This window comes from Salarias fasciatus, chromosome 5, assembly GCF_902148845.1.
Source record: "Salarias fasciatus chromosome 5, fSalaFa1.1, whole genome shotgun sequence".
NCBI classification, from domain to species: domain Eukaryota; kingdom Metazoa; phylum Chordata; class Actinopteri; order Blenniiformes; family Blenniidae; genus Salarias; species Salarias fasciatus.
Genome location: NC_043749.1, coordinates 31,493,494 through 31,565,582, shown reverse-complemented (window position 1 = coordinate 31,565,582; position 72,089 = coordinate 31,493,494). Strand labels below are relative to the sequence as shown.

At 45.6% G+C, this 72,089-nt stretch overlaps 1 protein-coding gene across 1 annotated transcript; it reads right to left on the bottom strand.

Moving 5' to 3' along the window:
- Nucleotides 1-26,476: 26,476 nt before the first annotated feature.
- Nucleotides 26,477-44,288, bottom strand: LOC115389288 (gamma-glutamyl hydrolase). The gene is made up of 9 exons (XM_030092797.1): nucleotides 43,992-44,288; nucleotides 31,757-31,871; nucleotides 30,993-31,043; nucleotides 30,613-30,697; nucleotides 30,398-30,536; nucleotides 30,205-30,311; nucleotides 29,543-29,633; nucleotides 28,388-28,525; nucleotides 26,477-27,434 (listed from the first exon to the last, which is right to left on the bottom strand). The coding sequence occupies exons 1-9, from the start codon at nucleotides 44,110-44,112 to the stop codon at nucleotides 27,313-27,315; spliced, it is 969 nt and encodes a 322-aa protein (XP_029948657.1). The 5' UTR covers nucleotides 44,113-44,288; the 3' UTR covers nucleotides 26,477-27,312.
- Between the last annotated feature and the right edge of the window lie 27,801 nt (nucleotides 44,289-72,089).

Sequence of the window (72,089 nt, the reverse complement as noted above, 5' to 3'; positions counted from 1 at the left end):
GGCTTCCAGAGACATGTAAGTTTGTGCTGTTTCCATATCGGATATATTATGTTTAGTTCATTGATTTGTGTCTGCTGCTGCAGACTGTGGTGTGTTTTCAGTTTAGAAACGGAACCTTGTTGGTTTCAGAAGGGTTTTCAGTTTTGATTTTGCACTTTTTTAGTTGAAAATAAAAAAAAGAACATGTTAAAATCCAGAAGAGACAGCAGCTGTTTGATGTTATTTTGCACATTTAGCAATAAATATAGAATGGAATAGAATAGAAGGCTTTATTAATCTCACAGTGGAGAAATTTACAGGTGTATAGGCTCATAGAACTTTTGTAAAGGTACTGAAATGTTTAATAACATTTCATGTTGTGAAAGCTTCATGGAGCCACTGCAGAGAGACTAAAGACCCACATATGGCCCCAGAGCCGCAGGTTGAACACCCCTGATCTGGACAAACGCTGAATTTGGAAGCATCACGAAGGTTAGACAGAAAGAAGGTTAGCGTGATACCCAGAAGGCCACGAGGGGGCGAGTGCCGCTCGGATTGATGAGGACGGCGTGGTGCCGGGGTCAGAGGTCCACCTCCATGCTGCTTGTCACTCTTTCTTTCTGGCACCACACATAAAACACACACACACACACACACACACACACACACACACACACACACACACACACAGACAGAGCATCTGACAGGATCTTGGCTGGCAGCAAACGGCCATCGGGCGCCGAGCCAGGCGGGCAGCAACCCCGCAACCGCCCCGCCCACTGGAGGATGTCTGCACGGCCATTACAGGGAGGGGTGAGAGGGAACCGGGGAAGATGGGAGCACTCACTAGCTTTTAATGCCGACATTGTCCTGACGCAGATCACACAGTCATCTGACTTTCTCTGTAACTACCGACATTATCACAATGTCAACGCAACAACCTTTAAATGGAAACACAAACATCTGGACAGTCGACTCTTCAGCCTCTCTATCGTGGCTCCTGCAGCTCTTATCTTGGATGTGGAGGTGAGAAATAAGAAACATTAAGAGCTCAAACTTCTTCACAGTAAATTCTGATGTGAAGTTTTTTCTTTTTACCGGCATTTTGCTGACTGTCAGTCAAATAAGAGAGTAATGGAGCTTTTTGCTGTTGCACTGTAGCAGCTTTCTGTTGTCAAGTAGTGACATCCAGTGGACCCAGACGGGATGTGAAGATGCATTTTCAAAAATATGTCACAAAAAACTAATAATAAAAGTGATGTTTAGTCCAAAAAAATATGGCATTTCTTGGTTTATTTAGGTTAAACTACAGGACCAGACAGGTTTAGAAGGAAAATGTGTAAATGTGTGTCTCAGTAAAAATGTTGTGTCACTTTTGGTTTTCGGATGAAGTTGGTCGTTGTACAGCCTACAGATGGCAGAGCAATGTAAACAGTGGTGAAGAAAAACAGACCAGTGTGATAGAACAGCTCCCCATAAGCGTTGTAGGAAACACACGGTGTTGGAGAGTGAGCTGCACCGCCTTTTGGGAATCCTCCTTTGTTCTTTCCGTTGATGGAATCACTCACGTTTCAGACCAGTATGGCGTCCTTCGGAAAAGAAGCCTTTTTGATTTTTTTCAATGGAGAAAATGAAGCGAGCGTTTCCAAAGCAGTGCACTCTGGGAGTCCGTTTCACTGACTCCCTACATATATTTTTTGTCCTGTCTGTCAGCTTAGGCCTTCAGTGAGATGGATCTAAGCGCCGTATGGAGCCAAAATAGACTTGCTCTTTACAAAGGAAGGTCTGATGGACGCTTCCTGTTGCAAACTTTATTGATTTATTATTGATTTATTGGCGAGGCCATTGGACCCGGCTGGGAAGAAAGAGAGGAAGTACATTACAGTGACAAGAGCAAGAACAAGGACGACGAAACCAACAGTGACAGTACCACAGATATGCGTGTGCATGTGAATGAGGAAGCAGGAAGGGTACGGTGTCAGTCCCTCCCTCGTCGCTTCGGTGCTACAGAGAACAGTCTTCCTGCTGCTCAGGATGGGGTTGAGGGATAGAAAGCGAGACAAGGACAGATCAACAGACTGTAGAGAGGGTTTTAAACCCTGGTTCACGTGTGGAATGACTCAAGCAACGAGAGACAGGCAGATCCAGGACAGGAGGACAGGCCCTGGACTCGGTCAAATACAGAGACTCTCCCCACGGCATGCAAAAACACAGAGATACAAGACTTCCTGCATTTGGCTCCATGTCCAGTGACACAGAGCTCAGTTCAGCTACAAGAACTGACTCTGCGTGTGTGTGTGTGTGTGTGTGTGTGTGTGTGTGTGTGTCTGTGCTCACCAGAGACCCAGTGCATGTGGTCGAAGCGTTTGTGTGTCTCTGAGGAACAATGCAGTTTAATCTCCATGTTTGTGTTTGTGCGCCGTGATGCCCGCCCACACCAAACGCTTGAGGACTTTTGTTCGGCGGTTCTCCGAATGGCGGCGCAGCCTGGCGGCGCCGCAAACTGCTCAGGGTGACATGTGTGAACCGCAGGAGCCAGAGCCAGAGCCAGAGCCATCACACCGACCCATGGGTGCACGGCCCCATCCAAGACAAACCCAGGGCCTGGATCTCTGGGCCGGTGTGTGTGAGCGTGTGTGTGTGTGTGTGTGTGCATGCTTGTACATCATCTGTGCCTGTGGGCTCAGGGGCCTTCAGACATTATGGAAATCTAACAGCATCCATTACTGCTGCGTGGAACCTTTTATCACATGGAAGGGAACGCACGCCGCTGTTATTGCCCGATTTATTTCATTAACATGCATGAACTCCTTTGCAATGGCAGACACACACACACACACACACACACACACACACACACACACACACACTGGATATACACCTTGGAGAAACTAGAAAATTGATTTTCTCCCAGTGTGAAGAAACGTGATTTCAGTTTAGGCTTCTTGTAGCGCCGCCCTTTTTCATATTGTGTTATTCATGAGATCATATTTTCATGCACATTTTCAAAAGGAACACACTGATGCATTTATAGCATATTGTTCTCCGGAGCATGAGTGTGTGGTTTTGTGACCTAAACAAACAGCAGCACCACCTGGTGGCCTGGCAGGCTAATAGCATAAACGCAGAACTCGGAGCTGTGTGACTGTTCCTGTCTTTGTCTTTGCCTCCTGACGGAACGGCGTTCTCTACCGGGGCTCCTGATCTTCAGCACTGAGGTTCTCTTCATCCCGGACTCGGATGAAAGGGTGGAGATAATCCCCAGATGGATTATGGGTGATGTTCCAGGAAAAACAAGGCAAGCCGCTACGTTTCTGGTTGATACTGAAGGCACGGACACGCTTAATAATTAAAAAATATATAGAATGTATGCATGAACACACACCCACACACACACATAATTGACACGGTGTTAAAAGAATTGCATTGAAATGCCACACGCTGTGTTTATCACCTCATCCACGCCGGTGTGTGTGTGTCTGTAAGCTGCACACAGTAACAACCCATAAAGACCTGGCTGAGCGCCGTTCTGATCAGCTGATATCGTTTGCATTGTCTAACTGCACATTGTGAAAACAGAGCGCGATAATAACCGCCACCTCCTCGAGCTGCGGCGTTTCCTCAGACCTCGTTAGCTTCAACACACACTCTCCATTACAGCCTCCTACGCCTGGAAAGTCTTCATGGCGTTGGGTGTAGAATTAATCCCTCTGGCACACCTACGCGCCGCTATTTGGCTGATTATTAAAGTGACACACGCGCCGTCACATTCGTCTTCAGTGCCTCTGTGAAGGTTTGAGAAGCGGAGGCTTAATGAACGAACGTGAGACGACGGCGGCGGCGAGCAGATTGAAGGGTGAAAGAACCGAAAGAGGCGCTTCTCACAAAGAGTCGCTGTCTCTGGCCGTGACACACGTCCGTCAAGACATGGTTGGAAAATCAGATTTTCAGCCCAATAATGTTATTGGAAGGTATCTGAGAGCTTTTACTTATTTATTCCTACTTCTTAAGGCAGAATTAAAAGTGTCATCGTCCTGTATGTGACATCTTCATATGATGCGTAAATATGGGAAATATTCACAGTCGTCTCTCAGCAGGTTTAAAGCGTCTTTGGCAGCAGTTACAGCCTCCAGTCTTTTTGAACATGATGCTCTGTGAGCAACATCCTGCTGAAAGACGAACCGAAGCCACCGAACTGCCACCAGACCAGATCTGCCGTTGGATCGTGTGCAGAGAGGCTGGAATCCTTCAAAATACAGTCAGTGTTGATGGATCTGAGATGATCTGCGTTGATGAATTCAATTTGACATCAAACTGAGTCGATTTGCAACGGAAGACTGTCAAAGAGTCTGCTGGTTCACGTCAGAAGACACTGTTCAGGCAGGAATCAAGTTTTTTCTCTTAAAGGGGCTGTATCATGCCCTTTTAGCTAGTCCAAACCCTAGAAATGGCATTAACATGGTAATAGTTTGTTTTTGGCGCTAAGGAAAAGCAATTTTGTGTGAAATAAAAGATTTTCTGGGGCTAATTCTGAAACCCGGAAGAGAAAACGCCCCGTTTCACTGAAATCCCGCCTCTCCCCCTGTGGACTTTGACTGACAGCTACTTCACCCAATCAGCGCTTCAAAACAAATACGCTAGCTAGCTTTAGCTCTTTAGCTCTAGCTTCTCCACACGCAAAAAAGTCTTTTCCTGTGAGAAACTCACCAAGCGCAGACCCTCCAGACCCTCCAGACCCTTCAGACTCTTGCTCTTGCTTGACTGTTGCTTTCAGACGATGGTCAAAGTTTATCCTCGAAATCGGAGTTACAAAAAGCAGCAACGCTGATTGCCGAGGGCCTGCGGGAGGGGGGCTCAGGGGAGCCAGCTTCACAGTGTGACGTGAACGTGGGAAAACAGAGCGTTTTCACGGGTGCGGGAGGGGCTGCCTCTCTGAGCAGCACAACAAGGAGGAAAGCTCAAACACGCAGGCACAAAGGAAAAAAACGCTTTGGGGGTGTTTAAGGTGAGTACATAGTCATATAACAAGGTTAGAACATACAAAAAGTGAATTTTGCATGATACAGCCCCTTTAATTCTCCTAAATGACAAATCAAGAATTTTTCTTTTTTTGAAACGCTGTTGATTTGAGAGAAATTAGCTATGTGCAATTTTAACCTAAGAAGGAGGCTTCCAAAAAATATACACAAGGCGTAAGTGCAGGCAGAAAAAGTCCCTTCATTGGCGAAGAAGTCACAGAAATGTGAAACACTGCCAATTAAAAAATATACTTTGGATTGTTAAACTGTCGAGTTTCTTGTCATAATGAAAAAACACTGAAGCCTATGTTTGAATTGTGGAGGAACGAGGAGAGAGATGTTTATTTTTAATTGAAGCAGGAAGAGGCCGGTTCGTCCTTGACGCTCTGAGTAGAAACACTTCAACAATGGAGCGCGTCACTTTTTCTCCTTTTATGCGTTCGAGCTGACAACGAAAGTGAGCATTTTCCTGGAAGTCTCCTGCAGAAGGCTTCTGGTCGGGCGCAAACAAACACAGAAACGCAGGTAAAAGACGGCCGAGCAGACAAAGACGCACACGCCTGGAGGCGCGGCGCCGTGTGGCCTTGTAACATCCGAGCCGGTGTGTGTGGAAGCTTTACGAGCTGTCCTTCTTATTCAGCGCCTCCAGCAGAAACACCTGCCATTCAGCGCCCGGGTCCATCTGGAGGCCACACACACACACACACACACACACACCTGCAGACATGGTGAAAATACTGATGCGAGGCTGAGTCACTCTTTACCTTGAAGATCTGCAGCTGCTGCTCGGACCGAGCTGCTGTCTGGAGAATCTCTTCACTCCGGTTTTCAATCATCTCTCATTTAACTATCATCAGCATCAGAAGCTGGTTAATTTTCAGTGTTTCTGTACTTTCAGTATTATCTGCGGTGAAGTCCACAAACACAAGTCGAGTTGTTGAGGTGAGGCGCCGTTGGCAGGAGCGTCAATCATTCCGTTTACAGCGTTGGGCGCGACTTGCTTGAGGTCAAACAGCTTTTATGAAACGAAGAAGAAAGATTAGATTTATATGTGAATGTAACTTGAAATTGTTGGAGACTGGATTTTACTTGTTTCGTGCTTGGTGCCTCTTGACTGGACCCCGTCTTCTGCATGTTCCACTTTGTTACTGATGATCTTCCAGAGATGAGGGACTACAGTGAGAAGAGGGTTTGACGCATGAGCTTAAGATTTAGCATGTTTTTTTTGTTTGTTTTTTTTTTTTTATCATACCTTCCTCAATGAAGCTTTGTTTTTTTGGTGAATACAAGTGTTTGACGTATGCGGTGTGGATGTGGAGCATGTAGAGCAGCAGTGTCTCCGAAAAGTGACGTTTTCTCCTGATTCCATGGAGACGGAGCGTTTTCATAAAGTTACGTTTTCCGCTGTTTTCATGGAGATGGAGCAATTTCGAAAAGTTGCATTTGCAGTGGCTCTGACAGCCACTGTCACATAAGCAGGGCTTTGGTCTGAAAATATAATTATTCGACAATCACACAGTTTTTTTTTTTTCCCTATTAAAATGAGAGCTGAGGATCCACCACACCTATTACCGGATTAGAGAATCAGTCATCAACGCAATCATCCATCCTGTGGAACGTTGACCCCGAGACATTAAAAAAACGTGCATGGAAACTGAATAAAGGCAAACCAGAGACACTCGGGGAGCAGATAATTAAAGCTGAGGGACTCGGGAAGCTGGAGTTTTTTGGGTGAAATCCCACTCAGTGTCCAAAACCCCAGAATGTCTGTTATATGAAGTTAAAACCTGATTTGCTGGGCTTCTGTTTCACTAATTGCGCCGTAATAACTGTCAACAAACATGAGAGAGGCGCCCACCGCTGAGCGCTCATGCATTCATTAGATATTAGAGCAGGTTGCCGCAGTTCAGAAAGGAAAGCGAACAAATAGGAGCAGCAACAGGAGGCCTGTCGGTAATTGCATGTTTGTGTTTTATACAAAGGCACAGTGTGAGGCAAATGTGTGGGAACGTGTGTAAATGAAACCGAGTGTGTAAAGAGGGAGGAGAACTTTTTCAGTGTGTGTGTGTGTGTGTGTGTGTGGTCATATAACAGCCCGTCGTGAAGCCAGCATGTGTCCCCCTCAATGTGTCAAAAGGTTTTACACAGCAATAATGGAAGCTGTGTGCCTTGTATTATCACTGCTATCCCAGAGGCGCACACACACACACACACACACACACACACTTAGTGAATGCAGTAATATTCCACCCTGCAGGTAGTATGGGAGCCTACACACTTCCTCTTTGTTTTGCTTTTTAAGAAAACCTCCGTCGCTGTTGGGAAGCTTCAAATATTGGAGAAGAGAAGAAACGATGTCCTGAAATGAAAGAAGTTTTATGGAGCAGAAGAGACAAAGGAATCTAACAAACACAGAAACTGGTGTGTGCCCGATTAACTATATAGTCCGTTAGTGTTTTCAGGTTGACCGTCATGCAGCCGGCCACCAGTAGAGGGAGCTAAACGCTCAAAGAGGGATTGAGATCCTGAGTAAATGATGTTTCAAGAGAAAATGCATCTTTTTACTGTTTTTGTTCCAGGAATTTCATGATTTTAACCCCAATACTTTGGAAACAATGTCTGTTTAAAGAGAAACTGCAGAGATGCTGAAAGCGATGTAGTTTCCATGTGGGGCCACTAATGGGGGCTGTTTACGTAGGTAAACCATCTGAGTGTGAGGAGAACAGTGGAGCTCCTTCTACTGTCCTTCATCAACTCAGTGTCTGTAAGAAATAAAGCGTTCTCCTTTTGTGATCCAGAGGATGTTCCAGTAGAAACATCAGAACAGCACACTCTAAACATGAACACTGGAGAACGCAGACAATCATACCAGGACTAGAATCTGGACTAGAACCAGGACCAGGACCAGGGGAATCTGGACTGGGAGTCATGACACTCTGGGGGAAAACATTGTTTTTATTGTCCATATACTGAACATGTGCAGAACTACTGCTTACAAAAGTCGTGGACCAGGATAAAGACCAGGACCAGGACAAGGACCAGGACCAGGACTTCTACTGTCTACATGGCAAAAGAGTCTTTCGAGAAACTCCACTTTGGTACCTACTTTCAAGAAGTTGCGCTGTCAGTAGCTCCGAAAGCCATTTTCAGGTAAACAGACCCCCAAAACGCTACGAAAGTTTTACGTTTTCATTTGAAGTCATTGTCATGTGAAGGGTCTGTTTTTTCCCCTGGAAAAATCACAATGAAAGCCAAAACTACATGCATTTACAAAAATGTATATTTTCCATTCCACATGTTCAAAAACTTCTTCATTTACATAAACCCTATAAAACCCTTGTGAAGAGCTGCTATGAGCATGTCGGACCTCCAGGGGCAGTGTGATGAGCAGCAGGAAGCCACACCAAACATTCAAAATCCTGGAAAAAACAAAATGCAGCAAAAGATATGCCCATACAGCTAAAAAAAAAAAAAAAAAAAAAACTAAAAAAAGTAAACACTAGAGCAGACATCGACCTCATTTTTGCTCAATTCCAGCCGCCATCTCGGTAAAGGAATCGACATCGCTGGTGCGTTGACTTCTGAGTAAATAATTTTATTTTATAGACGATATTCATTGATTTTTGATAAATATGTTTCGAGAATTATTATAATGGATATTCTACCACTAACTACTCTTTTTGAAGCATTTAAAAAAATATTCTCAATGTTAGCGTTGTTAAAGCATTCTTTGCCTTAGTGCCTTTTGGTAGATCACTTTCTTATTTTAGCTCATTCTAAAACGAAACTGAAGTTAAAGAGAAACGGGGTGTGCAGGAAAGATTGAAAAAGCATTGAAGACTTTATGAGAGGATTTCATTACACACAATCAATCAATAAAAAAACCCTGATTAAACAACAAGATGCAGAGATAAAAGCAAATTAATGACAAAATTAAACAAAAAGAATTAACAGAATAGAAAGAATTAAATGTTGCAATGAAAGCATGAATATAGTAAAGTTTATTGACGTCATCTGTTCTCCATTTTAACAATTTGATTATCAGTTTTCATCATCACTTGAAATATTGACAGAATTTATTATTGTTATTTATGTATTAAGTGATATTTTGTGAAGTATGGGTAACGTTCAGTAGTTCATGCTGCTTTGTTTACACTGTGCAGGTTCTGGGGATTCCTGTGGTCAGTCATGTTCAGGTGGGTTTGGCTCTCTGGATATGATGCTAGCGCCGCTAAACCCTACGCCAGCATGCTAATGCTAATACTGTAACGCTGGCAGCAATGCTACGATGCTAATCAGGTGCGTGCTTGTTACTTTCCTGACAGTATTCTGTCTTGTTCTCAGTGGAACCAGCTGAATCGGAGTGATCTGAGGTTCTGTTTAGCCGGTTGGGTAGCTAGCGTCAGCAGCTAGCGTCAGCAGCTAGCGACCTTCACTCATGATGCTTCAGTCGTATTCTGTAGCATTCATCTCCTTCTGACTAAAATAGCGATAGAGTTTTTCCACATCTCTATTTTTGCTGGGTTCTTCAGATATAATCTTTTGGTTACTTGTAGGTTTGTTGAGGCCCAAACACATTAAAATATCCCAACTTGGACTTGTTTTTCTTGTCGTAAACGGGGAATAATGCATCAGCTCCTCATTTGGTGTTGGAAGTTTAACCTTGATTTAATTAGAGGCGGTCCTTAAAAATATTGATTTCATGGTAAAAGCGATGATGCGGTGCCTTTGTTTAGTGTCGCTGATAGATGTCTGCTATCTCCTGGTCGCCAGACGGCCACAGCTTTACAGTGTCTTAACATGCAGCGCTGCTCTGGAGCCTTGAGTAGTTTTCGCAGGTCATTATTTCAGACAGCGCTCGGCCCCAACAACTCGTAAAGTACGGCATGCCTGGGAGGCAAACCCATCGCAAAATCCCCGCCAGAGGCTCTGTCCTTGTTCAATATTAAATCAAAGTCTGGTTCGCTCTGCAGCTGAAGTAAATAAAAGCCCCAATATCTGAGAATTTATGTAGAGAGAGGACAGGAAGTGAGAGGAAAACAGGAAGAGAGGAGTCCTTATCTGTCCACGCCGTATCGACCGGCCTCATCACGATTCACACAGATATCATTAATGCCGACATGCAGCTCGGAGTTTGGCGCCGGCGTTTTGACAGTCGGGCTCAACTCAGAGCTCCGTGATCCTCTCGGCCAGATTGCCAGATACACACCTGCCAGTCAACGCAGGAATCTACTGGAGGAGAAACTCCTACGCGGACACGACGATGTGAATCCTGTCAAACAGATTCGTGCAGAAAGAACCTGAAGCACTGCTGATTCTGATCCGACGCTCAAACCTGCCGGTAGATGAATAAACGAAGTTGCTGTTTGGCCGAAGCTCCCGTTTCCGGATCGGAGCAGCAGATGCTTCATGTGTTGATGAAAACAAACAAACAGCCTTTAACCTTTCTCTCCGTCACCCGGCTAAAGAATACAAATGTTGGGACGCGGGCATGCCTGGAGAAATGACGTGTGGGGACAGGAGGCGTGTGCACTGGTGTGTGTTCATGTTTGTCTTTTGTCATCCTCGCTTCCGCCTATCTGTCCATCCTTTAATCCATCCTTCTCCTTAATGATCTGTGAAGAGGGGAACTGTTCCGAGGAGGAAGGATGATGGAGAAGATGAAGGCTCAGACGGGCAGTTTAGGCTTCTGCCCCGACATGCTGTCATTAAAGTGAAACGTGAGTCGATCAATCACAAAATGCACGTAAAGCTACAGTGTCAAGCGTGATTTTCCACAAGCAGGATCATAAATCAGGTCCGTGGTCTCAGACTATAAAGACATCAGCTTTTAAAAACGGATTCTGTTCTTGCCTGATTGGGACTGAAACCATCTGAAGCGATGAAGGAAGCAATGCTGATTTACAGTCACAGGAAACAGGAGGACTAAGAAGAAACAGGGACAGACTGAAGGTTTATAAAGAGGAAGGACTTCCTGAGACACACCAGACAACAATCAAGGTGATCAGGCGACGAGCGGAACGGGAAGGTTGTTTTTTACATCTAAAGTGATAGAACTCTTGCTGTGTTGTAGCCTATGCATTTCATGTTTGATAGAATAAAGAGACATTCAGAGTTGAAATCCAGACATTAATCCATGCTGAACCCAAGTAAGATGTCTTTAAAAAAAAAAAAGAGAGAGAAGAAAAACTCCTAAACTTCTGGTGCCGACACAGAAGTAGCAAATGGGATCGAACTGAGTCACATGACGTGATTAGAAACAGAGTGGGTTTCTGGGGGAAACCAGCTAAAGCACCAGAACAGAACAGAACGGAGCGGGAGAACCCGATGCTTCTGCACACATCTCTCACCAGACAGCATCTCCTCTGCAGCAACACATCTTCATCATGCTTTGAAGGGAAACTCTTCACAAAGTTCCGTTCGACGTCTCCTTCAGTCGTCGGAGAAGTAATCACCTCCTACACATTTCTATCAGCGCGTCTCCGGCAGCCTGAGTGGTGTGGGATGTTTTCTTCCCAGACCTATTCAACGGCGTTTCTTTCTCATTATTCATTTCCATATTTATGCTGCAGCTGCTGCGCAATCGATGCACAGATAAAGAAAATACTTACTTTATGCTGTTTGCATTGCTGTGTTACAAAAACTGCATGAACACAGGGGAACGATGTGAAAGAAAACAACATGCCAGAAGGATTAAGTGCGATGCGTGTTTTGCTACTGAGGATTGATCGAGACTTCTCTTGATCAGCCATAACATTGTGACCATCTGTCCAGCCACGAGTGCCTCCTGATTTCCTGCAGTGTGGATGGAAGTAAAACCTGTGCTCACATACAAGCACTGTCAAAATGCTTCATTTGTGCTCAGCTAAAAGTAAATGTGCATAAAAAAACAGAAAAATTCAAAGTACTTTTCTCATCTGACAGCGAGGTCTTCAGTTTATTTTACATTTATTAAATATTACATTTAAAATCACATCACTTCTTGGAAAACAGGTTTCTCTTTCTGAATGAAGTGTTGCTTTCACTGGCTGCGTTTCCAATCGCTCCATGCCAGGGTTCTAAAACTTTTATGACCAAAAGAGCCATTTTAGTGACTTTCCGTCAAGTCCAGCTCTGGAGCCATAAAGAACATTTAACCTTTAAAATGAGGCGAATGCTGCTCAGGAAGATTCATTCTTGGTTTTGATGAACAAACAGAAACTAGATCTTATGGTGCATTCATGAAGTTTTAAAGCTGCTGTAGGCAGGATTTTGCTAGTCAATGCTAATGTTTCTGTGTTTTCTTTGGATTAAATGTTTGGTCGAGGGGCGTTCGTCGCATGTTCTTGTGGGAGGGGCTTAACTTGCGTGAGGGCGTGATGTCAGAGAAAACAGGACAGGATTGGCTGTGCTGGGTTTCAAATCGCCATCTTAGATGGGTCAAATCGCCATCTTGCTTAGTTAACCCTAAGCAAGATGGCGGAGATGCGGAATCCTGCCTACAGCACCTTTAACTACAGTTCAGAACAGTGAACATTTCATTGTATTTAACCTATTTTTGTTCCTGATTTTAAGTTTTTTTCTTTTCAAGCTTTTTTCGTTGACAGTTTTGAAATTTTAGCCATTTTATCTCATTTTAATAAGTTTAGTTTGCTTTTTTCCTGCCATATTTCATTTTCTTATGTTAGACATTGGAGACATTTTAAGCTTTTTAAGCTTTTCTATCATTTTTTCCTCATTTCGTGTGGTTTTGCTATTTTTCCCAATTTTACTTGAACCTTTTTTGAATCCCTTTTGAACCAAGGGTGATGAAGCATATATTAATTTAAAAATAAGTTGAATATTTTGGCTTTATGGAGCCGCTGCAGAGGGACTAAAGAGCCACATGCCACATGTGACTCCAGCGCTGCAGATTGAGCATCCCTGGTCTGGAACTACGCAAAACATAAATATGTTAGAAAAAGCTGGTTATGGAAACACAAAAACTGTTTAGAGTGTTTTATTCTTGTTGTTCTCTTTAGTGTGTGTGTGTGTGTGTGTGTGAGCGTGTGTGGGCGTGTGTGTGTGTGTGTGGTTTCATTACAGAAACAAGCAGCAGCAAGAACTAGTGGACAGACATGAAAATAATATTGTTTGTAGTGTTTCTGCTGTTTCTGTAAAAAAAAAAAAATTGTATCAAAAGATTTTTTTTCTCTTGAAAAACGTGTTTTTGCACATAAACCATCAAAAACAAAGTGAAACATCTTCACACTGAAATAAAACAAGAAAAGCAATTTCAAATCAACTCTGTGTTTCACTGTCAGCGACTGAACTTCCCTTCTCAGAAATCAATCAGTGCTTCCACCGAGGAGAAACCTGAACGTCTGGAGATCCACCACTCGTTTGCTCTGAGTTCTGCAGGTCCGACATCCACAAGTCGTTAACGGAGCGTCTCTCCCTCTCCGGCGCTCGGACTCGCCGTCTCCGCGTCTCTATTTCCTGCCGAGGACCACGAACAGCAGAGCGCCGGAGTCGGTTTGGACGGCGGGGAAATCAAGAGCGGCGGTGGAGGTAATCACCGTCGCGTCTGAGGCCTTACTGCAGCGCAGGAGGGACTTCATGATGTCTCTCTGCATGTTTGCTTGTTTGTTCTCCTCGTGTCCATCTTGTTCTCCCTTTTTTCATCCCAGGAGCGCAGTAATCGGATCTCTGAGACCAAAATCATCAGAGTGTCTTCAGGAACTGTTTCCACCCTCATTCTAGTAATAAAAAAACAAGTAAAAGTCATATCAGTCTTTTCATCATTTCTTTATGTGTCTCTATTGACAAAGTGAAAACTGAAGATGCTGGAGTGTTTTCCTTCGTTCTGGAGAACCGAGGCCTCCTTCACACCAAGACATCGACTGAAAACTTGGATTGCAATCAAGTCGGCATATAGCCAAGTCGGCCCCACCAAACTCGCGGGGGGGGGGGGGGGGGGGGGGGGGGGGGGGGCTCTCTCAAGTGGCCACGTTGGTCGGTGCCGACTTGACTGTAAGCTGCTACCAACTCGGCCAAAAGCCTCTTTTTATCACGATTTGCAGTTCTTTTCGTGCCGGCTGCGCCGCTGGTCGCCATGTAGCGGGCGGCGGCGGCCGGCCGGCTGGGCTGCGCGGCCCGCAGGTTAGAGGTGGATAGTGTGCCTGGAGCTTCATGTTTGCCGTTCTGTTTGAACCGACTAGCTTAGCTACGAAGGCGCAGTGGCTGTCTGGTCATGTGACCGGTCCCCAAGGCATTATGGGAATCGTAGTGCGAACAACACAGGTGGTTCGATATGCACAGTAACCCGCCGCGTGCGTCTCATATGCACAGGGCCGGCTCTAGGCATAGGCGAACTAGACGGCCGCCTAGGGCGCCACGTCCCGAGGGGGGCGCCGCGGTCGTACAAGGGGCGCCACGACGCTCTGTGTTCCGTGTGCCCCGCTGTGCAGCGGTCCGACGCACTGCGCTCCTCGTCCTCGGCGCTGCCCGGCACTGATCGGTATTGTTCGGCATCGCTCCTCAGCGCACCCCCCCCCCCCCGCTCAACAAATGTCGGGACCGCTCGAAAAACACGCTCCCAAGGGGCGCTCGTCTCGGGCTCGCCTAGGGCGCCTCTGAAGCCCGGGCCGGCCCTGCATATGCACATCTGTTAGGCAGGTGAATGCACCAGATCATCTGTGCTTCCACATCTGCCTGGGACCCTGACCCCAAAACCGTCTTATAGACTGTCAGTGGACAAAAACCCATCGATTCGGAGAGCGGGATTGTCGGTATGGCGAGAACACAAGATCGCGAGGGAATTGTAACATTAGCAAATCACAGACATAAATCCAGAGCGATGTATTTCTTCACACTCAATTCACAAGACACGCATTACACTTTGCCAATAGTACATGTTGAGGTGTTCATATGGTTTATTGGCGTTCATAAACTCATAAACGTAACCCTACATTCAAACCCCAGAAAGAACTACAAAATCCATGATGTAATCAATGGATTTGCATCATGCCGCCGTGGGAGTTTAGTTCTATCTTCAAAATACCCTTTTTGCCTGAATAGAAGAGTGAAATATACAAAATAAGTACATTTAGGGGTTTAGAGTGATGAGGAGCATGCTCCTTTGGATTATTTTTTCAAATCAAATGAAACTGATAGACATAGGTGAAATTCAGTTTTTACCACATATTGTGACGCCCCCTGCTGGTGATAATATCAGGTCAAACCTGACAGGATAGTGGAGTTCAAGAGCTTTGTATAACAGTTGGTCCCATGATTCTAGCATTTTTCATTGTCTGGGCCCACGTGTTGTGTCCGGTGTACATTTCAGTTGCACCCCTGACCGAGTTGATCAGTGCTGACTTGGATTTGTGCTGACTTGACTGTATCCCTGAAAACACCAGTTGTGTTTCTTCACAACGTTGCCGTTTGAGCGCAAAACTTTTCTCAAAGGAAAACGAAACAGACGTCTTGATGTGAAATGCTGTGGTGTAAACGAGGCCTGAAGCTAAAGCAAAACTTCCACTGAACACTGAGCAGGAAACCAGTTCATCATCTGCAAACAAACAAACTCTGAGCCCTCCTGGTTTTCCCAGCTGCTCGGAGTTCAAATGTTTCCCAGCATGAAGAGGCTGAAGGCCGTCGTTCTCTCTTCTTTAATGATGCTCCAGGAAAGAGGAATTACCTCTGTGCTGATTATTAACTGGTCCAAACACTGACAGTATGAACTAAACAACCTTTTCGAGCATGCAGATCTGTAACACATGCAGGGTGTTGATGCAGTCTTCGTTTTCTTTTCATTTTATTATGCATGTGTTGTTTTTGGTGACGACCTATTTTCTGTTCTCTTTTGCATGTTCGAAATAAGTTCATTCATTCATTCATTCAAATATGAATTAACCCATTTTTTTAATTTTAAAGGTTTTATACATCATATTTTAATAAATCATATCATTGTCTTAAATGTTACCAATTGTGTAATCTTGTTTTTTTAACTATGTATTGATCTGAACTTGCAAGCGATTGATTGACTTTATTCAGTAGCTAAAAATAAATTTATAAAACGTAAGAGACTGTAAAACTAACTAAAGCAATAACACACACTTTAACATGAAAATGTATATTTAACAGAACAGACAGCATTAAGAAATGTAAATTAGCTGTAACCACTGACCAAACTACAGAAAGGTGTGATTTTGTTTTTTCTATTGCATTTGTATCGATACCGGTTTATTTAAAAAAAAAAAAAGAAGAAGATCAGATGATTGTGAATCTGAAGTTGTTTGATTTTAAAAAGCAGATTCTTTTTTTTTTTTTTTATTAGAAACATCCCAGTGCTGATTTTGAAGCCTCACACTGCTCTTGGTTTCTTGACTTCCCCTCCTCGAGTCTGATTTTCTGAGCTCTCTTCCGATGTCTTCCACCTGTGTGAGAATGTGTGACTTCGTCTTAGTCTCAGTTAAAGACATTCCAGTGTTTCAGTCTGAATTCCAGCCCCTCTTGGAGTCTGTTCAGTTCTAGAATGATCTTTGGTTCTGAGCCTGAAGTCTTTTCTTTCCTCTTTTTCAGCTGGAATGTTAATGTACCGGGTTTGTTTGAATTGTTCACCATTTGCTGGGTTTAGCGGGTCGGACTGGAGTCTGTCACACGAGCCTCGTGTTCGACACCTGGTGTGGAAATGTCCTAAATCATCTCCAACACACCTGAATTTGATCAGCATGTCTCCGTGACGCAGAGAGCGGCCACACACTGCGTTCAGGCAGGTTAGGAAGGCCTGCAGTGCAGAGTTCTGGTTCTATCCTCACTCTGACCCCCTGCCACACAGTTTTCTCACACTGCCAATAAAAAATTCAAATAAAGGCATAACAGCACATGCAACGAGCCACTTGAATCCTCAGAAAAACACTTGAAAAGCTGTGCTCGGTGTCGCTGCTTCATTTCCGTGCTCGCAGCACACACACCTTTGTAGATCTAATTGAGATTTTGGCACGGCCAAAAACTCTACACGCTGCCATTCTTCTTAATGTATTTGTTTCAGAAAAAAAGCTCCTGGTCGGCAAGTTTTACAACTTTCTAAGCAGATGTTGTAGAAATGGATGAGAGGAGGAAGAGCTGGGCCGAAGTAGAGCGAAGCTTTTCTGCTTTCTACACAAATGCGGCTGATTTTCTCAGCACTTCTGCTCGTCTCCCTGCACCTTCCCCCGTATCTTTACCTTTGATTTTCTCTCCATCTCTCCGTATCCAATTTCCTTTCTTCCCTCCACTTTGCCTCGTCCCGCTCTAAACCGCCGTCTGACTTATCCGGCGAGCGCGCTCCATTTCCTCACCTCTGGCTTTTTCCCTTTTCAGCACATTCCTCGCTCCGCGCTCCTCTTTCTTCGCCACAATCCCAATCCTCCAATATGAATGAGTAACCTGGTTCCAGTCCTCATCCCCGGGCTTCAGGATGGTATTTGAATGCCAGAATGGGAACACACACACACACTCACACACACTCACACACACCTGCTGAGTGTGCAGGCAGCAGCTTTTGATTGTTGCTCAGCTGGAACACAATATCTCGCACACGGAGACGTATCGTTCACTCAGGAACAAAGAATTCTCCCCCGGCGCGTTTTTCCTCAGCAGCCGTCGGGTGAGAGGAGGGAGGGTTCCAGAAAGGTAACGCAGCCATGAAGCACATGGAAATTTGTTTAATGACTGCAGGAAAGGACAAACTGACTTCAGGGCTTCGGCCTTTCTGTGGAGTTTGCATGTTCTCTGAAAACACCGCAGCTTGCTGCAGAATGCGTCTGTCTTCACCGTATCCGGCAAAACAAACCGGCTGCTGTGCACCAAGAAGCAAAGAGAAGCGTCTGCAGAAAATATCGCAAAACCTTGATTACCAACATGGACAAATGAAAAAAGTGCTTCAGTGGAGACAGAATCAAACAAACATGATGTATTTTTAAAAAGATTCAGTGAAAATATGTTTGAATAAAAGGACAAGAAGAAAAATGTGGAGCGTTTCTCTGCTTCCAGCCCACGGGGAAGACAAATGGAGAAAGAAAGAGAGACGAATCCTTCTCGGCGTGACGCCGCCGAGCAGCGAGCCGAAGGGAGGGAGGATATTCCTCTTCCTCCGCTCAGGACGAACCTGCAGAGAGAGGAATTGAAAAGCAGGAGGAGGAGGAGGAGGAGGAGGAGGAGGAGGAGGAGGGAGCGTATTCCTCCTCACCCCTCCTCCTCTCATCAGCTCCATTTAGGCAGTCAGGAAATAATGTCAAGACGAGTCACGACCCAGAAAGCCTCTAAACGACGGACCCGGCGGTGTGCTGGGTCCAGTTTGATAAATACATTCCACCTGCTGACCCACAAGCTGAACACAGCCGGCAGCGGAGTGGAGAATCGGACCCTCAACCTCACCCTGGCCCAGGACTCTCGGGACCCCTTCACACCGGAACGTTCCTCTGTCTCCATGTAAACGGAGGAAAACACAACTTTCTGAAAACTCTCCTCTCATCTCCAGTGACTCTGGCCTCTCACCATGACCCTTCGAGAGAAAACACATCGTTTTTGAGCTTTTGGTTTCAGGAAGGCTTCATCGCTACGTGGCTTTTTGAAAACAATGTGTTTCTAATCAGTACGCTGCAAAAAACAAAACAAACAAGGAAAAAAACTGCTAATCCCACCAGGCTAATCAGTGTTTTGTTTAGTTCTTTCTCGTTTTTTGAGGAAACGGTGTAGTTTTCATGCAGGGCCACTAGTGGGAGTTGTTCATTGGGTTTTTTATAGGAAGCATTGTTGGGTTAAGGCGTCAACATCACTTCTCCCTCCAGATGTCTCTTTCCTTCAGTACGGATCCATTTGTTCAGACTCTGACAGAGATATTTCATCAGCAGCTGCTGCTCTTCAAGTGCAGAACGTTTTCAGCAAAACTTTACATCCACTGAAGTTAGATAACTGAGAAGGTTTGAAGAAGGAGAGGAGGAGATGAAAAAACAACTGAGCAAGCAGAGGGGGATACCATATGTAGGCGAAACAGAGGACAGAAAATATGAAATAGGACGCCTCTGACCATGAAGACGTTAAAAAAAATCAAAATATGTCTCATTTTCTTCTGATCATCCAATTCAGCAAATTAGAAACTAGTTTCTTGGCATGAGCAGAAAGATTTGGCAACTTTTCCTCGGTACAGTCTTAATATTTAGCTCATTTTTCACGTATGTGGGACGAGTTAAAGGGAAATAATCGGCTTTGATGGGAACGGCCACCTTCAGAGGGATAAATCAGAGGAGACTGAACGTTCAGTTCTTCAGAGGCAAATACAAGAAGGAATGAAGATCTGATTCACATTTCTGCTGTCATTTTGGTTGTTCTTGTGATAATCTGGACTTGGGTTTGATTATAATCAGTAGTGAGAAGATTTCTGTCCACTGACACTAACCGAGGTTCGATTCCCTTTCCTCAACGCCTCCTTTTCTTCCTTCTATCCCTGAATCCCTCCTGGAACATCAGAGAGTCTGACCTCTGAGTCTGGTTCTGCAGGTTTCTCCTCCTCTGAATTTGGTTCTGCAGGATTCTTCTTGTTATTAAAGGAGCGTTTCTCCTCTGTTGGTGGTGAATTGTTGGTTTTTCTCTAACAGTCTCTTCAGTTGTCATATTTGAGCTTTATAGATAAAATTGAACCATAATGAAAGAAATAATTACAGCACAAATCAGTCAGGTTTTCTAACAGATTTATTACAGCCGTGAAATATTAATCAGTTTCCTCGTCTGCCGTGTGGTTTGAGTCGGCTCTCTGACCTGGTTTATTAAAGAATGAAAGGGATTGTTTGGTCACAATATAGCAGCTCGAACAGTGGAATAAAAGAGATGGATAAATAGATGGAGAGCACAATGGAGGGAGAGGAGAGCAGCTGGTCCTTAAGCTCCACACCGATGTGACAGTTCTATTATGAAGAAAGATGAGAGCAGAGGAGAGGAATCCCCGCAGATCTCCTCTCTCCTGCCACTTGTCTTTCCTCCGTCTTCCCTCGCTCCTCCTCTCTCCTCCCAGTCCTCCTCTGCTCTGACTCCTCTCTCCATCGCGCTGACCGCCTGAATGAAAACGGAGCGCTCTAATCTTCCTCCCCCTTCTGGATGATTACCATTTTATCTTTCAATTACCAATAATCCCTCCCTGCTCTCACCTCCATCCCTTTAATTTCAGTCTTGGTTTTGCTTTCTATTAGAGCCTCCATCTTTCTCAGATTAGGTGTCTTCACCTCACACTTGTACGTCATTAAAGTGGGGAAAACTCTGTTTTTTACTCCTGTCTGAGTGATAAAAAGGTAGAAATCTCATCTAAGTCTTAATCTCTTCCAATCTCACTTTAATACTATTTATTATTCAAGAATTTGGTTTGAATAAGTTTTTAAAACTCGGATAAATACTCTGAATGCGGATGTTTTGTTTTTTTAAATCTATCTATCAATCCATCGATCTGTACATCCTCATCCATGAACAGAAACAAGGTCTCTGGGAAATAACCGACCATTTTAGTGGATTTAAGCCTTTTTAAGTCCTTTATTAATCTGAATTGAAGGTTTTTCTGGACGAGCACTCTTCATTTGAACTTTACTAATTCGTAACTCTAAATATTCTTTTTGAATGTTGCTCCTTTCTGTCTTAAATTCACACTTACGGAGATGTTTTACCTTCTTCAGATCAATCAATGAAAGTCTGGATGGATGAGTAGACCACAGACTGACTGATCTCTGATCGCTGGTTTAACTACGTTCTTCTTTGCTTCAGCTGTAATTTAGTTATTTAAACTCTAAAACCTGTTCATCCTGCACTGTCCTCGTTTTTCCACCCCTCCTCCCCTCCCGGGTTCCGTCATCACTTGAAGCCGTCCTTCTCCATCTCTGAATGCATGTCTTTATCTGAAGATCCTGCTGATCGGCATGCTTTATGGTCTTTATTCACAGCGACTTCTGCTTTTTATGGGTCAACCATTTCTTCCCTGACTGTTTGCTGAACTGCCACAACCATTATCAACTTGGAAATCCATGTATTTTTTTCTATTTTCAGATATATAATAACAAAAAAAAACACCCTTGAATAGAAAAAGGACTTCTGCAGTTTGACCCCACTGATGCGAGCAACAATTCAGCCGGCATTATTTTCCCGATGTCTTGTGTCGAAGCTTTTGAAATGAAGCTTTACATAAGTCGTGGGACCAGGCAGACGAAGACGCGTTAAGCTGAGAATCATCAGAACCGACTGAAAGCAACGTGACATTTTCATAAATTATTGATGCCTCTTTGACTTTCTCACCCTTGTGTTCAATAGATTTCTCTTTTTATTCTCTCTCTCTCTCATCTTTTCCTGATGAAGCGCTCACTCTTCAGGTTTCCCTGAGTTTCTCTCTCTCTTCATTTTCTCCATCACATGATATTGATTTTTCCAGTTTGTGTACCGTCGTAAATGCTAGAGGTGGTTCATATCAAATCCAGGGTCCTCCGAGACAAGGATCTGACACAAACCGGATTAAAAAACACGATAATCATGGAGACGTATGAGATTGTTTGACACTGAATTAAAAAGAAAACAATTACCAGTGTCTGTGTTCTCCAGTGTTAATGTTTAGAGGGTACTGTTCTCTGAAGCGTGTGTGTCTGTGTGTGTGTGTGTGTGTGTGTGTGTGTGTGTGTGTGTGTGTGTGTGTGTGTGTGTGTGTGTGTTCTTGTATTTCTATCCTTGTCGGGGCCAAATGTCCCCACAAGGATAGCAAAACGTGGAACGACGTGCCTTGTGGGGACCTTTTTCCGGTCCTAAGTAGGAGAAACAGTGTTTTCTTGACCATGTTGTTGTTACTGAAAAAAGTAAAAGTGCAGAAACATTTCTTTAGGGTTCGGCTGTGTGGTGGTCTGGGTTAGGGTCAGGGTAAGGGTCAGGGAGTCCATGGAAGGTCCCCACGAGGATAGAAAGACAAAAGTGTGTGTGTGTGTGTGTGTGTGTGTGTGTGTGTGTGTGTGTGCGTGTGAGACGTAGCCTGCGGCCTGACGAAGACCAGCAGTGTGCAGTCACTCACCGGGCCGTCAGGACGGAGATTACCTCTCTTACCGCGCCATTACAGCCCGCCGTGCGCGGCGATCTCATAAACTCCAGGCATCCTGATTGGATCCCGCCCGTCTCTGTGCCTCTGTAATGCAGACGGGGAAATTGAGTTATTTCATGAACTGATGAGATTAAAGCTCTGTGTAATTAATGGGTCTGGAGGAACAAATATGGAAATGGTTGCTGTCCTTTCTCCCATTCACTATTTAATTAAAATACTGAACATCGTTCATCAAATAGCAAAGTATTGCATCTGTTTGGAAAACATGTTTGATGAAATAGCGGAGGAGGGGTGTGTGTTTCTGCGTGTGTTTCTGCGTGTGTGTGTGTGTGGTCTTGAATTACATTTCCTATCATCACACAGGAAGGATTAAGCGTTCAGTTTGGAGTTTATTTCAGTTTAATTCGCATTTATTGAGGACGATGTCAATCAGCACCATGGACAGAGTCACAGGTCGTGAAGTATGGATGGAATGAATTCCAGGAACAAATCCACAGGAAATGCTTCACATTCCTGCAACAATCGATCATACAGAGCTTGACCGGGACGGAACATCTTGACACTGAGACCAGGAGTCCTCGCATCAGATCGTCATTACCGAATCACCTGATGCCCGTTTATGTGCTGATGCTCCACCATACAGCAGGCAGGGGAGGGTGGAGGCAGAGGGAGGGTGGAGACAGACGGAGGGTGGGGGCAGAGGGAGGGTGGAGGCAGATGGAGTGTGAAGATGCAGACCAAACCAGCGGGAACGAGTCAGAGACTCTAATGAGCTTTTTGACGCCATTAACACACGTTGTTCCCTCATCATATGTATCTAGGGATGAAGGCTATGAACTCAGTTTGGTCTTTAAAAGAAAAATAGCAGTCTGATTATCAAGCATTGGTGGCAGGAAGTCGGACCGACTTCAAGGCGTTGAGCAGAAAGAAGGAAAGAAGGAAAGAAGTGTAGTGAAGTGAAGAGCTAACCTTGCTGCAAGCTGAATTCTCGCGGTATTTGTTCACACACACCACGAGAATCCATCTTGCACCGCTCACGCTCATGCGCTCGGGCTCGAAATTTTTGTCTTGTGGTCCAATCACGCGCCGTTTAGGGCGGAACATGAAGCTCTGATGAAAGCAGGAAGCGACGGACTGCTGATAATATTAGCATGGCTAGCCACGCATTTGTCGTTGGTGAGGCGGGGTTTTTCAAAAATTAGCACAGTGTTTGTCAGAACGCCCTTAAGGCGCAGATTTTCACTACATAAACGGCAAAAATCACTCGACATCTTGTCACGACTCTCACTTTCTATCCACTGTGGGCGTGACTGTTGATATTCACTTGCTGGGCGCATGCTGTCAACGACATTTTTTTCTTTGCGATGATTGGCTGAAACCAACATGGTGAGGCGGGCGCACGGTGTCCTTTTGTCCAACGAACGCAAAGAGCTCTACAGCAAGTCCCTCCTTCGCCGAACGGATTTGCCAGTGAAATCTCAGATTGACATCGAAGCAATTCGCTGCTGCACAGGTCAATATGGCTTTTGGCAGGTTAGTGAAGAGCATGTTTCAAAATAGAACTCAATGCAGACTAATGTAAAATGAAATGTAGATGTAACCCGGTTTGGATGCAGGGCGTCCTGCAGAGAAGAGGACCAGACAGCAGGACTCCACGGTGTGATGGAGAATGAATTTCCCGTTCATACAAGCACAAGCTTCACAGTAGAAAGAAATGAATAACCCTCATGTTTATCCTCCTTTAATATTCACAATAAACAACTCATCCTGACTGCTAATGAACTGGCTGAGATGAACAAGAAAATACATCAACACACACTAATGAAGGAAATTCAGGCCATAATGATCCATAAACAGTAAAGTCAGACTAAACTTGCTGAACACAAGAACATATTCTGAAGAGACTAACCTTTTAACTGCTGCTGCCAGGAGCAGCTTACCTGCAGCACGGCGCCCCCTGCAGGACACCTGCAAACCACAGTGTCCTGGAAGGGACAAACAAAACAACATGCAGAGCTACAACACCACCTAGTGGCCTGTTTCAGTTACTCCTTTACATGGATTTTCAAATTCATTGAAGAGAATTATCCGCACAGAATTTAAAACTAACATGTGAAAAAGCCGCTGCTCCATTCTGCCTCAACTTTGACTGATTGATCGATTAGCATCTTTTCCTCAATAGTATTTTGTTTACCGGTGTTCTGTATGGTCGGACTGTACTTCAACCGGCATGAAGGCGAAATAAATAATATTCATAAATAAAATGAACTATAAATGAATATAAAAAATAAATACATATAAATACATCAAAATAAAACATATTCATACAAAAAAATCACTAGTATTAAAAGTTAGTGCAGAAGAATCCAGTTCTGTCCCATCATGAGTTTGCATGTTCTTCCTGAGCATGTGTGAGTTTTCCTCTGAGTGCTGCCGTTTCACTTCCACAGTCCAAAAGCATGTGTTTCAGATGAGGTGATGCCCAAAAACTGCCTGTCTCTTTGTTTGAGGACGCGTCCGTCACATCACGAATTACCTCTGGGATTGGCTCCGCCCCCTCCAGGACCCCAGGGCCCCCCAGGGCCCTCCGGTTAGATAAAACCGTATCAATGCTGGGTCATCGACACCATGTGCCTTTTTAACTGACGGGTCACAGCCAGTTGGCTCAGCTGCTGAACATAAACGGGGGTCCGTGGGGGGTCTGATGGGGTCTAACGGGGTCTGATGGGGTCTGATGGGGTCTAACGGGGTCTGATGGGGTCTGATGGGGTCTAACGGGGTCTGATGGGGTCTGATGGGGTCTGATGGGGTCTGCGGCTCATTGCCTGAACTGGCAGCTCCATCAACCCTCACATCAACCAATCAACATCACATCCAGGCGTTGGCCGAGCGCTGAATCCCCTCCATCCGTTCACTTCCTCGTCCCTCTTTCCAGGTGTGTGTGTGTGTGTGTGTGTGTGTGTGTGTGTTTAATTTTCTATTCAGACATGAGAATGCACAGGTCTGACTGTATATGAGCTCTGTTCTCACGCCTGAATGAGGCCTTTTGTAAAGCAGGCCACCGGCCGCCAAGGCCGCCGCATCCTGCATAATGCATAAAACAGCAGCAGTGACAGTTTATACATGAATAAATATTATATTTATCGTTGCAGTGAAAAAACTTTCATCTCAGCAGCTCCACACACTCATTTATTATGAAATCTCTTTAATAATTTTAGATTAAATGGCTGCGCAGGATGTGATAATGTCACCTGTTTGACTTCATTACATAAAAATCTATTCGCTTTTTTATTTTGCTGGATAGAATCAGATTGTAGGAAGAACATATTGTAGGAAGAACACGATCCATATTTCAAGATATTAACAGGCGATTGCACCTTAACGCCAATAAATCAGCTTTACAGCTCCAGAGAGAACATGCAGCCATAAAGCTGCAGAAGTCGGAGCTGCAGACGCTTTGAAGAAGAGAAACTGAATTTCACACATTTTATCCTAATAAAACATAAAACCCCAGTCATTTTTCAGCTGCAACAAAGTCCAAGGAAAAGCATCTCAGCCTTGATTTGAGGACATTTTATTGTATTTTTCACCAGGAGAAGATAAAATAAAACTACATTTTTCAAATGACTATTTCCTGGCCTTAAATTAAAAGATTTATTTCAGATCTCATTTGTGGGATTCTGTACAATTAGCTGTTGTAGATGTTCATTCTTGAAAAAGTAAAAAACAAAAAGATAATATGAACAGTTTTTTTAGTCAATATCCCAATTTCTAAATATCTTCTGAATTTCGCCGACACGTGATTCATGCTGGGTTTTTCATAATGATCACATCCATTAATTAATTCAGTTACTTTGTGCACAACTGTTGCACCCGCACAGAAAACTTCACCATTCAACGGTGTTATGGTGCCATCTAGTGGCGACATGTGGAAACGTGCAAAATCAGCTGCTTTCCTCTTCTGCATTCATCCTGAACTGTAATTAGATTTCAATGCTCCTTTGTGATATTTCTGTAAAATGAAACACCTTGAAGTTTAGCTCGACGTCTTTGATTAATCAAAATTCAATATTTTCTTTTTTTAAATCCAGATCTACTTTCTTTTCTTGCTTTTAATAATTTGAAACCGAGTCTTTGAGCCGATCAGTTGTCTGACAGAATAACCTCAGCAAGTTGTTTTCAGGTTATTAATAATCTAGGAAATCTGTGTGGAGTTTCCATGTTTTCCCTTTTTTGTTTTTCTCCAAACTACAGTCCAATGTTTAAGGTACAGTCATAAATCCAGTCAGGTGATCATAAACTGACCTGTTTCACTTTTTCAGCTCATCTTCAGACGTAAAACTGAATATAGTGAGTGTCCAAGTATGTGAAGTATTTAGTAGATTTATTGAACAAATGAAAAAAAAAAAAAAATCAGGTTTCCAGTTGGGAAAAAAAAAAACTTTTAAATGTGCAGATTGACAGAAATCCAGTCAGATGCAGATGAACTTTAAAGATCATTGATTGACTTTTCTCATCAGCAGCAGTGAAACATGTTAAAAGAACGAACAAAAGGATCAGTAAGCAGCCCGTGTTTAAACAAATGCGTAGAAAAACGAAGCAGCAGGTCATTTTGCTCTTCTTTTGGCACAAGAGATGTAAAGAAGTCTGATTAAGTCACAACAATAAAAGAGAAGAGATCAAACTACAAATAGGTTCAAGATGGATTCTTGTCACTCTTTGGCCACATCAATTCCACATGAGAGGGTCCAGAATCCCCCACAAACAGTAATGATGATAAAAATCACTGAAAAAGCACAAATGAGTGAGAGAAAAGTGAATCACTTTCAGTCAGTAGAAGCAGACATCAAGACAGCATAAATACACTCCTTCATATAACTTCCATTATTACTAATCGGTATTTTTGGGGCTGTTTTTCTTATTCGGAAGTCATAATCAGAGAAAACGACAAGCAGCAGGGAGAGAAAGGCGACAGACTGACACTAATCTAAACCAAAAACAGTTTCATTCTACGACAGTAAATCTGGAACAGTGCCGTCGTCTGCAGTTCTGGCCTCTAAATACATTCATGTGTTTGACTGGAGGTGAGGATGCTTCCTCTGGCTGCTCCGCGGCTGGTGTTTCTGTCTTTTGGCGTCCTCTGGCTGTTGATCACGGTATTTCATGGCGCTGGATGTTGGTCGGAGGCCACCCCCCCCCGGGTGACGCCTCCATCAGGGCCGAGGCGACTGGGCGAGGCCCGGCGGCTCCGGAGCGTCAGTCAAAGTAGTAGTTCTGCAGGAAGATGGCGTCTCGGCCCCGGTAGACGGGCGGGAAGTTGTAGATGAGCGCGGCGTCCTCCTCCTCCGGGCTGGAGAAGCGGTGCTGGCTCTTCCTGGCTGCGGGGGAGGGACAGGGGGGGGTTAACTCTTCTAATGTGACAAAAGCAACAGCAAATCAAACGTCTGAAATGGGGTGTCAAACATAAGGACCGTGGGCTGAAGCTGGCCCGCAGGAGGCTGCAATCCGGACCGACGGCCAAGCAAATGGTGGCAATTTCAAAGAAGCATGTTTTAATTCAGAATTATTTCTGATCAGTGATGCTGCTGGGAAGAGTTAGCATTAGCCTGAAAGCCGCGCTGAAAAACACCCACAATGCAACAGCTGCAGGACAAAGGGTTTCTCTCTTTCTTTAACATTTCACTGGACTTTTGAACCAGAAAGTTTCATTAAAATTGGCTTTTTGTTGCGACTCGAAGTGATTTGGTCGTAACGCACCACAACAAAGAAAAAGTTGAAAATGAAAGCTTAGGATGGAGCTCCGGTCAAAATAAAATGAGTGTCATTCTTCACCACTTCTCTAAACACAATCTGGTGAATCAACAGAGACACTCGATGAACTCCACAGTTCTGAAAACAATTTAAACAACAGCTATCCCTTCAAATTGTTCCTTGAAAATCAAAGGAACACACTGAAACCGTCATGGAGGTTATTAAAGTGGAACTGAAACAAACTTAGACCAGCAACACAAATATCACAGCAAGAATATTTTCTGTTTTATCTTCGCATCTTTAAGACAAAAAAGAAAAAGTTTTCTTTGAAAATTTCCCCATTTTCTAGATGTTTTTTTTGGGCCGGATTGGAGCCTCTTGCGGACCACTTTTGGGCCATGGGCCTCATGTTTGACACCCTGTTTTAAACCAACATTGACATGAAATTGTTGAACAGAGTACAAATGTTGACAGAAAGTTCTTTTTGGTGGAAGAACCAAAAAGAAATGGAATGACAGTCTCTCCGGGCTGTTGGACGGATGGATCCGTCACGCGGACGGCGGGAATCGTCCGTCTTCACCTTCAGAGACGAAGAAGCTGGCGGTGTAGAAGGACGCCCGCACGGCGGCGGCGGAGTGGACCATGCCGGGCTTCTGGATCCACTCGAAGGGGCTTTTCTCCGGATGCCACTGCACGGCGTAGAACGGGTACCGGACGGCTGTGGACGGACAAAAAAGTCTTAAAGCAACATCGTCCTCGGCTTTGATCGCAAAAGACAAAACTGGCGGACGGGAAAACGGAGAATCCCGCAGTCTGAGTGAAACCAACACAGGAAGGTGGAGGAGTGAATATAAATTCAGTTCTTGGAGGTTGACCGTGGTTTGGAGTGATAAGTGGTGCTGCCATCTAGTGGACAGTTGTCTAACTGCTGTTGGGTTTTTGCTTTCAGTCATTATTGCTGTTTATTAACAGGAAAACTCAAAAACCTGGCGATGGATTCTGGTCTGCTTTGGATGAGTGAACCGATAAGATGGATGGAAAGGAAGAAGTGGTGACATTTTGATCAGGTTCTGGACAATAAATCTATAAAAACACACCAGGATCAGTGCAACAGAACCAGTCCTGCCCGGGCTTTTCCACATTCTGTCACAAAACAGCCAAAACTGTGTTTTACTGGACAGACCAGCAAAACGAAAATGATTCATGGTTTTTATTTTGTTTTTACACTGCAAAAACTGCTAAAATTTGACCAAGTTCATTAGTCTTGTTTTCAGTCAGTGTCTCCTCCTGCTTGATTTAAGGTACATTTAAGACAGAAACACTTATTTGATTTAAAATTCTTATATCAAGATCTCTTTTTCAGTAAAATTTACTTGCTGCACAAACAGATAATTTCACTGGTTCTAAGAGTAACTTCCTTTAATTTAGTGGTGATATCTTGTCATTGGGCCATCTTTTTTTTTTTGCAGTGTAGAAATAAACTGAAAAGTCGTTATTAATCCGCCTGACAGTCTTTTGGTTTCCATCTCTAGCAGCTTTAAACTTCCACAGACTGAAACGTTTCCTCTCTTCTACGCAAAACAGCCGGAGCTGAGTCGGATGGGACGGAGAGAAGTTGAGCTGGATGAAGATCTGGACTTTAAACTGCTCCATGAACACATGAACATGATGCTGCCTCCGCCGTGCCTCGCAGTGGGACGGCGAGTTGAGGGTGAAACGCCATACGGACCGGTACCTTCCATGGTGGAGATGAACTCCTTCTTGCCGTCACTGTTGGTGGACAGGACTCTGTAGAACCTCCTCAGCTTCGCGTTCCGGCTGTAGTTCTGCAGGTGAAACACATTTCACCATAACTTCCTCCTCCTCTCTAAGGATTTTAACTCAATTGAAAAGCAGAGAAATGAAGCTCTGCAAAACACATCGTTTAAGACAGTGTGTCGGGTTTCAGCAACCAATCAGGAGGAAAAAAAAAGAAATGGGTACAAATTCTGTCTTTTAAAGCCACATGTTGCCCTAAAGCTTTCAGAACAATGAGCCAGAATCAACATTTTTATTGTATTTTCACAGCAATTTTTATCAGATCTACTGGCTAAAAAGTCACAACAGAGGTGAAGCTAAAACAGGCTGAAATCATGACGTAAAGTTAAAATTAAAAATTGGCTCAAAATACTGCAAACAGGTTAAAAGGAAAAAAAAACTAAAAACAAAAGAAGACAAACAGGTAAAATGGCTAAAACCACTTCATAAATGGAACCTAAAATGTTTGTTTTTGGAGTTTAGCATGTTAATGGATCCAGGATTTCTGTGTGTCATTCATCTTCTCTTGTTGGACCACAGGTCAGTGCTCTCACTGTGACCCCCCACCCCAATCGCCTCGCCTGAACAACCCGGAGGTACCTGCATCGACAGGCTCCACTTGTGGAAGTTGGACGTGATGTTTTCTTGGGCCAGAGACTGCATCACGTCTCTGGGAAAACTGCTGAACATCCGGCTGGACTGAGCCTCTGTGGAAAAGGAAAGAAAGAAAAATCCAACCGAGGACGACAGAAGATACACGGTGTTCAATAACCTGAAGATCAGGACACGGGACCTGCGGTGAACTTGAGCGGCAGCGCCACGGCCCTGGTGTCGGTCAGAGTGAGCAGGTGTCTGTTGGACGTGAGGACGGACAGCTGCTGGAAGCCCTGGCACGTCCCCCAGATGGGGAAGTAGTCTCCGGCGTCGTTGGCCTGCGGAGGATCCGGTCCGAGCTCAGATCTCAGTCTCAGAGCGGCCGGCGGCCCGGAGCCGCCCCGGGAGGCTTACCTTCATGGCCAGCTCGTAAAAGGTCTTGGCAGCTCGACTGAACAACGACTTTTGAAGATCCACGTCTCCGCCCGGCAACAGCAACCTGCAAACACATCCAGTGTTCAGACCCAGTCTGGACGCAGATAAATTCTTCAAGAAATGATGGAAACAAAAACCCAAAAAAACAAGATCAGATAAGTTTCATCTAAACTTCATCTGCGCTAGAAAATAACAAGAACATGTGGAATATAAATCTGTACGGGCAGGTCAGATGTGATGTATGTAACATCAAAATCACAGACTTGAAGGATTAAAATGTCGTAAATATTTCAAAAAGATGGTGATGATGATGATGATGATGAAGGTGCTTCACAGGTATAGAAAACTCCAAAACTCACCCATTTATGGAGGAGAAGATCTTTGAATACTCTTCTTCAGTTCGATTGATTCTGATAAACAAATAAAGGAAACATAAAGTCTGAATATTTGACTTTTTTCTTAACTCTCAGATTTAGTTCTGTTGAAGCAAAAAGCCAAAAAACAACCCTGACACAGTTTAACCCGAAGAGAAGCTTCACAAGAAAATCCACTTCTTCCAACACACACACACACACACACACACACACACACACGCACAGTCTTGTATTTCTATCCTTGTGGGGACCGTCCATTGACTCCCATTCATGTCTAGCCCCTAACCCTGGCCCTTACCCTAACCCTAACCCACACCACAACAAAGCCTAACCCTAAAGAAATGTTTTTGCACTTTTACTTTTTTCAGTAACAACAACATGGTCAAGAAAACACAGTTTCTCCTACTTAGGACCGGAAAAAGGTCCCCACAAGGCACGTCGTTCCACGTTTTGCTATCCTTGTGGGGACATTTGGCCCCGACAAGGATAGAAATACAAGAACACACACACACACACACACACACACACACACACACACACACACACACACACACACACACACACACACACACACACACACACACACACACACACTCTTAAACACCACAGCAGGCACAGGTCAATAGTTCTCATGACTCCTGGAGAAAAGGTGTGAAAGGCCAGTTTTAGGTTTGAGGTATTGCGACCGTAAACCGTCCGGCCGGTCTGCGGCGAGTCTGGCCGTGAGGCTCCGTCGGCGCCGGGCTCACCTGATGGGGACGACCCGGGCCCCGGCCCCCTCCACATATTTCACATAGCAGGCCGCGATGTAGGAGGAGCCACGTGCGAACCGGTCGCCTGGGAGGTTTTCCTGAGCCAACACCCCTGGAAAGAGAGCGGACAGACGTTCAGGAGGAGGACAAACCGTCGGCCTGCTAAAACCTGCAGACGCCTGGCAGGAGGCTCAGGTTCAGGACGCTTCCTCTTTCGCCTCAGAGGCTCTCAAGCTTCACTGGAAAGGAAAATGAGTGGAACTGTTGACAGCAGGGTTGCACGATGTGAGCACAAATAATATCACAATAGTTCTCCCCATATTGATTGACAGTTTGAAAAGTGTCCTGATAAAGTTTGTCACCTGAAACCACCTCTCAGAAAATTGGAGAGAAAGCGGGAAATAAAAAGAATCTTATCATTTCTCCACTCTTGGATGAATAAAGGAGAATTATTTAAATTAATAATTATTTGTCCTGAACATACAACACAAACTGCAGTAATCTTTGGATTCTCTAGCGTCTGAATGTTCCTGAACACACCTCGAGCGACAGCTGCTGACAGTGTTGACCTGCTGGTTTGGCTCTAAGACATAAGCTAGAAATTAAAAGACCAGAGGAGCAGACCAGCAGCGCCTCCATCCGGGATTCTAACGCAAAAAAACTAAGATGCTGTGGACAGCTAAAATTCAGAGATATGAGGCAGCATGCATCGAGTATGGATTTACAACCATTCCGAAAAATGGACATGATTGCCCAAAATTCGTCCTCTGTCAGGAGACAGTTTGAAACGAGTGTTTGAAACCTTCAAAACTTCATCAATCGATCCAAAAACATCCAGCAGGGGCCGAAAGAACAGACTTTTTCAGGTGTAAAGAAGAGCATTTAGTGAGTCAGTCAGCTGCTTTCACACAGTAAATACGGTGTCCCAGCGGGCCCTGAAGGCATCATTGTTAGCCTCATACCATAACCTCACAGCTGGAGAGGATGTGATTCTACCAGCTACCAAAGACGTCTCAAATTAAGAATTCCCTTTCAAGTGAAAACAATAAATGTTAAAAACAAAAAAAGTCCTCCTCTGTCAGCGCAGAGTGCTCATGTTAGCTGCAGTGTTTGAGAACCCTGAAAGCTTGAGTGGAAAATGCCCACGTTCCCGCTGAGAGCTTCAGTTTCCTCCGTCGTCGATGCTAACAGGAGTTCTTCATCACCGCTTCTTCACTTCCACCCAGTTTTGGCTCTTCTGCTCTTCGAACCTCGACACACTCTCTTCCACACAGTGACAGATGGGCGACCACTGTGGAGCTAGCGAGCTAGCAAGCTGCATCCGCTGGCAGCTTGTTAGCTTAGCCAAGGGGTGTTCAACCTGTGGCTCTTTAGTCTCTCTGTAGTGGCTCCATGAAGCCTTCACAACACGAAATGTGAATAAACATTTGAGTACCTTTACAAATGATTCGTCACTCTTGGTTGAAAAAGGGATTTACAAAAAAGGTAAAAGTAAAATTTGGAAAAATAGCTGAAACCACGAAAAATGGGGGGGGAAATTTTAGAGAATGGCTTAAAAAAACAGAAATGTTCAGAATTTCCAAAAGAAAATTCATGAAAAAGTACAAAAAAAGAGGTAAAATGGCTTTAACCATTTTACCTATTTTTATGTAGTCCTTTAACTGCTAAAATTAAAACATTTTCAGCAAAAATGCTTGAAAAGAGGAATACATCAGGTATCAAAGTAAGTCAAAATATAAGAAAATGTTCATTATCATGAACCTTACAAATACAGCATAAGATATAGTTTTTATATGTGCATCAAAACTACTTCATGAGCTGCATTAGCCTCATTTTGCTGCTCTGTGTGTGTATATTTATATCATTTATTGCTATTCTTACTTCTTTTCCTATTTTATGTTTCGACTTGAACCAAACAGTTGTTTTTAAATTTTGTCGTACATGTACGAGATGACAATAAACGCATTCTATTCTTTTCCATTAAAGGTTAAATGTGCTTTGCAGCTCCAGATCAACTGGACTTGGTCAGAAATTCATAAAAATGCCACTTTGGTCATAAATTTTGCAGAACCCTGGTTCAGTCGGCTGGTGTCGCTGTTTCACTCAGTAAAATGTGAGTTTATCATCGTTATCAACTCACTTTAATCACCTTGACTTTTCGTCGTGCAGCCCTGGTTAACAGTGTTTTCTTTTTTTATATATATAAAATGGGCTTGCTGTTCGTCCACACTCCCATTGCTGCTGCCACGTCGACTGGTGTCGTGCAAAGTTCTGCATGCATGCCGAGATCTTCATGAGTGCCGTTTTTGCAAAAAAATCAGGGAATGCAAAAGTCGGCACCTCCTGTCACTCCACCTGTCTGTGGAGTATCTGATCCCCCCGGAGATCGTCCGATCACCTCCGGGGACACCCGCAGCAGCGAGCCGGAGGAGGAAACGCTGTGAGCGGAGGCAGAAGAGAGGCAAGCCGGGGGGGGGGGGGGGGGGGCTTGGCTAAAGGCTAGCCCCTTCAAACCACCACTCCCGATCATCTTTCTCTCCAATGCAAGGTCAATCCATCACAAGCTGGATGAGATACGACTGCAGACGGCTACGCGGAGGACTCTAAATCATTTTTCGTGTTTCATTTTCACCGAGACCTGGCTGGATAGCTCAACTCCAGATGCGGCTATCGAGCTAGCTGGCTGCAACGCCTACCGAGCCGACAGGACTGCGGACTCTGGTAAGAAGATCGGCGGGGGACTGTGCATCTATATCAACAACTCCTGGTGCATGAACGTCACGGTGGTGGATAAACTGTAGTCCAGAGGCAGAACTGCTACTGTTAAAGTGTCGTCCATTCTATCTTCCACGTGAACTCTCCCGTGTTTACATCTGCGCTGTATACATCGCCCTGGACTCTAATGCTAAGCTAGCGTTAGCTAAAGTGAGCAGCAGCATCAATAACACCCTGGCAGCTCATCCGGACAGTGTTGTTATTGCAGCAGGGGACTTTAATCACGCGGACTTAAAATCAGTACTTCACAAATTCCATCGAAATGTGAAGTGTGCTACCAGAGGAGACAGAACTTTGGACCAGGTGTACACTAATGTAGCAGATGCATACAGAGCCCAGGTTTATCCCCACTGTTGAATAATTATATTGTATTCTTCATATTATGTTTATCTAGTATTCATTAGCTCATGTTATTTAGTATTATTCATATTATGCATGTTTCTGGTAGTGTGTGTACTCATGTGTGGAAAAAACAATGTATTCTTTCAGGTTCGCATGCCCGTCATTTTTCATTTTTACGGCAGCCTCTTGGCAGCTGGACAGTTTGCTTTTGTCTAAAGTTAAGACTACAGGTCAATTGCCTCTCTGTCTCCCTCTGGCGCAAATGAGGCTTATTGGACAAGGAATGTGACACTATGTGAGTTGTTGCACAACACCTGGCATTTGGGAAGGATGGATGGAGACTTGATGGAGGTTGATAGGGCCTCCCAAGGGGTCACGGACAGTGACCTTTGTAGGGAGGGGGGAAAAGAGTCAATTGAGAAGCAATAAATGGTTTAGAGCAATTGTGTTTTGACGAAGAATCAATTGAGAAGCAAGAAACTCCCAAAAAATAGTATTAGCCGTTTACTGAAAGACTGTGCTGCTGAGCTGGCCGACATCTTCACCTCACCTCCATCTTCAACATGTCGCTGTCCTGCTCATTGGTCCCCGCCTGTTTCAAGTCCTCTACAATCATCCCTCTCCCAAAACAGTCCAACGTCACCTGTCGGAATAACTACAGACCCGTGGCTCTCACTTCCATCCCTGCCAAATGCCTGGAGAGACTGGTTATCAAACGCATTAAAGCCTCTTTGCCGCCATCAATGGACCCACACCAATTCGCATATAAAGAGAACCAGTCAACAGAGGACGCCATTGCCACGGTGCTGCATGCACTTCTGGAGCACCTCGAGCATAAAAACACCTATGCACGGCTCCTCTTTGTAGACTACAGTTCGGCCTTTAATACCATCCGGCCGTACAAACTTAGGTCTAAACTCCTCCAACTGGGACTACATACCACTTTGTTTTGGATTGTGGACTTTCTAACAAACCGCACACAGGGGGTCAGAATGGGTAAAAAAAACTCTTCCTCCACCCTTGTCATTAACACCGGGGCCCCTCAAGGGTGTGTTCTGAGCCCTCTGCTCTACACCCTATACACCCATGACTGCTCCGCCTCCTCAGTGACTAATCTCATCGTCAAGTTTGCAGATGACACGACAGTGCTCGGACTTATTTCCAACAACGATGAAACTAACTACAGGAGAGAGGTGCAACATCTGGAGTCATGGTGTCTCAACAATAACCTGGTTCTAAACACCAAGAAGATCAAGGAAATTGTGGTGGATGTAAGCAGGAAAAGAGGTATCAACCACCAACCGCTCTTCATAGGCAACGACGTGGTAGAGAGGGTGAGAAGTTTTAAATTCCTGGGAGTGACGCTGACTGAGGACCTGTGCTGGAGTGACCACATTGCCACAGCGGTGGGCAAGGCACAACAACGCCTCTATTACCTGAGGAAGCTGAGGAGCACTCGTATCCCCAGACCTTTGATGGTGAACTTTTACAACTGTGCCATCGACAGTGTACTGACCGATGGGCTCTTGGTGTGGTTTTCCAGCTGCACTAAGGCCGACCAACATGTTCTCCAGCGGGTGGTGAATGCTGCAGAGAAAATCATTGGAACCACACTCCCTGAGATCAGCACCATCTACTCCACCCGCTGCTTGAGGAGAGTGCGCAACATCATGCGGGACCAGCACCATCCTGCTCACCACCTCCTCCACCTGCTGCCCTCAGGGAGAAGGTTCAGGTCCATACAGGCCAGAAACACAAGACTGGCCAACAGTCTGTACCCACAGGCTGTGAGGCTGCTCAACTCCACCCCCCTCCGCTCTCTGCCCCCCCACTCTTACGGACAATAACCACATCCACCATTTACTTATAAATCTGAACTGGTTGCATAGCTGCAGAATGTCACTATTCACCACTCCCTCTCCCGTGACCTCCGCCCCCAACGTTATGGTATTTATTACCTCCGCTAGGAGGTTAAGTAATCACTTCGGTTTGTTGGTTGGTTGGTTGGTTTGTTAGCAAGATCACAGAAAAAGTAATGGACGGATTGCAATGAAACTTTGTGGGAATGTGGGTCTTGGGCTAACTTAGAATCCATTACATTTTGGTGATGATCCGGATCGTCACAAATTTTTTAAAGGATTCTTTAACATTGACCGATAGGGTGTACCGCCCAGCGGTACTTTAGTTTTAGTTCCTAGTCGGACCTGTTTCACGGACAGAACAGTCGCCCAGCAGCACAACAAAATCGCCACAAGTTGGCTTCTCTTCAAAACTCGATCAGAGCTTCGTCTGTAAGTGATTTCACCCTATGTTGGACTCTTCATTTCCATTGTTATGCATCTCTGCATGTCCGTCATTGTGTTGTTGTTTTTATTGCCGAGTTACGTTAGGGTGACGACTTTCATTTGACCAGTGTAGTACTGTATCTATCCAGCAGAGGGCCTCAGTACTAGAATCAGAATCAGAATCAGAATCAGAATCAGTTTATTGTCATTGCACAAAGTGCAACGAAATTTCAAGCAGCATCCGTGTATATATAATTTAAAAGAACAACCAACAATAGTGCAAATTTAAAAGGAAAACATAAATAGAAAAAAAAAAATCATATATAGAAAAGAACTTGCAGTATTTGCAGATTATTGCACATTTCCATGAGTGCGTGTCTGTCAGTGACCCTTCAGATTCAGTGCAGTGATGGCTTGTGGAAAGAAGCTGTTTCTTAGTCTGTTTGTCTTTGTTTTGATGGACCTGTAGCGCCTGCCAGAGGGTAACAGTTCAAACAGGTGCTGTGCTGGGTGGGTACTGTCTCTTTTGATTGCCTCAGCTCTGCTGAGGCAGCGGGATGTGAATAAGTCTCTGATGGAGGGAAGAGGGCATCCGATGATCTTTTCAGCTGTCCTCACCACTCTTTGTAGTCTCTGCCTGTCTGCCTCGGTGCAGTGGGAGAACCACACGGTGATGCAGTAGGTCAGGATGCTCTCGATGGTGGAGCGGTAGAAGGTCACCAGCAGCTTCTCACAGATGTTACTTTTCCTGAGGAAGTGCAGACGCTGCTGTGCCTTCTTAAAGACAGCTGAGGTGTTTGCAGACCAGGAGAGGTTGTCGGTGATCACAGTGCCCAGGAAGGTGAAGGTGTGGACCCTCTCCACTGGATCCCCGTGTATGAAAAGGGGAGGTGGATCAGACCTGCGTTTCCTAAAGTCCACGATGACTTCTTTGGACTTTGTGGTGTTCAGAGACAGGTTGTTTGCCGAGCACCACTCAGCCAGTTTCAGGACTTCATCCCTGTAGGCAGACTCATCGCCCCTGGTGATCAGTCCCACCAACGTTGTATCATCCGCAAACTTAATGATGGTGTTGCTGGAGTGGGCGGGTCTGCAGTCCGTGGTGTAGAGGGTGTAGAGCAGAGGACTCAGCACACACCCTTGTGGAGAGCCTGTGCTCAGTGACCGGGTGGAGGACTGGTGGGGCCCCAGTTTAACCGTCTGGGGTCGGTTTGTCAGGAAATCTTTGATCCAGGTGCAGGTGAGTGGGGGGAGTCCCAGATCGATCAATTTCCTGACCAGGGTGTCGGGGATGATGGTATTAAAGGCTGAGGTGAAGTCAACGAAGAGCATCCTGACGTAGCTCTCCCGATGTTCTAAGTGGCTCAGCGCAGTGTGCAGTGTGATGGCTATGGCATCCTCTGTTGACCTGTTTGCTCTGTAAGCGAACTGGTAGGGGTCGAGAGAGGCAGGAAGGCAGGACATGATATGGTTGAGAACCAGCCGTTCCAGGCACTTAGTGATGATGGGTGTAAGTGCCACTGGGCGGTAGTCCTTATGGCTGGTGGTGGCAGATTTCTTTGGCACTGGGATAATGGTGGCAGACTTCAGGCACGCTGGGATGGTGGACTGTGTCAGGGAGAGGTTAAAGATTTTGGTGAAGACCTGCGAGAGTTGTGTGGCGCAGGCCTTGAGCACCTTCCCCGGTACACCGTCCGGTCCAGAAGCTTTCCTGGGGTTCACCTTTTTCAGCACCCTTTCCACTTCATGTGCCTGCACAGTCAGTGCTTGGGAGCTGGAAGTTGGATGTGGCTGAGGGGGTGTGACTGCAGCCTTTTGGGCGGGGGTCTCAAAGCGTGCAAAGAAGGTGTTCAACTCCTCTGCTAGTGCGGTGCTCGGGACCACTCCTGAGTTTGTATGACCCTTGAAGTTTGTGATCTGCTGAATTCCCTGCCACACCAACCGAGAGTTGTTGTCAGAGAGGTGGCTTTCAATCCTCTGTCTGTGCTCTGCTTTCGCTTTCCTGATTCCTCTCTTCAGGTCAGCTCTGGCAGCACTGTACAGTTCCTTGCTTCCAGATCTGAAGGCGGTGTTTCGGTCCATGAGGAGTGTCTTGACATGGCTGTTCATCCAGGGCTTCTGATTTGGGAACACTCGGATGCGTTTTTCCACTGTTACATTCCCCGTACAGAACTTAATGTAGGATAGTACAGCCTCTGTGTGTAGGGTCAGGTCCTGGTGTTCAAAGACACTCCATTCAGTGTGCTGGAAACAGTGCTGGAGTTGAAGAAGAGCATCTTCGGGCCAGGTTGTGATGGTCTTGGTCACTGGAGCTGTGCCTCTTCTTAGCGGTGTGTAAGCAGGGGCGAGGAGCAGAGACAGGTGGTCTGACTGGCCTAAATGTGGCAGTTGTATGGCTCTGTATGCATGTTTGATGTTTGTATAGACGTGATCTAGGGTGTTTTCCCCTCTAGTAGCACAGCTTACATGTTGGTAGAATTTAGGCAGGACAGACTTCAGGTTTGCCTGGTTGAAGTCTCCTGCAACAATGTGTACGCCGTCGGGGTAAGACTGCTGTAATGTATTTAATACGTCCGCTAATAGCGTGAGAGCTATGCTAGTGTTAGCATCCGGTGGTATATAAGCGGCCGTGATTAGCACAGCTTTTAGCTCCCTGGGCAGGAAAAACGGACGGGCTTTGACAGAAATGAACTCTATGTCCGGTGAGCAGTGTGTGTGCATAATAGTGTTATTTGTAGACCAGTCGTTGTGTACGTAAATGCACAGGCCACCACCTCTCCTCTTACCGGAATCACTGTTGCGGTCCCACCGGTACATTGAGCGGCCAGCTAGCTGCACTGCGGCGTCGGGGATCCGCGGGTGAAGCCAGGTTTCTGATATGATCGATACACAGCAGTCTCTCACGTATCGATTTCCTTCCATGAGCAGTTCTAGTTCATCCATTTTGTGGATCAAAGACCGTGCGTTGGTCAGAAACATACTCGGGAGGGGAGGCTTGTGTGGGCTTCTCCTCAGTCGGGCTAGCAGGCCAGACCGGCAGCCTCGCTTCTGCTTCCTCTCTCTTCTCCGCCTACGCCGCCTGCCGGGCCCGACAACAATCCACGGAGCGCCGGGCGGTCTCCCGATGTTGTTTGGAATGTTGTAGAAACGGCTCGATTCTGCTGATATTGTTCGTTTTTCATTAAATCCAATATCCAGAAGTTCCTGGCGGCTGTAGATGAGATTTGCGCGTGAAAGGACAAACAAAACACTTAAAAGAAGGAAAAACACGGAGCTACGAGCCGCAGCGTCTGTGCGCGCCGCCATCTTTTTTGCTGGTTTAGCTACCTCTTAAATTGATGACAGGCAGGGTTTCCGCCAGACCTTTTCAGTCCGGGCGCCCCGCCCGCGCTAAATTCTGCAGCGCCCGGACAACGGACAGGAAAAAAAAAAAAAAAAAAAAAAAGTAGTGCCGCATTTGAGGCTAATTAGCAGTTGTGCACCGCAGAGCAGCAGCGCTTCGACGCTGCGTGAGCAATGCACTGCTCGATCCCCCCCCCCCCGAGCCGCCACACATTCCTCCATGGCCAAACTGTTATCCTGCAGGAAACACTGGACAGGGTTTGTTTACATCTGTTTACTGATATTTATATATGGTGTTCTTATTGTTGTTGGTGACTGATTTCACCTGTGGCGGAGGTCTGCCTCTCTGAGTGCTAAATTCTAGTTTATTTTAATTATTGTGGGATTTTGCACTGGGCCATTTATATTTATTACTGTGAAGTTTGCACGTCACCAATTCCTTTGTATGGATGCTCCAAACGCAATTTCATTGTTTCATGACAATGACAATAAATATTCTGAATGTGAATCTGAATCATATCCGTTGGGCTTTAATATTCTATATTGCCAAAGGTATTTGTTCGACTGCCTCAGGACTTGAGTGGCGCCCGATCCTAATCCAGAGGATGGACTCTGATGTGGGACCGCCCTTCACAAACAGAGGGTTGGCTTTTCTGGGAGGCTTTCCAGCAGCTTCAGGAGTGTTTATCTGAGAGGCGAGAGGCTGATGAGGAGGAGGAGGAGGAGGAGGAGGAGGAGCAGGAGGAGGAGGAGGAGGAGGAGCAGGAGGAGGAGGAAGAGGAGGAGCAGGAGGAGGAGGAGGAGGAGGAGGAGGAGCAGGAGGAGGAGGAGGAGGAGGAGCAGCAGGACTAGGCCTGTATCGCTGGGTGTCTCTGGTCCGTCGGGTTGATGTGAATCCACCTGCAGCTTTAGAGGAACCAACACTTATCTCTCCGGTCACAGACGAGTTAAACCACTTCTGCTTCACTGTGGCGAGTGTGTGTGAGTCACTCGCCCTCAACGGTTCACACACCCAGCCCGAACATGACTGTGTGTTTTACACCCTCACAACCGCTGAGAGACGACGAAACCAAATCATCTGATCACCGCAGCTTTAAACCAGATACTCAACAGATCCCCCCTTTCTGAGACCATCGAGACGTTTTCTAAACGTTTATTGTCAGAAACATCCAGCATACGAGACATTAGATTTTAGAGGATAATGAGCAGGATTCATTTATTATTATTCAATTATTTGTTCCAGATAAATCAAAACGTGGATTTATTAAAAATTCTATAAAAACAAATCTATATCTAATTAAGATACATTTACTTCCTGAGTGCCTGTCGTTTTATTCCAAGTCGTTGTCTCCAGAACCATGCGCTGTTGTAGTGTGTACATATAGTGTATTTACTGAATGTTGTAACTGCCTGCTGCTGCCAGGCAGGAAAAGAGGCTCTGCTTCTCAACAAAGCGTTTACCTGGTTAAATAAAGGATATAACTAAATAAATATATCTGTCTAATGCACACACACCCCAGACATCACACACACACGCGCACACACACTCATTTAATGAAGGATAAAGTTAAACTGATTTAATCCAACCCCTTCTCCAATATTTCAATATATCTTCATATAAATAAAGGAATAAAGACGTCACTCCAACCTACAGCGGCACAACATTAACACATTTACTGTACTTTAATAACCTGAAAGAAAAAATACCCATAATTCCTGGGTGTGATAGAGCAATGCACTGTTGCAGCACTTCTGCATTTAGCAGCGACCACAGAGTGTGTTGATCTTCAGCTCGGCCCTGAAGCTGCGTGACGTTTCCAACACTCAAACGGACAAACAAGCGTGGGTTCAGACAGGAGGTGTGTGTCACTGCGGTTCCTCTGGAAACCGGCCAGCAGAGCAAGACCGACCAGATCTGAGCGTATTCGGTGAAATTCATCATTATTCTTAAGGTGACTGTGGTATGAGTGTGTTTTTTATGACAAGAGGACAAAATGAAAGTTACAGATCTAAACTGAAGTCGTATTCGTCTCCTTCATGGTTATTCTTCCAAAGCTGGTTTTACAAAATCTTATCTGGATTATTCTGGGAGTCAAACTCATCTCAGCTCAGGGTCACATGCAGCCTGAGGTCGTCCTGAGTGGGACAGATAATTCTGGATCTTACTCATTTCAGGATGTTGTAGCAGATTTGAGGATGTATTGATGATATATTCGACATCTGGCCCAATTCACCAGGAGCTGCAAGACCTTGAAACAGCTTCAACAGTTTCACACACACACACACACACACACACACACACACACACACACACACACACACACACACACACACACACACACACACACACAGTCTCGTATTTCTATCCTCGTGGGGACCGTCCATTGACTCCCATTCATGTCTAGCCCCTAACCCTGACCCTTACCCTAACCCTAACCCACACCACAACAAAGCCTAACCCTAAAGAAATGTTTTTGCACTTTTACTTTTTTCAGTAACAACAACATGGTCAAGAAAACACTGTTTCTCCTACTTAGGACCGGAAAAAGGTCCCCACAAGGCACGTCGTTCCACGTTTTGCTATCCTTGTGGGGACATTTGGCCCCAACAAGGATAGAAATACGAGAACACACACACACACACACACACACACACACACACACACACACACACACACACACACACACACACACACACACACACACACACACACACACCAGGATTTATTGTAAAGTTAGTGCAGCTAAAGGTTTAACAGAAGCTTCTGCTCTGTGCAGACTCACGTTGTGACCTGGAAAGTTTATTTAAAATTTATCTACACTGCAGTCTGTTGTGTGTGTGACCTGCTGAAGGAATATATTCAACACAAAACCCTTCAGGCTGCAGTGGACTGACTGTGGGCGATTCTTACTGCATCTAAACAATATGTGAGTGTGTGTGTGTGTGTGTGTGTGTGTGTGTGTGTGTGTGTGTGTGTGTGTGTGTGTGTGTGTGTGTAGCTTTGAAACATGAACAAAAACGGTATCTTATGTTGCATAATAAAGTTTCAATTAAAATTAAAATTCGATCCAATTATTATTTAGGATGATGATCGTTTCATTAGACTTCCTGCTCCATCTGTACCTGATCTATACTTCTGTTCTCTTCCAGCATTTTTCCAAACAACAGAATAGAAACACTTCATTCATTAATCGCGGAGGGAAATTCTCTGAATGTGAACATCCAGGATCGTGAAGGCTGGGCTGCAGCTGATCTGAACACAGGACGGCTTCACGCAGCAGTCAGTCTCTCCTCCTCTGAAGTCCAGTTATTTTAATATTTCCAGTCTCATCTCAATCAGCGCACACGCGCACGCACGCACAGACGCGTTTGTGCTGGAACATTCTGAATTGGGATTACATAACAGCCGTGACAGCCGCGCACGCCACGCTGCACACCGCGCGGTTTCCACACGCACACGCACACGCACAGGCACACGCACGTCTTACCGATGACCGGTCTGGGGTTCAGCTGCGGGGCGTCTCCGGCTCCGGCTCCGTCTCCGGACGCCGCCGGTGCGCACCGGAGCGCGGCGAGCACCGAGAGCAGGGCGAGGACCCGCCGACACATCCAGCACCGCGCACGGTCCCCAAACTACACCCAGAAACACTGCCGGTGAGAGCAGGGGGGCAGGAGGGGGCAGCAGGGGGGCAGCAGGGGGGCAGGAGGGGGGCAGCAGGGCAGGTAGACCCGCACCGGCACCGGCTGCTGCAGGACGCAGAGATGCTGCTGCTGCAGGACGGACCGCTCGGTAGACCCGCCGCACATAGAACACTTCCGCTTTGTGTCCCTCATAGATATAGAGCAAGCAGAGCAGAGGAAAAGAGCAGGACGTGCATTACAATGCTTGACCTGTTACTAACTTGAAATAAAATAAAGGTGATTTTACTTTGTAACAGCATTTTGTTCTGCAGCAGCAGGGCTTCTGTTGCCTCCTTTCACCTGAGCCTGCTGGTCTCTGAGCTGCCGGTTGGCTTTCAGTTGATCAGTTTTTTCTCTTCTCTCCTGGGTTGTGTTTCATGTTCCTGCGGTTCCCTGATCTTTAATAAAAGGAGTTTCTGTTCATGTGAGTTTCACTCATCCCCATAAAGAACTGTAAACACTCCCACCTGCTGAAGCTACTGATGATTTACACCCAGTTTTCTTCAACCTTTGGCCCAAAAAAGCCATAAAACTCCTGAAGCATTACACCCTCCTTTTTTCTCCCCTAAAAAGCCAGATTTAAATCAAACAATATATTGATGGTCTTTAACTCTGTATTTGACTCTAATTCAGTCCAACCGACTGAACTCAGACGATACGGTTGGAATATGTGCTTCATTCTTGAATTATGCACACAACAGGGAGAATATACATTTCCTAATGTCTGACTGCAAGTTCAGACTTTGAGGAGTTCAGTAGCTGTTCTTCCTGCCAAGATGCAGAATGCAGGACGTTTATCTGCTTCGGTTAAATGAGATCAACAGAGAAAACCAAACAATGAAAACACAGTTTAAAAAAAAAAAAACCCATCAGACCATCTTCGAAGCAGCAGAGGCTCAGTCTTATAGTTTGTTTCTCGTCGTATAAAAGACTCAACAGAACAGTAATTTAATGTTCTCTGGCATCGGCGATGATGTGAAGGAGAAACGAGATGCGATGCAGAGAAATCAACAAGTCTCAGGTTTTCTCCGGACGTTTCTTCAGACTAGTGGAAACAAAACAAGACTGAGCAGAGAAATCAGAGATGCTGCCATGAACCTGACCGCCTGGTTCAAACCACTGGACTTTCACCTGAAGGTTCCACTGAAATTGGCTTTTTGTGAACATTGTTCCCTTTTTCAGTCCTAATTGTTTGGATTCCTGAGAATATCTACATTTCCATCGTATAAAGTCTGCAGATAGTTTCCAGTGGAGTTTTTACAGCTCCACCATATTCATCCTGCTGCCACTTTAAATTGTTTTCACCTCGGTTTTCCCTCCTTTATCGGATTTCTTTGACAGTTTTGCACATGTTGTGTCTTTGCTGTTGATCTCATAGGTTTTGCTGTCCTCCACGTTGGTCTGTTTTTGTTAAACACACTCTCAGCCTCATGTCAGCAGGTTATTTCACACTGATTACATGATGCCGCACTAGCAATCGTTGTTATTTCAGTATTGGATGTGAGGATTAGGATGACATGCTGCTTGAATGTTTGTTTGTTACGATAACTCCACTGCAACAGTTTTAATGTGGAAAATCTGAAAACGTATGAGGCGACTGCTATAGGCGCACTAAGATTCATAGTGTGTGTTTTGAGTCAACACTGCAGCAAAGGGAACGTCTTCCAGTGTGTGCACGTCAGCTCATTTAGTTAAGTCAGCACTTTACAGTGCAGGTAAGGCATGGATCAGTGGTTTCTACATTGTGGTGCAGTGGGACGACGTGCTGCACTTCTGACGTCTGTCCACAAGAGGTCGCACTCCTGCTTCAGTCGAGGATGTGTTTTTGGTGCTTAATGTAAAAATGTGTCAATATAAGACTGAAAACTGAGCAAGAGCCATCTTCTGGTGTAACGGACCGGCATAGAGCCGTTCTGTTTGAGTTCCCGGTCTGCCTGGTTCTCTACCTGCCGTAAACCTGAGCTGAATGTGGCTTTCAGCTCCAGCTGAGGCGATTTGAGATCTACAGGCTTCATGGAGCGTCTTCATGACGCTGAGCCACACCTGCCTTCATGCAGGTCAAGGAACTAAAGGAGCTGTAGCTTTAGTTACCTTATAAGAGGAAAAGTCAGGAAGTTTCACAGCATTTGTAACAGAAACAAACAAATAATTTAAGTCCCTTCATGTCTCACTCTCGTTCAGACGACCTCTTCAAGTGAAAACTTTGGCTCCGTTTTGGATCCGTTTACACAACAACAGTAATCAGAACAACAGAAAACACAACTTTTTCTAAAAGGTCTTCAGCTTGAGCTCGGACAGGACTGGCAGAGTGTTTGTCCCTCAGTTGAAAGGTGGGTTTGATTCCCCGTCGGCCATGTCAGCTGCCTGTGTTGCTGTGTGAATGTGTGCAAACGTGTGTGAATGTGATCAACAGTGTAAAACAAAGCACTATAAGTTAGGGTTGGGCGGTAATAAGGTAATAAGGTATACCGGCGGTGTCTTTCAAAAGCAACGGTATCAGTTTCAGTACCGTCATTGAAAAAAATGGCAATGCAGTGATATAGAAGATAAGGATTCAATATAAAACATCATTTATTCGATGCCTAAAAATGATTCTTTGTCCAGCAGCACTTACATGTGGTTGAATTTTCAGTTTTACTTCCACAGTAGTTTAATTTTGGAAACTTTTGATTAAGTTTATGAACATGACGTCGTCACGTGACAGTGCGAGCGCGCGAGAGAGAGCAAGAGACAGAGCGAGAGACAGAGAGAGACAGAGAGAGACAGAGAGAGCGGGAGAAAGATGGCGAGTCACGCACCGAGTGACCTGGTCCCAAAGCAGACCACTACTGCAGCGGACCGGCAGCATTTCGGTTCCGAGCTAACGAGAAGGGAGAGTGGTGTACTGACGAGGCAGTTTGTAAATTGTGCAATACGAAGGGAATTGAATTTAATTGATGTGCGCGGAGCATTCTGCGCAAAAACTGTTCTGGATGGTCAGGTTAGTTTAATTGTTTGACTGTTGTATGTAAAGCTTTTTAGAAGCTGCTCTTTTTGTTATTAAAACTTGTTCAGGTTGTGATTTTAATTTAATTGATGTGTGCGCGGCGCACTCTGCGCAAAAACTGTTCTGGATGGTTATGCTAATTGTTGTATTTGCGCTTTTTAAGCTGTTGCTAATAAAAGTTAATATTCTGCAAATTATGTTGTTGTTGTTTCATTTTTAGTGTTTGGTTTTCAGTTTCTGAACGGTGTAGGGACAAGCCAACAGCTTGGTGATGCTGTCTGAGCCTTGAGTTATAATTTTTTTATTTAATTAGTCACGGCAATACCGGATACCGGGATGTGGAGACAGTATGACGGTATCAAAATGTGGATACCGCCCAACTCTACTATAAGTGAAACCCGTTTGTCTTTATACAGATTTCCCACAGGAAGTCATTCCAACTTGCTCTTTAGACTCACGTGTTCACACCGCAGTGGCTTCTGATTTTTGAGTGAGGTGGATTAAAACTGGTGTCTTTCCCTCATGGGGTGGAACCCTGTCGTCTTGCCCCCCTGCAGATCCCTCCAGATCCTGGACCGGCTGTTGGGTCCCCTCCCTGTGCTTCCGTCCTGGTTAGACCCCCAGTGGGAGGAAACCAAGACGTCTGAACCTCCTCAGTGAAGCCACGCTGACTGCACTGAGAAACACATTTACCCCCTGACCGAACCACGGTTCGAACCCCTCTCCACAAGTCTGTCTGCCCTCCTTACCTCTACCCAAACCCCCTGAACCATTGCTCCACCGTCTGCACTGCTCTTGTGAAGTGTTGGTTTTTCTCGGGTGTCTCTGGTTGAACTGATCTGAATTTCTCGCCATTGATCCTGCAGCTCTAACAGATTCAGGACTTCTCCTCCAGCCACGTGCTGCTCCCTCTCTTCCCTCGGGGAGAAAAGTTTCATGGTGTGTGTGTTACCCCTCACCAGGCACTGAGTGTAAAGCGTCACCAGAGGGCAGCACAGGTCTGCTGGACTCAGCTCGGGCAGGTTCCCTCTTCTTCTCTTCCATCCTTCAGGCTGAACTCCTCCTGATCCAAAAACTCTGCGTCTGATTGATTTAAGCTCGGCTCGTTGGTTTCCAGGGGACTGGAGGAGCTTATTTGTCTGGCTGGTAAACAAACAGCTCCAGACTAATTAAGACAGACTAACTGATCAAATGCATGCGAGTGGCCACACAGGATCAATGAGCTCAAGTGAAACGCTTCTGAGCAGAAATCATTCATATTCATGAAATAAAAGACCCTAAGAGGAGCTGAGAGGCTCTTTCAGACGGAGCTTCGCTCAGTTTTCAGGTGAATTCACCAGATTTCAGGTTTATCAGTGCTTTATTGACAGGTTTCCACTGATTGATCAATGTTGTCACAGTGAAGTCTTAGTTTCTGCTGAAGCAGCAACTAAGTTTTAGGATGAAACATACAGTTTTAAACTCTGCTCCACGGCCGCAGTGAAGAGATGTTCTGCACATGCTCAGTGGACGTCAATAGGAACCAGGTAGAGTGTTAATGTGAAGGAGAATCGTGAAAATCTGGAAAGCTTTACATAAATAATATAATCACAATATCTGATTAACAAAATGCAAATTAGAGTGAGTTAAATATTCTCCCAGTGCGTCTAAATAAGTCATGTCTGCGATTCCAGAGTCAGGAAGGGAATGATTGACAACAGAGGGTTCAAGGAGTCGCACAACTCTTCACACAGCACGGCGCTTCCAGACTGAATCAGCAAGGTTTGAGGTTCCAGCTGAAAATCCGGCGCTGTTTTCATGAAACACAGTTAACGTCGAGCAGTGGAGATACTTCTTCTACTCAGTGTCCAAATGATTTCACCTCCAGGAATCCAGTATATTTTCATCTCACAGATATGGGGCCAGCAGCCTCTTCAGACAGCAGATGGCCGTGTGTGTGTGTTTTCTTAGCTTTTTTATTCACTCCGTGATAACGTACTCTTTTTTTTTTTTGTCCAGACTATTCTTGCTAATCCAAGTTACATTCAAAACAGAAAAAAAAAACCCATTTACACTCTGAGAAATAAAGTATTTTTTTTCATAATTGATGATTTTGTTTACCATCCCTTTTCCTAAATGTTCCAAGCTACCAGCACTCATTTGACATTTCATCAATGGAGGAGTAGTATAAAGTGTGTGTGATGTTGTGGGAATACTGATGATTCATATCCTTATTTCTTATTTAAGCGTCCAGACAGACAGACAGACAGACCCACCCACCTAGTGTCTTGTGTTTTCAGTGGATCTGGCGCAGCTCGGACTGGCAGCTGTTCTGGTTCAGGCCTCCTGATGCTCATCGTCCTCATCGGGACATTAAACGTGTTGAAATTCGTCCGTCTGCGCTGAATAAGACGAGCTGCACATCCAGAACTGACCTCTTCCCACAGGATGAGACCTGGTTAATCCTGGAGTGGATTAAAAGTGATCTGTGAGAGTTTGGAATCCGACAGCACAAAGTCAGAGAGTTAATGAACAGAGTAGGACAGCAGGATGACGGCTTCTCTCTTTACCTTTGTGAAGAAGCACAAGAACATTTCTTCCATTTTAACAGAAACAGATTAAAAATGTCATTTCAGGTAAAGTGTAAATATTGATCAAACGTGCAGTTTCTAACTCTTGTAACCTAGATACAGTCAACATTATGGAGGATTTTAAGGCCAGACTGTTTGTGTTGATTGTGATGTTGTATAAATTTGCATACTGACAGTGAACCTTCCTCATTTCAGGCTCCATGTCTTCTAATTCTATAAAAACACTGAAACAAGATGCAGATATAGAATCGATTGCTGCAGTTTGCATTGAGATGGGACAGTGGAGAACACCCTCACTGAGAGGGTCACTGGTTCAAACCCCACTCCAGTGAGGGGTCTGCATGTTATTCCTGAGTAAACACACACACCAGGCAACAGAAGTTTTTTATTTTGACTTTAAGTAGGTATGAATGAACTGATCCTCTGGATGGTCAGTCTGGAGGAAAATTCAAAAGAGGGGGGAATGTGAGGGAGGGGGAGGGAGAGAGGACGAGAGAGAGAGAGAGAGAGAGAGAGAGAGAGAGAGAGAGAGAGAGAGAGAGAGAGAGAGAGAGAGAGAAAGAGAGAGAGAGAGCGTGTCGGTGCCGCAGCGGGACCGCCTGTCACACGGACCGTCAGCGGGGTCGTAGCCGGAGAACGCAGCAGCTCCTCGGCTTCAGGCAGCAGGCACCCCGGGCTGAACCACGGAGGAGCGGAAAGTGGGAAGAGAGGCGAGAAGAGGAGTTCAAAGCGCCCAGAGGGAGTAACCTCCGCCGGACAGGATCTCCTTCTCCTCCTCCTCCTCCTCAGCCGGACTCTTCCTCACCATGCCGGGCTGGCGGCGGAACCTCACTTTCTGTCTGCAGCGGATGCACGAGGAAGGTAGGACGCCAAGCTGACCCGCACGCGCCTGGCACGTGCATTGCGTGTGTGCATTTTGCGCGCGTGCGGCGCTGCGCACGGCGGCCGCGTGCAGATGCGTGCGGGGTTGTTGTCGGCTTGTTTGTGTGTTGGACACACTTTCTGCTTCACGAGGCTTTTTCTGGTTCACTGGAAGCGCGTGTGTGCGCGCGCACGCGTGCTGATTGGAGAGCACCTGCAGCTGCTCTTAATTGTGTTTGCGCGTGTGCGTGTGTGTGTATGATTTGGCACATGCGCGCGCGTGAAGCTGCGCTCAGTTGCGCACACGTGTCACCACGCGTTTGTTCCGCCGTTTCAGCGGAGACGGCGCGCGAAGCTACTGATGCTGGCAGGTCGGCTCGCGTGCGTGTGAGAGCGAGCGAGCGAGCGTGCGAGGGGATGGGAGGGGGCGTGTTCGTCCTGCAGCATGCACGCGGCGGGAGGCAGACGGTGATCCTGCTGGTCAGCCCCGACGTGCGCGCATGGCGCACGGACGGTGCGCATATGTGCGCACTTGGGGACGTCTGTGCCGCGTGTGCGCCGGAGTGACAGCGGGGCGGGTTTTCTCCGGAGTGAGAGTGAGAGTGAGAGCGTTGAGGTCAGGACCGCACAGCTCTGATTCCCACGTCTCTCTGGCCTTTATGTAATTTTCTTTCTGCGAAACACCTTGAATATGATTTAAAGCAGGAAGAATGATGATGATGAATCTGCTGGGTTCAAGAACGCGCTGCTGTCATTTCCCTTAACTTTTCTTATAGGAGCTGATTAATTTTCTGCTGCTGCAGGAAACACCTTGAGAGGTTATTGGCTGAGGGCGAAGGTTTCGGCTGACTCTGTTCAGTCGCTTCCCACAAGTTGCCTTCGCTCTTCCTTGGCTGTGCGTCCTGAAGTCCACACTGGCTCCAGGCTGTCATCTGTGTTTGGTTCAGTCTGTAGCCTAAACTGCTCCTTCTGACCTCTGGAGTGACTCAAAACACCATCTTATGGTGCAAACTGGCATTGCAAGATTCAGCGATTTTGGTGCAAAGTGAGAATCTGCTGACCCGCAGCATGCTTCACGCACATTATGACAACATTTTGAGATTAAAGTATTAAAACGAGTAAAAATCTCTTTATGATGAGACAGATTGTGTCAAATGTGGCCTATTTTCGGAGTCTGGTGTCCTCGTATGGACAGAGAATCTGTTTTTGTGTCATGAGCTCCTGAAGCATTTGCATGTCTTGTTCCATTGTGAGGAATCGGACCCGTGACCTCGACAGACATTCAGCACCTTCAGCGTGACGCGAAAAGCCGTTTTCATCCCGCACCTCATCACTCAGCAGTGCTCAGCCTCACTCACGTCCTCCCATTGGCTGAAAGCCTCCAGAGGAACAACCCTCCACTGCACCCTGATGTTAATGTGTTCGATCCCAGGTGCAGGAAGTGTGACGTTGTGCCAGCGGAACATGTTTGTCTCCTGATTGAAAACCCCTGCTCGACTCCTTGACTTAATCTGTGTGTGTGTGTGTTTGAGCCTGTGTGTGCTGGTGTTCGGCACAGGACTGTGTTTGTGTTTATGAGTGAGTGAAAAAGGTGTGTTTGTTCTGAGTCGAGGCAGTGCAGAGCAGGAGAAATGTTTATTGGTCTGTTTACTGCTGTGTGTGTGTGTGTGTGTGTGTCAGTCTCTCTTAGTATGCTGGATACACACTGACCCTGCCGTCCAGTGAAAACTGCCGATGGACTCATGGATGTCTCTCGGGTGTCTCATTGTCCTCGTCTCTCATCGTTTCGGCGGGTTCAGGCAGTGTGAGGAGGATGAAGCGCCACGCCCGCCTTCCTTCCTCCGCCCCCCGCAGCTCCGGTGCCGTTGTTTTACCGGCAGAGGCCCGTGTGGCGTGACTCTCAGTCTGGTCACGGCTCAGTTTGGCATCAGACACCAAACTACCTCCAGCTGCTGTGATTCCACTTTCCAGAAAACTGGCAGTTTTCTCACATTAACTGAAGTATTCACCACGTTTTCTGGCAGGTTTCCTCCATTGAATCATTCATTCATTCATCCAACACCTTCTCTCTGCACGCCTGGAACATCCATTGCGTTGGGAATAGGGCTCGGTACCGTTTAACGGTACCTCAGAGGTACGAACCAAAAAACTCCGGTATGTACCGGTACCGAGCAAGAGACGTGCGTACGGGTACCAGTTTCGGTTCTTAAAGTGGCTACGCGGTCAATAAACCTGCGCGGAAACGATGGTTCAGTTCGTCTCTTTCACTGAAAAAAACACTGCATCACATCATTGAACATATTACCACGTCTTACCGGCTCACGGTCTTTTTTTAACGACATGCAGAGAGAGCCTGCAGAGGCTGCAGCGCCCTTCTTCCTCTGTGGTGTCTGTGTAAAATAAGGTTGAACACGCAAACAGCACACCTAGTGGCATGAAATGCAAATGCAATCATGGCGTCGTCTGTGCGCTGTGAAGGCAGGTACCGAAGAAAGTACCGTTCAGGAATCGGTACCGTACGTGAGGTATCGAAAAAGTACTTGTACCTGAAAAATATCTAACGGTACCCAGCCCTAGTTGGGAAGGCTGTTTCTGTGGGAATGACGGTTCAGAGGACAGTTCCAGTACTTCGTCTTCACGTCACGCCATGTTGCTGACACCGTTTAGATCCCCCATACTCAAACTGTGGTACGTGAGCTCCCTCTAGTGGTACGCGGGGGACTCAGAAATATATATATATATATATTCTTTGAAAATTTAGCCAAAAGTCAAAACATTCACAAACAAATATTACCACCAAAATAATAGTAATTTCATATTAAAATACATAAAATCAATTGTAATTCACATTCATTTTTTATCTTCTAATATATTGTGTTGAACTGCGACTTGGTCACGTTCAGTCACGTAGCAGCGTACACATACGTCATCCATCATTAAGCTAGCCTAGCTTCACCGTCATGTCACGCTCGCGTGCGGAGGTGTAATAAAAGGTTCTAAAACGCTACAAATGTGGCTCCAAACAGGAGCTATTAGGAAAAGAAGTGCAGAACAGAGGGAGAATTCAACTAGCAGCCCTGCTGAAACTGAAGTTGATGACAGTGAAGCGAGCACGAGTGCTCGTGGCTATTCAAGCAGCGTAGCCGACGTGTCACCGTCATCTGCTAGCGTTAGCAACAAACGACGCAAGACAGTAAGGAGACATGACTCCAGTTATCTGCAAGTTGGATTCAGTTGGAGTGGAACCGAGGAACACCCTTAGTTGAACAGAGTAGACTATGTTTCTGTATTTTATTTATTTTTTTTACTTTGGTCATAACGGTGGTGCTTGGAAAGCCCAATATTTTCTGAGGTGGTACTTGGTTTAAATAGTTTGAGAAACACTGGTTTAGATGGTCTCGTTTTATCACAGGGATGAGTCTATATACTGGAGGAAAAGCCTGGCCCTGGGTCTTTGGGTCTTGTTTATGCCATGATTGAAGATTCTGACAACAACAGGTGAAGCAGAGCCTGCTGGGAGATTGTTTGACTCCTTCACCCTGAACAACAGGCGCTTCCAGGCAAAGCAGACGAAAAGTCAGACCAAGAGAAAGATTTGGATTGTTGACATAAAGACAGAACACAGGCCGTCACTTGTTTTTCACGTGTGTGTGTGTGTGTGTGTGTGTGTGTGTGTGTGTGTGTGTGTGTGTGTGTGTGTGTGTGTGTGTGTGTGTGTGTGTGTGTGTGTGTGTGTGTGTGTGTGTGTGTGTGTGTGTGTGTGTGTGTGTGTGTGCGCGCGCGCGTGCATGCTGTTAAAAGGAAATGACTGCTGTGTAATGCATTTATAAGTAGCTTCCCCTCCACCGTGTAACAATTGTTTGATCAAAACATCTCATTCCCTGGCTGAAGGACAGATTATGGATAAGCAACCCTGTGTGTGTGTGTGTGTGTGTGTGTGTGTGTGTCTGTCAGAGGCAGACCGCTGTGTGTAACACTCATCCATCATGCAGAGGGGATGGGGAGAAATTTAAGGGTACAAATAATAATGGCCTCCGTGATCTGAATGAGAGATAAGGCGAAGACGGACCCGAGACGAGGCAGAGGGACGGAGCGGCGGCTGGAAAGAGGGAGCGAGAGAGAGAAAGAGACCTGACAGGGAAAGTCATAAGAGAGACACAGATAAAACCGGACGAGAGCGCCAAGGAGAAAGATAGAAGGCCGGCTTCCAGTCCTTATCAGCCGCAGGAGGAGATCCTATTAATCAGCAGGCTGGAAGATCAAATAATGTTCTGGTTACTGGAGAGCGAGGCTGTGATTGTGTGTGTGATGTGTGATACACTGCGAGTGTGTGATTGAGGCTCGACTGGCCCCGCGAAAAAAAAAAAGGAAGCAAAGTTTTAATAAGGCTTAGTTGTGTTATCGCTGATGGATGGGAAGTGAAGTGAGGAGTCGGAGGAGGCTGGACAGCAGTGCGACGCCGGGAAACGCCGCTCTCTGGCACCGAGCAGCAGCGCCTCGGTCATGATTTGGTTTATTGGCGTCATTTCAAACACAAAGTGACACAGATGATGAGAAACTGAGCAAAAACTACCAGCTGAGAGACGACTGGGAAGAAAAGCGCAACGTTACAAGACAAGTTTTTTACATCTGTGTGAGGAGCGGCTCATTATTCCCCTGAAATCACAACATGGAACCAAATCAACGCCGTATTGATCTGTCAGGATTAAACCACAGCAGCAGTGGTTGAGAGCATGAAGCCTTTTCTTCTTAATGAGTGTCTTCAATGTCTGTAACAAACTCCACTGACACAACGAGACAGATGAAAATGTGGCATTATTGTGTTTTTAATTTGGAATTAGTTTTTCCTGAATTAGGTAATTCAGAGTTTTAAGTGTTTACATGGGAAACATGAAGGATTAGATCCGGCTTAACGCTGGGGGTTGTGAAGCGTTCTGATTGGACGTATTTACATCTACTGATAACGCTCCACTTTTTTACTTTTACACACAGTGTCATCTTCTCATGAACAATCCACGCAGTGTTTTCTCATTGTCACTTCGGTGACCCATCAGGCCTCATGCTGCAAAGTGAACACAGATATTAACCAATCACTTCAGTGGCTGTAGAGAGGAGCAGGTTATGGAAACTCCTGTCTGTTCTAGTCTTAATTAGTCTCCATGTTGAAGACCGAAGTTGTTGAGCAAGAAATGTGACGGTGCACTTCTGCACACACTGCGGAAATCGAGGCAGCAGGTCAGACTTGTTCTGGTTTTCTGAACTGCAGTCAGCAGCATTTTGCTGAGCAGATGTTTGGAGAAGTTGACTTTTCTCCGGGTCGTCTGGAATCGAAGCAGAGATTTCTCCGCGCCGTTGCTTATTGTGTGAAAATGTGAGATCAATTCATCTCCAGAGACTCTCACCGGCGCCGGGTTGAGACGGAGCTCCGGTCCGTCGATGTTTTTTCTGCCACTGAACTCTTTTTGCAGACGACAGCAGCAGCAGCAGACCAGCGGCGGTCCGTCCCCCCCGGCTCAGAGCTGAACGCCGAGGCTCATGGAGCCACCATGTGGAGCATCTGACGAGTCTCCAGGTCAGCATTCCGATCGTTGGCTGCTGGTGTAAAACACCTCAGCCAATCAGAGCGCTGCTGGTGACCATGTCCGTCTCCATCCTCTGGACGGTACTTCCTGCAATACGTCCTGACTCCAAAGACCTCCGTAGGCCGTAATCTGGACATTGATGGAAACGCTGAACTAAACCTCCCTGTTTTCATTGCTGAGAAGCGTTAATCCAAACATTAAAGGAGCAACATCCTGCCAAAGTCACCTACTGTCAATAATAAGCTATTTTAGCACGGCTAGCACTATGGAGTACTTTTATGTTATGAAACAATAACAACTGGACTTCCCGCTACCCCGGAACCAGCATAACAGCGTGGCCATGACGGGCATAGACATATGACGCTGATGGTAGATGGACACGTCTGCCAAGACTATATTGTATATATCTATAGAGCCATGTTGTGGAGATTGTCTTCATGATTGGTTCCACCGGGCTAGGTATTTCAGTGGTGAGCCAGTTGTTTCAGGGGGTGGAGCTTGGACTGAATATTCATACAGATTGTTCAGATATGCATGAATGAAGAGAAACACCCAGTGAACTCAATCAATCAATCAATCAATTTATTTTTGTATAGCCCAGTATCACAACAACAGTTGCCTCTGAAGGTTTCATGAGGTTATCACACACTAACAAACTTAAAAGCTTATTAAAGTCCTTTTTTCATGATTGATCCCCTTTAAATAAACGACCAGATTCATGGAACAAAACACACATTTCCAAGACTTCCTGTCAGTATTTAATAATACTAATTTAGGTATGAAAGTCGCTTGTTTGATTCCCGCTGCCCTCACCACACGAGCACCTGAAGCCAATTTGAGCTGATTGTGAAGCATTTGAGAACCTCAGCCAGTTAATCAGGGCTTAATGGTCATTGAGACAACATCCAATCAAAGAAAGTTTCAAGGCTTTAGCTTCAAATCATTGGTTTCCTGTGAAATGTGACAAATCTAAAGCTTCCTCTGACATTTCAACACGGCAATACGAGGAAGTCCTGTGTGACTGAGACACTCGAGGAGACTACAGCTTCCAGCTGAAGGGTCTGCCGTGATGGAAAGGTGGTCAGGCGTCAGGAGAGCGCTGAGCGGCGTTCTGGTTTGGTTTGTGTTCGCTGCTGAAGATTGAAGAAAACTCAGTCATTCTCGAGACGAGACTCAGACGGTGTTAGTTCTGGAAGCAAAGTGCGAACGCTGTACCTGCTGCGATGTTTCACTCTGATTCCACATCTTTGTGGCGGCGGCGTCTTGGGTGCTGCGGAGCATGCAGAGCGTACATCCTGTAAAAGTAATCTTCTTCTGTCGTTCAGGGGATGCTCGGGGTGAACAGGAGCTGAAATAAAAATGTACGACGGCTTTACTGGGACACGGTGCAGGATGTGTGGCTGCTCTTGTTGATGCTCCGAGCTCCCTGCTCGGACCAGCGGAGAGTGTCTGTCACGTGGCGTCGGCCCCGGGCCGGTCCTTTCGTCCGGTCTGGCCCGGCAGTGTTTCCTCAGCGAGGCGGCGTCAGGGCGCGGTCCATCGTCCCGGCATTTCCCGAACGCTGGCGAGCCAAGCCGCTCCTGAAGGGATCGTCTGAATGTGTGACGAGCTTTCAGTCTGTCCGGGGAAAGAGCGAGACGATGACCTGCATCACGTTTATTTCTTCTAGAGAAGCGAACCAGCTGATGAGTCTGTATGGAGAGGCACAGTTTGGTCAGCGACAAACCGCTCGATGGTCACTGGATTAACTTGACTTGCTTGTTGGCCCGTTGAATCAGTCTGATCAGTTAGTACCGCATAAATGACAGGACACCTTTCAGAAAGATCCACACGACATTTTCCCACCGGGTTTTATACCTGACAGTGCAGTTCATTAAACGAACGGATTGTTTTACAGAGAAGTGTCTTCCAGCAGAAAGAATAGAATACAGATTACAGAATGTAGAGATGTAGAAATCAGTGCAATATATTAGTCGTGAATAAGTATTATATTGAAAACTCAACCACACACACATACACACACATACACACACAGACAAACATTCATTAATAAAGCGCTAAAGAGATTATCTTTACCAGCATCTTCGGTCTTTATGGGCTAAAATGTGCAGCAGATTTTTTTAAATTATGGGAATTAAACTGATACTGTTGCTATTTTTAGATGAATTTTTACCGTATCATCGGCAACCCTACCCACAATGCCGTTTTTCGCCGGTGACCCATGTGTGGCTATGAAGAGCAGCAGCACCATTTTTATCTTTTACTATATTTTAATGCTCCATTATGCTAACACAGAAGGACTGATTTCACATCGGTGCAATGGGAGAAATTCAGGGTTTTACTGTAATTAAAGCTCCTTCATACGTATTTGTGCACAGCGATGATGTGCAACGCGTCAATCATTCCCCAGTTTGCGGCAAAGCTACAAAGTTCTCCTCAATGCAATTAAATGTGATTTCACAGAGTGGCTTTAGTCTGATGGCGGCAGAACGGCACCGTGTAGGTGAAGCCATTGATCGAATTGTGAGCTTCAAAGGTGAGACAACAAAGGCAAATGATGGCGGATGTCTGAGTGTCAAACGTTGCACAATTCCATGTTTTGTGAGTCCTAATCTTATTTGTATTCGCTGTATCTGTAAATTGTAATCTTGTTAATGTGTTTTTGTGGCCCCTGAGAGAAAAGCTGCTACCTTGGCATTTTGTGATGTCCTCGCAGAAATAGCAGTGGCAACCCTTCTGTGTGTGTGTGTGTGTGTGTGTGTGTGTGTGGGGAAGGCGTGTAGCCGTAGGTTAGCAGTGGGCGAGAGCAGTAACGCTGCTTCAGTCATAATAGGATCTGACGATGACTCATGCACAGCAAAAACAACAAACGCTCCTTCCTTCCTCTCCTCTCCTCCTCAGCTTTTCCCTCTCGTCTCTCTCTCTCTCTTCTCCTTTTTCTACATTTCTGAGCGTCCATTGATTCCATTCTTTCTCTCGTCTTCCTTTTATTGTCTCCCCACCTCCTCATTTCTCCTTTTTATCTCATCATGCATCATTCTTCTTTTGCATTTTATGGCTTTGCTGGTAGTTGTATTACTTTCTTTCCACCTCTCTCATGCTTCTTGTTTCACACTGCTCATCGCCCTCTTGATATCCGTGGAGCGTACTGTATTATTTTCCCTCCTCTCCTCTGTTCTCCTGCCTCTAATTCATCTTGCATCCTGTGTTTCCTCAACTCGGAAACATGCAGTCGTAGACTGATGTTAGGTATCTACTGTAATTAGCACTACTACTATGGGACAGTTGCATCAACTGCACATCAGGCCGTTGTGACACTTGTTCCTGAGACAAGTACACTTAGTTCATAAGATATTCTGTTAAAGTGTAAACATACCCACATGTTCCGGAGATAACCGGAGATCCAATGTAATGCTCAGCGCTGGACCTTGCAGGGAAAGATACAAAGTATTTCGCCCCGAAAGGATTGTTGATGAGACAGAGCTTTTATTGCATGTTCGTCTGGGCGGGGCCCCGACAGATAGGTTGGACTTTTTTCACAATTGGACAATTTGGTATTGATGTCAGCTGCCAACCAAGAGCTGACATCCTTATCGAGGATGTTTGGAACACTAGTGTGTGTGTGTGTTGGTATCTCCGGAACGTGTGGGCATGTTTACACTTTAACAGAATATCTTATAAACTAAGTGTACTTGTCTCAGGAACAAGTGTCACAACGGCCTGATGTGCAGTTGGTACAATTGTCCCGTAGTAGTAGTGCTAATTACAGTAGATACCTAACACTAACCTGCAGGGATGGACCGGGTTTTGGACCTGATGCTGCACCAGTTTGCAGTCTTCATGCATGGTTTCATATGAAGCTTATAGTAGCTGACAGTTGGTACCAGGACTTCTGCTCCTCAGTGCATCTCTACTAACTTGACTGTGTTTGGTATCGGTGAAGTCTGTTTGGATTTGTAAACTGTCCATGATGTAGTCTATGAAGCCATCGGACTTGAGTCCGTTGATACACAACAGTCCATCCGTTCATCCTCTGAATACATCCTGGACGGGCCTCCAGTCCATCACAGCGCCAACTCATACAGTGCTCTTGCTTCATGTTGACGCTGCAGAGCAGCGAATCGCTGTATCGGCCCCAACTGTCATCCAGCTCATATTATTTGAATTACGAGACGGGAGAACATGCAGCTGCCCCTCTTGTCGCGGTCGTCTGGCTCTCTTTACTTCATGACATTGTGCTTGTCGTCTGTTTTGTTTGGAGACGTTTGAGATGAACCGCTCCGCAGCGTGTTGCGTTGTGTTCTCATCAGGACATGTTCCACTTCCTGTGAGCAGCAGAGCGAGGCTTCGCTCAGCTCCACCCTCCGCTCTGCCGAGACTCTGAACTGTCCTCAAAAGAAGAAAAAAATTACAAAAATCAACTTAATGCTAGGTTCAGTTGGATCGGGGGGAAAAAATGAAAAGATTTCATGAGCGTAGTGTTGATCTGAAGAATTTGGAGGTTGTACTTTGACGGGTCCAGTAGTTCATTCTGTTTTGTTGCTGCTTCTGTTTTTGTGAATGAAAAAACTTTATCTCAACGCAGCAGAGGGTCTCGCTGCTCTTTCTGGCTCCTGGTTTTTCATTTTCTTTCAGCCCAGAGTGCAACAAGTCTTTGAATTTACTGAACAGGTTCACATTCCGTGCTGTGAGACTGAATACTTTAGAGTGGTTGTAAACTCCCGTCGACCGTTAGAATTCTCAGGAGAATCCATCTTTAGCGAATCAGCCTTTTCGCAGCGACTTGTTGGCGTCGCTCGGAGTCGTCGCTTCAGACAGAACCAGTGCGGACGGCCTCCCCTCCCCCTCGCAGACCCACACCAGCCCTCTCAGCGGACGGTGGAGTTCACCTGGCTCGGTCTTGATTGAAATCTGCGGCGCCGTCCAAAAGCCTGAACCTGCAGGCCGGGTTATTTCCTCCCTGATGCCCGCTCGCTTTGATTCATACACTCGAATCTCACAAACACATTGCTGTCGACAACCTTCCTCTTTCTCATTTTTCCCTGAAAAAGAAATGCTCTTTCTGCAGAGGTGTGTGCTTTCCCTTCACCAAACCCAGATTAGCCACATCCCTCCAGACAAGAGATTTATGAGCCTCTGAATTATTATTTTTCACCCCGGGAGGAAATTTAAAAAGCAGTGTGCAGGATTGTTCTGAGACGCAGGACTTCTCATCCCGGGACTCGGATTCATCTCTTTCCTCCTGTTTGTGTCAAACTCAATTCAAGTCTTTAAAAAGTGCCAAACCAGGTTGCGGGGTTTTACCCAGGTTGCCGTCTTTGTGGCCTTGTTGTGTTTTAGGATCAGGAGGATCCTGGTTCGATTCCGGGCTCCGACCTCTGTCATCATTGGGGATCGACTGGCAGGAAGGTGTGTGGAAACGCTTCAACGAGGGCTTCATGGTGTGTGGAAAAAAACAGAATTCAGCACAGGAAAGAAGCGCTGACATAAGTGAAGTGATTTTCAAACTAAAAATCCTGTATTTATACCTCCAAAATATTATTATTTTAGATTTTCTATATTCATTGTACTGTTGAGTAAAGTAAATTTCTCTATATCTGTCTATCGGTTTCAGGAGAGATGCTTTAAAAGTGGCATTATTTCATTAAAAAATCGTCATATAATTGAGATCTGATAAAATTAAAAAAATGCATCGTGATTATTTTTTTGCCATGTCACCCAGTGCCAAAGGGAACATTTATTATCAGACTTTATTGCTGATCCTAAAACCCGTTTCACTGACAGCTTCTCAAGTGAGGAAGCAGTTCTTTCATTTTCATTTCACGAAAGTTTGGTGTTTCCGTTGCACCGTGTTGAAAGTGGCGCCTGTTTTCACACATCATTTTTTATTTTTCCAGGTTTCCCTGCATCGGCAGGACAAACGTCCTCGTGTCTCTGCGTTCTCCTTCCTCAGAAACGTGCTCGGTCTTCCTCTGCTCGTTGACACGCTTTACTTTCCTCTCGCTCTGCGTCTCTGCCGATCGTTTCTCGTCTCCTCCATCCTCAGATTTAAATGGCCGCCCGGCCCTCTTCCCGTCCCGCCGCCGCTCCTCCATCTCCGAGCCGGATCCTCCCACGCCCACAGCAAGCTTTTCATGCTTCTGCACCCTTTAATTATCTGATAAACCTCCTCCTCCATTGTGAGTCTAAATGGAGACGCTGTAATCTGGCGTAGCCCGCGCTCTTCCCGGTTTAACCCCGATACACCCGCCCACTGTTCCACCGTAACGCCGCAGCGTCGTGGTTACCGAATCGGAGCGTGCTGGATGAAGGCTGCTGACTGTCGAGTGACGGTGAAGTCCCCGGTAAATCCCTTCCTGCTTGCTCTCAGCTTGCTCTCAGCTGACCTCTGCTTTGCTTCTTTAAGTCTGTAAACCTCTGATTTGCACTTTGGCAGTCGTCTGCCTTAAATCTGCTCCTGCTCGCTCGGTCTCAGTCTGTTTGGATCTTCCTCCCGTCTTCCCGTCTTCCCGCCTCCCCGCTGTGTGAGTTACGGTTACAGAAGGATTAACATTAATTCCGGTTCTGACAGAGGATGCTCTGATCTTCAGCTTCAAAGTTGGGACGCGTTCCATCGCCAGACCAGAACCTCGACCTCTGGATGCTTCTGTCCATCGGCGAAGGACGAGGGACAGTCCAGGGACACAGTTCGGTTGCTCTGTCCAGTGTTGTTGCTAATGAGTGGATTTATTTTACAAGTTGCTGTCAATGAAATGCAACCTGGTGTTGCTGTGATGCTGAGAATGAGCTGAGAGCAGTCTAATGACTGACTGACCATGAGCATGCTGGGTAATCTGAACGGAAGAGCCTCTTGGATTATGAACTAATTACAATGGGGGAAAAACGGCAACAACAGTTGAGAGAAACTAACAACACTTCGACTTTAGAAAATTCTAATTCGCTGCTCTAATGTTTGATGCTGCAGTGCAGCGGCTGAGGAAACAGTTCTGTTTTTTCATTTGTTTGTAATTTTCTGATCTACTTAAAGAAGTTTGGATGGAAATGGGTCGGAATTAGGGACCGACCGAGCTTTGGCACCAATATTCAGCATTTTGACGCAGATCGGCATCGGTCTTTATTTTTATCTGACGGCCGATAAAAGATCAATATGAAGCAGGATTATTTTGGCGTCTCTGTCTAGAGTCACTACTCTACCATCTGATTGGTTACAGTCAAAGCCGGCGGGGCTAACAGCCAATCAGCAGTGAGAGCTGATTGCACAGTGCGTTCACAGCCGTAGATATATGGGCATAGAGCCAGAGATATGTGTGCATGGAGGAGAGGAGAGAAGAAGCTTTATCAGTGGAATAAACTCTGGAGAGAAGAGATTTGTCTCCTGACTGGCAGATTAATCCTGTAAAGGCTGAATTCTGTTTTCCACACGAACGATACGCCGCTTAATGCTAACTTTAATGGGAAAACATGATAGCATAGAAGTCACGGAACAAATTAAACGGAGCAACATTTCAGTGACTAAATACAAAACACACACACTAATTTATTCAATACTAACAGGCAGACATTTCCTTCATTCAGAAAAAGATGAACAATGATGATTGATGAAACCTCAGCCTACAAAACATAAACGGGAAGTAGCTACGGAAGCCCCAGAGGCTTTGTACTATTCAAAAATTTGACACCAATATTTTCACTTTTACTGCAAATGAGCATCGGTGGTAAATATCAGTTATCGGCCTCATTGACTACCGGTGATCAGCTTCAGTATCGGCCCTGAAAAAACCACATGGGTCTCCTGCAGTCGGAATGCACCGATACCGATACTGGTCGAGTCCAAAACTGCACGATACGACCCGGAAAACGAACAAACAACGATCAAGCTGCAGGATGTGGAAAGTCATGTCGAACCGTTGTCCAGTAAAGTGAAGACTGTGTGAAAACTCCTCCACTCCTGCAGATCCTCGCCACTCCTGCTTCACCTCTCAGTTACAATCCCCAAAAATCCTGCTGCAAGTTCCACTACATAAGCCAGAGCTCAGCAATATCAGAGGATCAGAGCGTGGTGTGTGTGTGTGTGTGTGTGTGTGTGTGTGTGTGTGTGTGTGTGTGTGTGTGTGTGTGTGTGTGTGTGTGTGTGTGTGGTGAGCTTTTTGTTGGTGTAAGGGGAGGAGAGAGCAAACGGCAATGAGCTCCAGAACGACAGAGAAAGTCATAAGGGGACGACTGTGTGAAGAAAAATAGGAAAAAATAATTGAATTTGAAAATGCACCTTTATCGATCCTCCAGCAGAATGATATAACTCCACCCCAACGCATCAAAACACAGAATTACATCAGGTTTTTCTTTTTTTTTTTTTTTTTTTTTTTTTTTTAGTGTCCCGTGATAATGACAAGAAAACAACAGCATCACAAACTATGTGAGAAAACCAAACAAACAGCTGAGGGACGGAGAGCGATATCAGAAAGAGGGCGATGGAGGGGGTGGTGTTGATTCCCCCTGAGCTGCTGCAGCCTGCATCGAGTTCCAGGTCCAATCCCCGGCCAGCCGCTGCCGGCCGTCAGGAGAAGACTTCATTTAAAGAAGCACCATGTAGGAAGCAGGCCATGCCACTGAAACACCGGGTCTCTGTAAAGTAGGATTGTGATTTTTCTCCAACACATTTTTGCAACTTTTTCTTTTTTAAAGTTTATCTGTAAACCTCAAATGTGTTGCAGTGTACCCTTTTCCAGGAAACCTGATCTATTCAGCTGCTGAGATTCACTCACAGTGAGACGTGATTGCTGTTTGATATCACAGAAATCAGAGCTGAAAAGACACCACTTGCTTTAAAAAAGAAAACTATTTCTTACTTTTTTAAATTCTGAAACTTAAACCGCAGAAAAGTAAGTTTTTTTAAAAAATGGTTTGACTGTGGGAAACAGGGGAAAACAACATTTTGGGATAAATGGACGACAGCAGCAGTGTTTGAGTCCAGAGTGTCCTGACTGTTCAAGCAGCTCGTTCTGTTTGCTGTTTTCTTTGTAATTTTTTTATTTTTATTCGACTGACTCTGGAAAGTTTGAGTAGCTGCTCTGCTCCGGTCATGTCTGACATGTGAAGACCACAGCTGCCTCCACTCAGGGTCTTGATTCATGTTGCTTTCCTTAAAGATCTGCCTCCCAGGGTGAAACTGGCCCGTTAACACCCCCCTCACGCTCGCCTTCACTGACCTACTCTGGATCGGTGAAATGTGTGTGTTTGCGTGTCAGACAGTCGTCGTCGCCCTTATTTTTCCTCCTTTTCCATTTTCTGAACATGCAGAGAATTTGTATTTCATTCTGACTCCCATCTTATAGAAACTGTGATTAAATTTCTCTGCTGACAAAGCGAATTGTCTGGCTTGTTTAATCATCTTGAATCAATGAAAACATCCAGGAATCAGTCAAACTCTGCAGCTCCGACTAGTGGTGGATGGAGGTATGACAGTCCACTCCTGCCTTTTACATGGACCAAACACAAACCAGTGATGAGTTCTGGGTTTTCATTGGCTGCTGCAGTGGTCCCTGCTCGGATGATTTCCGTGTGGAGTTTGCATGTTCTTCATCTTCACTCTTGAAACTCTGGTTTCTTCCGACTGTCCAAAAAGCCAAATGTTTGAGCTGTAGAAACTGGATGGAAGATTGAAGACAAGAAGGTCGTGGTTCGCACCATCACCTCACAAGCAAATGGTTCCTGGTTGGATTCTGGACTGACTTTCAAAGAACTTTAAAGGACTTTAAGGTCTCGGCCCCTGAACATCTTGGTCTTGACTCATTCTTAGTTTGTTAAAGTCTTGTGGAATGTTCAGGTTTGTTATTGACTCGGTCTCAGTTCTTGAAAGTCTTGGTCTTGGGATGCTCTAGTCTTTACTCCTGAAAGTCGTGGTCTTGACTTGGTCTTGAGATGCTGTGGTCTTGGCCTAGACTCAGTCTCAGCCCCTTAAAGTCTTGGTCTTGACTCAGTCTTAGTTCGTTAAATCCTTTAAAGGTGCATTAAGGAGTTTTTCAACTTTAAAAATACTTATTTTCCACCATAAATATGTTACAACTTTTTAATGATGTGTACAATGTGCCCTGACATATTCATTACAAGTACCTCTAACAGCGCTAAAATATCACTTGAAAGTCACAGTGCCGGTCCGGCACCAGCATTTTTTTGGGGAGAATTTGAAAGGAATGACGTAATGCGCGCTCTGGCTGGCCTGATTTATAGTTAGGTTTCATTTTGTCCGCCATTACTCCGCCAGATGCTTAGTGAGCAACAACTGAGCAGGATCTTCCAGAAAGTAAGAAAAGACTGGCTTCTAGCACTGCCACAGCTCCACACAGACTCCACCAGGTAAAAGAAACTTAAATCTTACTTGAAGGAGTTCCTCTCTTCCATGCACGCAAGCCACAGGCACGAGTGTTTCACTAAGCTGCAAGGCCTGCAGGGGCCGCTGTTTCGCATAAAACGTGCAAACTCCTTAATGCACCTTTAAGACACTTGGTATTGACCGAGTGTCTTAAAGTCTGAGTCTTGTCTTGGTGTCTGGTCTTGGTCTCACCCCCTTAAAGTTTTGGTCTTGACTCAGTCGTGGCTACTTGAAATCTTGGTATTGGAATGTTCTGGTCTTGGTCTTTGTCCGGGCCATTCTGGATGAAGATTGCATGTTCTCCCTTTGCCATTGAGTGGACTGTTTATTCGGTATAGGAGAAGGAAATATGGCTGAAAAGGCAGTTAAAACACGCTCGCTGCTCAAGACTAAGCCGTTCCAGCAGGCTGTAAAACATTTATTGTTGTTTGTTGGTGAGTCAACAGCTTTCATGAGGATATTAGTTCTGTAACAGCAGAAAACCCTTTCATCATAAGACTACATCTGACAGAGATGAGAAAAACAGCATAATGCCACAATGGTTACTGTTACAGTGGTAAAGAAAAAATAAAGGAAAGTATTCTGGAAGACAGATAGAGAAGTGTTCCCTGTTCAGCCCAGCTGTCAAACGGACTTCAGCAGTAACCCGGAGTGAGATGTGACTCAGGCCATGCTGAGAATGAACCGTCCTCCTGACTGGTAGGAAGCACGAAGCCAATGGAAGCCTGAGGAATTTATTTCCATTACGGGAAGATGAATCAGCGTTCAGATAATGTTGGCCATATTTCACAGCTGATCTGTGAGGAAAACTCATTTATTAATTTGAAACCTGAAGTCTTTCCTCTGACGCTCAGATCATTGCAGCTACCGTACAGAAGGCGTTCCTGCAGGACCAGGCCCCTTTGAACGATCACACACACACTAAAGTATTCATCAATGCTTTTTATTTTCACACACATTGTTTTCTTCTACCAAACTATGCTTGTTTTTTCTCTCATAAGAATTCCTACAATTGTTATTGATTCTGCTGCTCTGTGAATCTGTTTTCAGGTTATATTATTGCTGTTTGTGTGTGTGTGTGTGTGTGTGTGTGTGTGTGTGTGTGCGTGTGTGTGTGTGTGTGTGTGTGTGTGTGGCTCCTTCTGCTCAGCACTTTCAGCTTCCTGACCTACAGTAATACAGTTCAGCACCATGGAGAGCTCTGCCTTTTAGCCCTTTCAACAGCAAATCAGTGTGTGTTTGTGTGTGTGTGTGTTTGTGCGTTTGTGTGTGTGTGTGTGTGTGTGTGTGTGTGTGTGTGTGTGTGTGTGTGTGTGTGTGTGTGTGTGTGTGTGTGTGTAAATGTGTCAATGTCAACTAGTGCTTTTTTTTAGTGACTGCAGTAGTTACGTCTCAGTTTGTGAAGTTCTTACACATGACTCGAGTGTGACGGTTTCTGTGTGTGTGTGTGTGTGTGTGTGTGGTGTCTGCCAATAAACATGGCTAGCGCTGTGTAAATGCCTCGTTGAGCTTCAGTCAGACCTTTCCCCCTCCTCCACTCTGGATTAATCAGCCCATCATGGCTTCCCTCTCGGATATGGTTTCTTGTGCGTTGTAACATTTGGCTTCGCCATCTGTCTGTCCAGGAAGAATCCAGCCGTGCTCAGTTAGCTTCATCACTTAGCATCCCCCTTCAGCCCAAATGCGTATCGGCTGGAGTTTCGGTGGAGCCCGGGACGCCGCCTCCTCTCCAACAGCAGCGGCTCACATGTGCAGAAATGTCATCGCACTTCAACCCCATGAAGAGGCACAAAGGAAGCATCCAGAGAGACACGGTTCGCTCTGGAAAGGTTATCCAAGCTCATCTTGTGTCTGGAAAGCCGTGGTTAAGGTGCAAATCAAGCACAGAGCTCATTTCATCCTGTTGCCTTTGACGTTTCACAGCTGTGAGCGCAGAAATATCCGTTAATCTCAGGTGATTTGGAGGCCCGTTTAAACGACAACGTTTCACCTAGAATGCAATTATGATGTCCTGATTTCAGTTGAAAACGTTGCAGAAACGGGGCCTCGGCATTCAATAAACCCTGCACATGTTTTACATCCAGTCTCCCTCGTCACTGCTTTCACCATAAAGCTTTACAATTGTGTGGAATCAGATGTTCCTCTTTTTCACACAAAACCAGACTGCCTTGCTGGGTGCGCCTGTGGTGTTGCTGATGCCGCCGCGCTGGGATCCAGCAAGCGGCTGGATCCCAGCGCCAGCAGCTGGATCCCGGTGCTGGCAGCTGGATCCCAGCGCAGTCGACTGGATCCCGGCTGCAGCCCTCTGCGGTGCTGGCTCCGTTCAGATGAAGGCACATGTTGGATTTTAGATTTAGTCTCTGATGGTGCCAAAAGAAAGTTTTCCATTCACTTCAAACTGGGATAGTAAAGCTTCTGTTGTGTTGTGTTGTATTCTGTAATGTTGTGTTGTATTGTCCTATGTTGTATTGTATTCTGTTATGCTGTATTCTGTAGTGTTGTGTTGTATTGTACTATGTTGTATTGTATTCTGTTGTGTTGTGTTGTGTTGTGTTGTATTCTGTTGTGTTGTCTTGTATGTATTTTTAATCAGCAGTGTAACCACCAGGGTCTATGCTTGTATACGACGTTTCCGACTTGTTTTTCCATCAGCATCGCTGACACCAGTGACACCACCAGCAGCTGCAGCTTCTCCCTCACCTGAATTCCGTTTGCTACATCTTCACACGTACATCTCTGTGTGAAATCATAGTAACTCTGCAGGTACAGGGACAGTTTTCAAGATATCAAGTCAACAACATGCAGCTAATGTATTGAAAGCAGTGTTTCGGTCTTCTGCCATCCTGCAAACCGGCAGTTGTTGGCTTGACTTAACCGCTTATGCAGATTTTAGGTGGTTTTTTAATTAGGTTTCAGTTAATTGCACGCCCACACACAGCTTATAAGTCAATTATAGGCTAAACTGATCGTGGGTTATGAAAGAGATGCACTCCTCTTCTACAAGCACCCAGCGGCCTCCGCTCATATTATTATTCTGCCTGAGAGCAGGAAGTGCTGGTTTATTCAGTGTTGGGGACTAGTTTAGTGAGAGGACTGGTCAATGCAGTCGCTTGTTATGTGGATTATTTTTTATATAGAAGTTAAAATGATGATAAAATGATTTGAATATCAGCACATTTAATCATTTGCAAATAGATCTTGTTTTGATAATTTTTTTGTTGAAAGTATTTCCAAATATCAGGGATTTCTGTCACTCTGTCCTTTGGGCTTAACGGCTGAGCAGCAGAGTGAAATTAATCTTTTTCCAACAGTGTTGTTTGTTGGGGCTGTTTTCTGATTTCTGGTCTGTTTCCCCAATTCTGTTCAAGAACTTTTACCACAAGGACATGAAAAAACCCACAAAAATCTCATCAGCAGAACGAACCAAGAAGACACAACACACTTTACGCATCTCTTATGAATAACTGTGAACATGCACACTGTACAGGGTTATATACGGTCGTAACCTCCACTATCACACAAAATGATATTGTTCAATTGGGATTCATAGAGAATAACTGCAGTTCAATATGTCTTCATAAAAAGCCTCTAAATTGTACTGTTACATTTATAGCTTGGGCCAAGAGAGCATTTAAAATGATAATTCTCTTCATTACATTAGCATTTCAGTTCTGTGAAATGTGTCTAAGTCAAATAATGACAACATTTAACTCCACTTTTACCCTTCTTATCAGGATTTATCTGCAGTGGAAGGAACCAGCCGCTGGCAGAAACCAGCTGAGGAGTGAAATAAGGTTTTATCAGTGTTTTGGGAGACATCCAGGTTTCCTCGGTGGGACTTCCCAGGATGAACACGCTGGATGTGGTCAGGGTCGCTAACCGGTTGCTAGCTCCTGGCAATCCTGGCCGGACCCTGAATGAACTTCCCCCTGAACTCCACACAACCTCCCATGTCCTCCTCGCATCCAAACACACATCTGCAAACACATTACTGCGCGATGCATCTCCCTGTGCTGAAGGCCTGATGTTATCTCGCGGTTGTCGCTGTGTTCTGCTCGACATGGTCGATGATTTTACAAGGAGAGCGAGGCGAGCAAATAGGAGTGTTTTCATTTACTTCTCCCACCGGCAGCAGGCTCGTCCGCCGGGGAAGATTTCCATCTACAGCGAAAGCTCACGATACAGCCAGCAAACCGTATTCCACAGATTAGCACACTATCTTCCAGGCAGCAGTCACGGCGGAGCTGATGGGTGGAGATAAACCTGGATCCGTCCGGGTGGGTCTGAAATTCAGAGCAGAATAAATGCGACAGACGAGAAGAACATGCAGGTGAAGGACGGGTCTGACAAAGTGGTTTGTTAATCAGGAACAATGCTGAAGCCTTGCAGTTTCCCTGCTGAGGCTCTGGAGGAGTTTCTGACCAGAAATCTGTGATATTGGCGAAGTGGATCTCAGCAGTTTGACTGATGGATCGTCGATTAAATTCATGTGTTCATCTTGTTAAGCCTTCAGTCTGCATTGTGTCTCATTCTGCAGAATACTGAGTGATAGTGCTGTAGTCAAGGCCACGTAAACCAAGACTGAGTCAAGACCAAGACCAGGGACAAGACCAAGGCAAAGGAGCTAGGACTGAGTCAAGACCAAGACCAGAGAAGCCCAAGACCAAGACCAAGACCAAGGAGCTAGGACTGAGCCAAGGCCAAGACCAAGACCAAGACCAAGGAGCTCGCACTGAGCCAAGGCCAAGACCACGACCAAGACCAAGGAGCTCGGAGTCAAGTCCAAGACTTTAAGTCAGAAACAGTTTGACCCAAAGGCAGGAAGGGTCAGACCCTCACAGTGATCTCTATTAGAATCCTGCACTTGTTGCACTTGTTTTCGTTCTGGTTTATAAGTACATTTTATGATTTATGTCTGAAATTGAAATATGTGGATGAGTCAGCTCAGGTTTCATCAACAAATATATAATAATGGCTGATATATTGACAGTATCGCTGTTTTCATCCAGACCAGTAATGATGGCCAGTGTCACTGACCGTGTCTTCTTAAAGGAAGCTGAGGCACATGGACATAAACACGTCTGGCTGTCATTTAGACGGCGTTGGCTCACGGAACTGATCCAGTCCTGCTCCCTTGTTTACGCCTGTGATGTGAATTGACTGGGAATATTTATCTCGATCCTCCCCCAGGCGATGCTCTGATAGGCTCGGCCGCCCTGATATGACGTGTGGGTGGGAGGAAGCAGGCGGCGCTCTCGTCCTCGTGCTCCCTGAAGGTGGTCGTCTGGCGCCGGTTCCCATATGGAGCTGTTACAGGAGAAACCGCGAGGGGCGGCCCGATGCTAACACCTCCGCCGTCTGACGGCTGACGACGTGTTTGGCTTTGAAAGTGTGTGTGAGAGAGTGTGTGTGTTGCCACCCTGTCAGCTCTTCCCTTCACATCATGGTGTGTCAGATCATTCCTCTGTCATGTCCTCGGGCTTCGACACACAGAGGACAGAACATCCCAGAGCCCAGCTGTACTCACTAAACCTTTA

Bases quoted from the DNA above. Each gene is read 5' to 3' on its own strand.
- LOC115389288 (XM_030092797.1), bottom strand. From the start codon at position 44,112: ATGTGTCGGCGGGTCCTCGCCCTGCTCTCGGTGCTCGCCGCGCTCCGG. The intron at 31,044-31,756 runs GTGAGCCCGGCG...TTTGTTTATCAG, and splicing joins GCCCGGGTCGTCCCCATCAG to AATCAATCGAACTGAAGAAG. The intron at 29,634-30,204 runs GTACCTCCGGGT...TTTCACCTGCAG, and splicing joins AGTGGAGCCTGTCGATGCAG to AACTACAGCCGGAACGCGAA.